This window comes from Sturnus vulgaris, chromosome W (assembly GCF_052056855.1).
Source record: "Sturnus vulgaris isolate bStuVul1 chromosome W, bStuVul1.hap1, whole genome shotgun sequence".
NCBI classification, from domain to species: domain Eukaryota; kingdom Metazoa; phylum Chordata; class Aves; order Passeriformes; family Sturnidae; genus Sturnus; species Sturnus vulgaris.
In genome coordinates this window covers 62,505,119-62,576,593 of record NC_142282.1, presented here as the reverse complement: position 1 = coordinate 62,576,593, position 71,475 = coordinate 62,505,119, and the positions used below count along the sequence as shown (strand labels likewise).

Genomic DNA, 71,475 nt, shown 5'->3' with positions numbered 1-71,475 from the left:
GTTTCAATGTCTTTGCTAAAGTCACCCAGACATTGTGTTTGGATTGTGGACTGATCCAGCTGAAGGCATGCAGCACGGTGAAGAGGATCCAGGCAGCAGTGAGGACAGCATCAACGGAGAAAATTTTCATCTTTGGACAAGGATGGGCCTTCTGATAGGGAATATAAGTAAAGTCAGTTATTTTTATGATGGGGGAGAGAGAGGGTTAGGGTTTTCTCCTTCATCTCCTGTGGCTTTTGGACCCTTATGGAGTCTTTACCCTTTCATCCTGGCTAGCTCAACTGTTAGGGTGAAGACTCCCACATCCGCCACATGAACGTAAATAAAAGATAACAAAAGAGGCTCTTTCCACCTGGGGAGGTTGCAGGGGTTTATTTCTTGTGGTTCCCCAGGAGCGTAAAAAGGGAAAAGGAGAAAGAGAGGGCAAAAGAGGGAGGGAAAGAGGGCAAGAGGGAGAGAAAGAGAGCGAGGTCAGGGGGCACAGGTCTTTTCTATGGTCTGAAAGGGGGGCGGGAAGAAATTGGATCTCGGCCAGCTAGGTATGACCAGGAGGGGAGAGTGACCAGACCACAGGACATTGCAGGGGTCACGGAATCTACCACTTCCAATACATCTAGTGAGTTACAACATCTCCCTGTTTTTTGTTTAACAAAGTTGAAAGAAGGATATTAGGTTCATCTGGATTCAAATTATGATTTTGCCCACCATCCTGTGAGTCCCCAGCATTTGAACATTTCATTGAACCAATCTTCAGATTCTTGCTTCATTTGTCCGATCAAGTTGTTCACGTTTCGGAGGGTAGCATGGATGTTAGGAGATCTCGAGGTTAGGTTCATGCAGCAAAGTCCTTCAAACTCCTGGCACTCAGGTCCATGCAGCAGTAGAAGAAAATCTACAGCAGCACGATTTTGGAGTGTCTATGCCAGGGTCACCCAGATGTTCTGACGTGGCTGAGGGACAATCCATGCAGCTGCTAAACTGTTCAGTCTTAACAAGAAAACAACTTGGATGGGATACATCACAGGACCTAGAGAAGGGGGGCTTTTCTCTAAAAGGAAAGACAAACATTATAAAACCTGTTAAAAGTCTCTATCTGCCGGAATGTCATCCTCTATGAGGATTTCGTTTCTTTTTTCTGGCGGCATCTTCTTTTCGAAGCCACAGCCACCTGCTCCTTGATCCCCTCAGTTGGAGCAGGATGTTTGGGGACATACGGTTTCACCCACTTTTGGGGAATCCACCGAGGGCCTGAGGGAGTGGATACGCACGCATAGCCACGTCCCCAGGTAACGAGCTCATAGGGACCTTTGATTTCCCAGGTTTCTGGGTCCCTAATCAAAACTGGAGGATGTTGGGATAAACTGAGCTGTTTCCCACTGTTAAAGTGACATACCACAGGTGGACTCATGTTCTCAAATGCACAATTCAGGAAATTGATAGTAAACATGGCTTTGCAGAGCTTCTGCTGTGGAGACATCCACACTGTTGAACTGCTCTGTTTAGCCAAGACCTTCTTGAGCGTCTGATTGACTCGCTCTACTACACCTTGGCCTGTGGGGGAGTGGGAGGTGCCAGTTTTATGTTCCACTCCCCACTGCTGGACGAATTCTAGGAACTCCTTGGACTTATACGCTGTGCCCTTATCAGTTTTGATTTCCTTAGGGACCCCCAACACTGAAAAGGCTTGCACTAGGTGTTGTTTGGCGTGCATTGCCCTTTCTCCCGCATGGGCAGAGGCATAGACTGCACCTGAATATGTGTCAATGCTTACATGAACATATCTGAGGCAACCAAAACTAGGAATGTGTGTGATGTCTGTCTGCCATACCTCACAACTGCCAAGACCTCGGGGGTTAACCCCCATGCCCATTGATGGCATGGTCTGGAGCTGGCAGTTGGGACAGGTGGCCACAATGTCTCAAGCCTGACTCCGTGTTAGCTGGAACTGACTCATCAGACCTGGTGTATTCTGATGATACTGCTGGTGGCTCAGCTTTGCCTGCTGGAAGATGTCAGGGAGGCGTGCTTGTTCTGCTGGGGTTGCAAGGGAGTCTGCCTGATGGTTCCCTTCATCATTTTCGCCTGGCTAATCTGTATGTGACCTCACATGCATCACATAGAACGGATGTTCTCTATGAGAAATCAAATAAATTAATTTGGAAAGCAACCTGAAAAGCTGCTCATTCTTGATGTCTCTGAGCACTGCCTGCTCTGCCCTGGACACTACCCCCGCTACATAGGCTGAGTCTGTCACCAAGTTGATTGGCTCTGAGAACTTCTCAAAGGCTCTCACGGCTGCTGCCAGTTCAGCTACTTGGGGTGATCCCTCCACAAACTCAACATCAGCTTCCCAATGCTGAGTCTGAGGATCTCTCCAAGTCATCACCGACTTGTGGGAGACCCCGGATGCATCCATGAACCCTGTGAGAGCTTTGAGTGGTCTCCGACTCCTCTTCTCATGAGGAATGAGGTGGAATTCCTCATTAAACAGCTTGTGACACGGGGCATGGATTGATATTTGTCCTCTATAGCTGTGCAGGGAAAATTGGAGACTGGCATTGCTCTGGAGCAAATGCTCAAACATCTCTTTAGTCAATCTCTCAGGAGAGTTCCTCCCCTCCTCAGACAGTTTAACTGGAAGGTGAATACATGTGAAGTCACAAACAGCTAGTTCATACAGTCTGATCCTTGCTTTCCGAATCAGCTGAGCTATTAACTCGTGTGGCTTAGTGATAGTTTTGGATCTTTGGTGGGAGAGGAAGACCCACTCTATGATTAAGAGTGACTCTCTCTGCTCCTTGATCCATTGGAATATCAACCTGTGTAAGTGTAGCAGTTTTCCTAGGACAATGAATTTGAAGGGCAGCTCGGACTGGTAACAGTGAGCTTGCCTCTCTCCTAAAGTCTTCTGTACTTTTTCGATTGCAGTCTTTGCCTCTGGGGTCAATTCCCTGGGAGAAAGCAGCTCTCTCTCCCCTTTCAATAAATTGAAGAGAGGTTCTAGGTCCTCATTAGTGAGGCCTAGCCAGGGCCTGACCCAATTCAAAGACCCACACAGGGAATGGAGATCTGCTAAGGTTTTTGGATTACAATTAATTTCCAATTTCTGCGGAACAATGGTCCGTGCAGTAATTTCCAAGCCCAGGTACTTCCAAGGTGGCATCCTTTGGACTTTGTCCTCCTGCAATTCAAATCCAGCAGAGGTAAAAACTTTAACCACTAGGTCAAGTGTGTCTTGGAGTAGAGAGTTATCGGGTGCAGGCACTAGCACATCATCCATGTAATGAAGGATGATGGCCTCCCCTCTCTGGGCACGTACCTGGGACAGCAATGAGGCCACATGCCACTGGCAGATGGAGGGACTACATTTCATGCCTTGCGGCAGAACTTTCCAGTGGTAGCGCTTCATTGGGGCTTCTCAATTGATGGTAGGAACCGAGAAGGCAAACTGTGGGGCATCCCCTGGGTGTAGGGGAATGTGGAAGAAACAGTCCTTGGTGTCAAGAACAGCCAATTGCCAATCTCTGGGAAGCATCGTTGGAGAAGGCATCCCAGGTTGGAGAGTCCCCATATCCTCAATTACTTTGTTTATTTCCCGGAGTTCATGGAGCAGCCTCCACTTGTCCTTCCCCTTCTTTATTACAAAGACAGGAAAATTCCACGGATTTGTGGTCCCTTCTATGTGGCCTTTAGCCAATTGTTCCTCCACAAGCTCTTCAAGTGCCTTGAGCTTCTCCTTACTCATCGGCCACTGTGCTACCCACTTTGGGATATAATCTCGCCATTTCAATTTTTGGGTAGGGCGCTCTACAGTGGCCACCTCTAAAAATCCTGAGAAGTCTTAGGAATAATCAATTTCACCCCCCACTGGGACATGGTGTCTCTCCCCTATAGAGGGCATTTATAGTCTGTAACAAATGGACGGATGCTAGCCAATTTTCCATCCGGCCCTTCAATTTGCATGATGCTTTTTGATATTTTTGCCAACTTTACCCCTCCTACACCTTGGATTTTGCCAGCCGCAGCCGTAGCTCCAATGTGAAAGCTACATCCTCTCGGGTATGATAGTCACATAGGCACCTGTGTCCAGTACCCCTTCCACATGGAGGTGGTCTGATCCACGGGTTAGGTTGCATGCCAAAGAAGGCTTTTCTTCACCCACCACTTCTGCCCTGTAGACTTCAGGTGATTTTCCATCTACTGGGACCTCCGCTGGAACGGGAATGACCTGGGCGAGGATTTGTCCCTTGACCAGGTAATATGGTGGTAGAAGACAGCGTGCCAGAAGAATGAGGCCGGTTATGCTTCCCTTGATGGTCATGGGAGCTACCTCAATCTCTAGGGGTGTGTGTGCTGTATCTCTGACAACAAAGTCCTCACTGTCCAGTTTCATGTGCTTTAACATCACTTCCTGTGTGCTGTTATGTAGGTCCACTATAATGACTGTCTAATCAGCTGACCTGAAATTAAAACCTTTTGTAGTCATGAGCCTAAAACGGCCTAGTGGCAGCCAAACCTTGTTAATTGAACATTTGACATTTTGATTGTCCTGCATTTCCATACCCTCTATCCCATCCTCCCCCTTTTTGTTTATTAACAAAACAACTTTTGCGAGTGTGGAGCCTGCAGTATTTATAGCCCAGCGCACGATTGTGTTAATGCCGAGTACGCGCTGTAGATCTAGTTTTTTTGTTTGTTGGTCTTCTTCTGTTTCTGGTTGTGTGGACAGTCTCTGGCGAAGTGTCCTGGCTTCTTGCACTGGAAGCAGATGATCTGCTGCAGCTGCTCTGGTGACATTGGTTGCTTCCTTGCTCCTGGTGTCACAGCTGCCATGGCCTTTGGGTGTGCCAGTCTAGGATTTCTCTCATGTGCACTGAGCAGTTCTGCTTTCCTGGCGCAGGCTTCTATCATCTGTGCTAAGCTAGGTGCTGGCTCGAGGGGAAGACTAAGGATAACCCTGTGTCAGGTTTCATTAGCATTCCTCTGAGCCATCTCCTTAATCAATTTGGCTTGTACCACCGGATCAGACACCTGTCTTTCCACTTGCACACAAAGATGATCTACAAACTCTAAGAAATTCTCAGAAGCAAACTGTTTAATGTTAAACTAACTACCTTTGGCATCCATTGTTGGTAATTGATTAAAAGCCTTTTCTGCAACATTGCATGTTTTATCAGGGATAGACTTGGATAGTGTTCTGGTTTGTTTTTCGGGGCAATGCCAATCCTTTTCCCCACATAGGTGTTCATATGTGATTTCATTATCATCAGCATCTTTCTCATCATCAGAGCTTTGTAAAAGCACTTTCAAAGATCTTTTCCACAGGCTTTCCCATAGATCATATTCTGAGGGAGTTAACAGTCATCAGAAAAGATCCTTGATATACGGAACTAGTTCATTAGAGCTAAATGTGGCTCTCATCATTCCTTTAAAGATTTCACTATGTGATAGGTTGACTTGGGAAGAAGAAACTCAGAGAGACGTTCTCTCTAAGGGAATTTCCTCTGTGGGGGTTGGGACACCTGCAACAGCCAATTAGAGAAAGTTAGCTTGCTCTGTGAACACACATTTTGAAAGAGGTAATCCAGAACTGAGTCTCTTTGTCTTTCCGGCGCCTGAGTAGGTAACATCAACCCTAGCTTCCCCCTCCCATGTGGGGGGGGGGGGGGGCTAGGGAGGCCGCTTGGGCCCCGTTTGCAAAGGAGGGGACCTGATGGCTGGGGGGATAAAAAGTTCTGTGATAAGACCTTCACAGCTTCCTCCTCCACGGGCCTGCTGCTCTGGCGTGGGGGGGGGGCAGCTCCTGCTGCTGTCAGATGGGCCGGGCCTGCCCGGGTGGCCATGAGCACTGTGGGGCTGCAGCTAAGCCCCAGAAAGGCTGATTGACATCTCAGCCGCCCCCCCAGCACGGCCTGAGCCTGGCCCAACTTTTGTAGTTGTGTTAAACTTTAACTCTTTAGTGCTCAGATAAGATTTGCAAAGCCTCCAGACTTTCCTTTGAATATGAAAGGGAATATGAAGATTTCTGAAGTCAGTGACGTAAGAGCTAAGTTTTTTAGATGGAAGGAGAATAAGAAGATGCTGAAATGGCTGAAAATCTTTTTGTAAAATTGTAGGTATGAACTGATGTGCTGAATATTCCTATAAACCATGGAAAAAGACATGGGGGGATGGAAATGTTCCTTTAATAGATGATTTGACCAAAGAGCACCTGTGTTGAGAATTTCAGCCCTGAGAAAAGAAGGGGATTTCAGTTTTCTGAAGATGAAGCCTGAACAGAGAGAAAGGAGACAGAGAGAACCTTTGCTGTAGAACATTTCGTTCTTAAAAGTAATACCCCATGAGACAGACATGGCCCACATCTACAGCTTTGAGACGGTTGTGGAGTTGGGAGATAAAACCAAAAGAGGACTGTCTTCTTCTTTCTTGTGGAAAAATCCCTACAACTTTCAACAAAAGGAAGCTTCTCTCTCCAGAAGTGAACTGAAAAAGACTAAATTAGGGACTGACCAAAGTATTTGTTATATATTTGTTTTGTTGTTATGAAAGTTGGGAGAGGGAAGGAAGGAGTGATCTGAAAAAAAATTTTATTCTGAATTTTTCTTCCTTTCTCTTTGTTTGTGTAGTTAATAAATTTTCTTTTATACTCTCTCAAGTTTTAGGCCTGCCTTGCTCGTTTGCTCCTGGTTCTGTCTCACAAGAGAAAAAATAAGTTTATTTAAATTGGCAACTCAAAACGAAGACATTAATTTGGTGCATTGGCCAGGAAATTGAAATTAAACCAAGACACACTACCTCTGCCAAATTCTCTCTGTACTTTACAAATTTCCTTTTTATCTTGATAGGACAAAGGCTGCTAACTTCTCTTGCCATTTCTCATACCGAGATAAACCATGGGAGCAGCTGATGGTAAATGTTCTTCTCCCAGGTTTTGACTTCCAGGGCTGGGCAACCCCCTCCCCCCCACCGGGCCCGGGAGGCTGCCCACCCTCCCCCACCACGGGGACCCCATCTGTCCCGCAGGGGCTGTGAGCTGATCCCTCCCCACCCCCATCCCTACAGGCACTGAACCCAGCAGGGGCTCCACTGCCCCCCCCCCACTCCCGCAGTAGCTTGGAGGGCAGGCATGTGAAACCGGAGCAGGGGAGGGGTAGCTGTGGGAACCAGGGTTGCAACACGTGTGGGCAGAGTTGCAGGGTGATGTCATGCAGGGCACGCTCTTGGAGGGGGGAGGGGGCAAGGCAGCCGAGGGCAGGAGTGGGTTATGGGAGGGGAAAGGGTTAGGGGCAGGGACCAGAGGGTAAAGGTGGATGTGGGATGACAGAGGAAACATGTGGCTGCCAGCATATGGGACCCCCACCACTAGCTCTACAGTGCCCTGGGGACAGACCGCATGGCCAGTGCCATCTTGGATCTTGCCCCCAGGCCCTTCAGGCTTAACCACGTGGCCGTTGCCCTGAAGGGAAGGGAGGTCACTCCTATAGCTTTCTGAACACTGCTCTGAAGGAAAAACATTTGGGAGGGAAGGGTACAAGGAAGAATGGCTGACAATTTTTGAAAAATCATCAGAACCGGGATACTGGGGAGGACTCAGGGGTCTAGAGCAGCTACGGCTGTGCTGGGTGCTGTGACAATTGATAAAAGATTCGTGTTAATCACAAAAGCATTGGGGTTTGCATAAACCAGAATACTAAGCTCTGAAGTGAAGCATGGACACTAGATAAAGGAAATTATATGATTAAATAATTCTGTTTAAAATCACCTTGTTATGTTATATTATGTTGTATTATGTTACATTACATTATGTTATATTATGTTATGTTTTTCAAATAAGTTGTATCAGCTACCAGCTTGCGAAATCGAACTTCCCAAAAAGCCCTTCCTGCCTTTGTCTGATCAATGCTGCCTATCTCAAGGACCAGACTTCCAGAACTTCTCTGGTGGTTATCTACAAGGACCAGATGGCTATCTGTGACTGATTATCACCCAAAGGCTTTGTGAATTTGTATAAGGATGTTTATTCGACCACCACTGCTTACCTAGCAAAATTATGACAGCAAAAAAAACCCCAAAAATTATTGATTACAATGAGAAACCACTGTATAAGAAGGGACTGCAAACCAAGGTTCGGTGGAGCGTGGAGTGGGCGGTGACCCCTCGCGTTCCCCAGCGCGCTGCTTGCTCTTTCTATATCAAATAAAGCAATCCAAAATTTTACTGAATATCGAGACTTTTGTCTCTTATTTATAACAGTGCCCTGCGGTTCCCGGGGAGACCCATGGGTCCCCTCCATTTCCAGGTTATAGGGTTCTGGAGAAAGGGAAGGTGAATCTGAGCTGTTTTGCTGTTGCTTCCTGTTGTTTTCTGTCTGAATTAAAAGTTTCTGAATTTGTAAGAATATCGGGAGGAATAGAGAGCCTGTTTCCTCTCCATTTTCCACTTTTAAAGTTAATAAATCCCCTATTTCATCCCAAAATTAAATCGAATTTATATCTTGCAATTCAAGGTCCAATTTTTCCACAGACAGCCAGCTTGCAAAATCTGCTAATCTTTTCTTAGAGATTAAAACATCTCCTGAACTTAATATTTCCCTAAGCTGGGAACTTAAACTCTTTTGTAGGGTAGATTGTTGTGAGCCCATGATTTTTAATAACAATCTGCCACTATATCTACCCCAGTACATTTAAAACACAGAAAAAAGAGCCAGTTGTTAAAATATGCCGCGTACAGCATGGTTTTCAGGCTCTGCCAGCTGCGGATCCAATGTTAATTCTGATGCTCTTGTCGGCAAGACCCACGCAGTGCTGGAGCCGCTTTTGGGGCCGATTCCGCCGAGCGAAGTCGCAAAAAGCCACAAAAGCCTCAAAAACCCCCTGCCACCGCTTTGAAACCGATCAAAGCAGGCACCTGCAGCGCCGCACCGTGTCTGAGGTGGCTGCATCCAGCCCCCCCCCCAGCCTGAGCGCTGCGCCCTGCACGCGCCGTGCCTGCACGTGCCACCCACACCTCCATGCTGCCGCCGCCTCTCACAATCGGCACCACGTTGGCTAAATGCCACCAGCGAGACCCCCTGCGGAGCTCAGGGGAACCCACCCCACCTCGAAAGGAGGCTTACACTCACCCTTTTTCTTGCAGGCATAGGCTTCTGTGTAACTGTAGTGGGTCTCCGTCCAGAACCGACCTGCCTGGGCTACTGAGACGCTCCCGATTCGTCCTTCAAGTCTCCCAACTGCGCAAAACGCAGCTCAAAGAAATTTAAGGAAGTTGATCAGCTCAAAGGCTTATTGAATCCTGAAAATGGGAGTCACAGCCAGTCGTGGGGTTCTCTAAATCTGTAGAGACCCATCCACGTGAGCGCCAACTGTTGCTTGTCCCACTGAGACTTCACCCTTGTTCCCGACTAGCTCAGATGTTAGGATGAAGCCTCAGGGATCCGCCACATGAAGGTGAATAAAAGATAACAAGAGGCTTTTTCTCCCCCTGGGGAGAATCTGAGGTTTATTTCTTGTGGTCCTCCAGGAGCGAAAAGAGGGCGAGGTCAGGGGACATATGTCTTTTCTAGGGTCTGTAAGGGGGCGGGAAGAAATTGGATCTCAGCCAACTAAGCATGGCCAGAGGGGAGAGGGACCAGGCCACAGGAGATTGCAGGGGTCACGGAATCTACCATTTTCAATACATCTAGGGAGTTACAACACTCAGGGAAAGGGGAGGGGAAGAACAGACCCTCAACCGATGGGACACCGCTGACGGGGAGGGGAGAAAGGAAGGACTCTACCATGCCACAACTTGGTAGGCGAGAACGGGATACACCCTTCAGTGTAAATATAAAATAATTTCTTACTGCAATACAACACTCTTTTAATGGTAGTTGGATAAACAGTAGTGTTAGGAATCTTGACTAGTGTTCTAAAACAGCAAGGATAAAATTTATTAAGATATCACAATTTGTGCTTTTGATGTCCCATACCAAATAGCCAATTCACCAAAAAAACTTGGTAATACTTTTTGGATCCTTTGTTATAGTCTTATTCAGTATAAACTTAATGTTTCCATTTGGTTTTTTAGACTCTAAGTGCCTTTGTCTGAAGATCTGTTGTTGTGCTGATCTTCCAGTATCAGTGCCTGTGTTGGTCCTTTCTAAAAATATCATGGTTCTCTTGCTTGGGGATGACAGCTGTATCTGAGGGAAGGAGGAAAAAAAATTCTTGCTGTAGTCTGTTTGCATTTAATTTGTTATTAATTTAGCACCACTGGTATAGGTTCACCTGTAAACATATATGCTTTTCTATTTCTATACCGTTGCTGAGCATGATTAATCAGTAAAAGTGAACTTGGTTCCTGTTAGAAAGAAAAGCCATTTTTCTGTAACTAGAACTTTAGTTATTTAAACTAGTCTTACACAATTGGATTATTTAGAAAATTTCTCTGGAATTTCTTTTGAAGTTAATTTAGAGGAGAGTCTTGTATGACTTTAGTAGAGTAATTTATACCACATTAAATAAAAAATTCATTTTAAAACTTCTCTAATGACAGTGGATGTGAAAAATAAGATTTGCGATTTGGAATTTAAAAAAAAAAATTAATAAGAGATAAAACAAGGACAAAAATAAAAAAATTAACCAGCACTGGCGTGCCTTTGGTGTTTGGCCAAAAAGCATAAAGTCAGAAAGTGTGATCTTTATACTGTTACATTACTGAGGTACATACATATTCATATGCTTCATACATTATACAGACATTCTTGTGAGCTTTTGATGTTTCAGGAACTCTTTTATTTGTTTTCTTTACACTCTAACTTATTTGCATGACATCTTGTAAATCAAATTGATACGTTTTATTTCTTCTCGTGTCTCTATCCTGTTGTTCCACATTCTCTGACAAGGAGTTAACAAATTCTTCTCCGATTCTTTTCCTGTGCTCTGTTTTTTGTCACTGTTATCTCTTGGAGAGGTCAGTCAGCAGATGTGGGAATCAACATAATTGTTTCCCACCATTCTCTTAGCATTTTAACATTTTGTGTTTTGCTAAGGCCTACGATATAATACATTCATCACACCACTATTTCTATAAACTATATGGTACATACTTAAACTAATAGATTATGTTATACTAATGAGCAGCTAAAAAGAGTTATACATTGTACTATATCCGAATATTTATGGTCAATATCATAATACAAAAGCTAATACATAAATGCAAAATCCAATATTGTAGGTTTTAACAGTGGATTTTGTGCATCTTACCTTATAGTTTAACTCTGGTATCAGAAGTACCTGAAAACTTGTATGAGCTCACTACATAAGAAAGAACCAACAAGTTAGTTAAGTAGTGCAGTTTAATGCTTATGAATCTGCTATACTTCCTTTTCGAAGTTGGAAAATTTTTCTCTGTTACTGAAAGTCTGCATTAGTGCACTTCAGGTCAGAATAGAACAATATTTATCAGGTTCAGATTACTCAGCTCTTAAAATTTACTCAAATTACAGCAGCTTTCAATTAAAGTGAACTACATCTGTGCTCACTGACTAACAGATTTGCATTCTGTTGTGCAGAGATGTAGAATATCTCTTTATATGAGTCTCCCTGTAAAATGCGTGTGGCTGTAATTGTTTTCACTAGCTGAATATCTAAGTGTGTATATCATACTTAAGATACTTTTTAGTCATTGACAATTTTGCAGTATCTAGCTGGAGAGCATGATTCTATGATACCCTTTTAATTCAGACAGTTTAATCTATTTCTTTCTGTGCTGTTGCTCACCTTCAGGTAATATAGTTTGCATTATCTTGCATTCTCTTACTTAGAGATGTTTTCTCACCTGTGGAGAGAGCATGGGGTAAGAAAAGTACTCCTGGATTTTATCTTAAGGCACTATCTACTCCTGCTCATTTTAGAGCTAGAGAATTTTACTGGATTTTAACAGTATTTCTGGACATGTAAACACCATTTTCCTTAAATCTAGAGCAAATATGGAGCATGTGGTGGTTCTGAGCATCCAGTCTTTTATTAAGGAACTATAATATGGCCTCTAAGATTAACTTTTAGGGACTGATTTGAAAAATCAGCTTATTATAGGAACCTAATGAAATAGTTCCTGCAACAGTTTATATAGAGGGTCATCACGCAGCACTTACAAGATGGCCAGTCACTACTGATGTTCCTCAGGGATCTGTGCTGGGGCCAGTTCTGTTCAATATTTTCATTGACCACATGGATGAGGGTATTGAGTCTTTCATTAGTAAATTTGCTGATGACACTAAGCTGGGAGCATGTGTTGATCTGTTGGAAGGTAGGAGGGTTCTGCAGAAAGACTTGGAATGGTTGGATAGATGGGCAGAATCCAGTAAGATGAAGTTTAATAAGTCCAAGTGCCAAGTCCTGCATTTTGGCCACAATAACCCCCTGTAACTGGGGACAGTGTGGCTGGACAGTACCCAGGCAGAAAGGGACCTGGGGATAGTGGTCGACAGCCGACTGAACATGAGCCAGCAGTGTGCCCTGGTGGCCAAGAAGGCCAAAGGCATCCTGGCCTGTATAAGAAATTTTGTGGTCAGCAGGACCAGGGAGGTGTTGGTGGTTAGGTTTCTTTTCTTTTGTTCCTTCTTACCTATAGAATTTTTCCCATGAGTTGCTGGGAAATGCTGACTGCTGGTACTTATGGGTACTTGAGAAAAGAAAGGGTTGTCTCGGCCCAGGTAAAAGGAGGGCAGGGGTGGGGGCAGCTGCTAGCTTTCTCACTCTGTGGCTTCAGAGGAGGACGCTCAGAGCTGCTGTTGCTTGGGGAAAGGAATTCACCATAACCCAGTCTGGAGGTTCTTCTTCCTCTTATTCTTGTTTTTCTTGTTCTTCTTGTTCTTGTTCTTGTTCTTGTTCTTCTTCTTCTTCTTCTTCTTCTTCTTCTTCTTCTTCTTCTGTGGGGTGAGCCTCTGCTCGTGAGAGCAGCCACTGACCTGGCATCTTATTAACACCTACCTCACTAAAAGAGGGACCTATCACCATCTGCTTGGGTGCCCGGGAATCCTGAGCCCACCTCTCCCTGCCCTGCTGGGAGCTGGGTCGCTGCTACCTCACCCCCACCACTTCTTTGGCACTGCTCTGGGTTTCGCTACGCCATAACCCAGCACTGCCCTGCCTTGCTGGGACATCCAGCAGTTCCAACTACTGCCGCAGAGTTTCTGATACATTTCGTCCACCAGCCCGGGATCTTTTGCTCATTCCTGCCATTCCAGCTTAGTGCTCTTCAGAATCCTGCAGGGGCACCAGGATCTGTTGCCACATGGTTTTGTGAAGCAAAACCTCTCCTCCTTCCTTTCCCATCTTGGCTGAGAAGACTATCACAGTGTCCCTGGTTCTGTTTGTTATTAATTCCATAGTGGTTGTTTTGTTTGCCTTGTTATACATACTAGTAAAGAACTGATATTCCTATCCTCATATCTTTGCCTGAGACCCCCTTAATTTTAAAATTCTAATAATTCGGAGGGAGGGGATTTACATTGTCCAATACAAGGCAGGGTCCTGCTTTCCCTAGCAGACACCTGTCTTTCAAACCGAGACAGGGAGGTCATTCTTCCCCTGTACTTGGCACCGGTGAGGCCACACCTTGAGTACTGTGTCCAGTTCTGGGCCCCTCAGTTTAGGAAGGACGTTGAGACACTTGAGTGCTTCCAGAGGGCAACAAGGTTGGTGAGGGGCTTGGAACACAAGCCCTATCAGGAAGGACAGAAGGAGCTGGGGTTGTTTAGCCTGGAGAAACGAAGACTCAGAGGTGACCTTATCACTCTCTACAACTTCTTGAAAGGTGATTGTAGTCAAGTGATGGTCAGTCTCTTTCTTCAGGCAGCAACTGACAGAAGGAGAGGATGCAGCCTTAAGCTGTGCCAAGGGAAATATAGGTTGGATATTAGGAAAACGTTCTTTACAAAAAGAGTCATCAAGTATTGTAATTGTCTGCCTGAGGAGGTGGTGGAGTCCCCATCCCTGGATGTGTTTTAAAAAAGACTGGATATGGCACTTGGTGCCCTGGTTTAGTTGAGGTGTTGGGACATGGGTTGGACTCGATGATCTTGAAGGTCTCTTCCAACCTTGTAATTCTGTGATTCTATGAAAGAGACTCTTATAGGGTACTGTAATCAGGGGTGGCTGCTTTATAAACTTCCACCCCTTATCCCCATATCGTCAGCTTACTACCAAAACTAATATATATTCTAACTCTACACACACACACATTTATAAATAGATATTATATATATATATATACACATATATACAGTATACAGATATATACAGACAATGGCAGTGACATTCAGCAGAGTGATATTTACACATGGTTCTCACCCAACAATCAGATCTCCCTGGGGTACACATCATCTTGTTCCACCTTTCTGCATTATCTGCCATGTGCAACCTGATCCCTGAGCAAAGACAACCCCACGGATGGGTTTGTCTGTACTTGAAACAGAATTGATCCAAATAGTCTTCCCTAACAGACCTCTAACATGAACCACTGGGACCTTGTCTCTGTTTACTATATGCAGGGACTTAGATTGGGCAGGGTCTGCTCAGTTGGTGGAGCCTCGGCCATTAACTAACCTGGTGGCCTTTGCTAGATGCTGCTCCCAATTTTTGAAAGATCCCCACCCAATGCTTTCAAAGTGGTTTTTAACAGCCCATCGTACCTCTCCACTTTGCCTGCAGCTGGTGCATGGTAGGGTACACCCACTCAATGCCATGTTCCCTAGCCCAGGTGTTTATAAGGCTGTTTTTGAAATTAGTCATGTTGTTGGACTCAATCCTCTCAGGGGTACCACACCTCCAAAGGACTTGCTTTTCAAGGCCTAGGATGGTGTTACGGGCAGCAGCATGAGGCAAAGGGTAGGTTTCCAACAATCCAGTGGTAGCTTCTATCATTTAGAGCACATAGCGCTTACCTTGGCATGTCTGGGTCAGTGTAATGTAATCAATCTGCCAGGCCTCTCCATACTTATATTTGGACCACCACCCCCTATACCATAGCAGTTTCACATACTTGGCCTGCTTGATCGCAGCATACATCTCAGTCATGGATAATCTGAGAAACACTGTCCATGGTTAGATCCACCCCTTGGTCTCGTGCCCACTTATAGATGGCATCTCTACCCTGATGACCTGAGGCATCATGAGCCCATCGAGCTAAGAATGACTCTCCCTGGTGTTGCCAATCTAAGTCTATCTTTGACACCTCTATCTTTGCAGCCTGATCTACCTGCGCATTCTTTCTGTGCTCCTCATTAGCCCTACTCTTAGAAACATGAGAATCTACATGATGGACTTCCACAGGTAGCTTCTCTACCTGAGTGGCAATGTCTTTCCACTCATCAGCAGCCCAGATTGGTTTTCTTCTATGCTGCCTGTCACATAGGAGCTAGTCTGAAGCTGCTGCTCCGAACTCAACCAGCCTAGAGGTGGACAGGTCCCTCGGTGAACAATGATAGGATAGATTTGAACACATACAAAGGATCCCAGCCATTCATTGAGCCCTAAATGGAGATGTGTCATTGGTCAGGGGAGTAGGTGGTGTTGAGACCTCAGCCAATCACATGTGTATACCCGGGACTTTTGGATGCCCTATAAAAAGAAATTCTGAACAATAAAAAACGTTGTTTGTTGAGGACCCTAGAGCAGTCTGTGTTCTCTGTCTCCAACCACGACCCGCTAATGTAATAGCTGTCAATTAGCCTTTTTCCACTTTTCCAGCCATCTCCACAGATCATTGGCTACCGTCCATGAATCAGTGTAAAGGTAGAGCTTTGGCCACTTCTCTCTTTCATCAACGTCCAAGGCCAGTTGAACGGCTTTGAGTTCAGCAAGTTGACTTGATCCACCTTCTCCTTCAGTAGCTTCTGTGACATGTCATGTTGGGCTCCATACAGCTGCTTTCCACTTCTGGTTCATCCCCACGATGTGGCAAGAACCATGAGTAAAAAGAGCATAGAGTGTTTCTTCTGCTGGCAGTTGGTTGTATGGTGGAGCTTTGTCAGCATGTGTCACTTGTTCTTGTTTTTCTTTGTCAGCAAGACCAAAGTTTTCACCTTTGGGCCAGTTTGTAATTATTTCCAAGATCCCAAGGCAATTCAGTTTTCCAATATGGGAGTGCCATGTGATGAGAGCAATCCATTTGCTCCATGTGGCATTGGTGGCATGGTGGGTAGAGGGAATCTTGGCTTTGAACATCCACTCCAGCACTGGTAGTCAGAATGCCAGGAGGAGTTGTGCTTCAGTGTCGATTATCTCTGAGGTGTCTTGGACTCCTTCATAGGCTGCCAAGATTTCCTTCTCTCATGCCTTGTAACTGGCTTCGACCGCTCTATAACTTCGGCTCCAGAATCCCAGTGATTGATCTTGAGTCTCACCAGGCACCTTCTGCAAAAGGCTCCAAGACAGACCAAGGCTTCTAGGTGCAGAGTAGAGTACGTTCTTCACTTCTGGTCCTGTCCTGACTGGGCCAAGGGCTACTGCATGAGCGATCTCCTCCTTGATCTGGGCAAAGGCTTGTTGCTGTTCAGGGCCCCAGTGGAAATTATTCTTCTTGCGGGTGACCACATAGAGCTCACAATCTGACTGTACACAGGAATGTGCATTCTCCAAAAGCCTATGGCACCTAGGAAAGCCTGTATTTCCTTCTTGTTGGTGGGTGGACACATTGCTGTGATCTTATTGATGAGCTCAGTAGTAATCTGCCACTTCACTCCCAGGAACTGTATCTCTCAAGCAAGTCCCTTGACTTTGCTCTTTTTGATGGCGAAACCAGCTTTCAGGAGAACCTGGGTGATTTTCTCTCCTTTCTCAAAAACTTCTGCTGCTGTATTCCCCCATACAATGATGTTGTCAATGTACTGCACGTGTTCTGGAGCCTCATCCTTTTCTAGTGCAGCCTGGATCAGTCCATGGCAAATGGTAGGACTGTGCTTCCACCCCTGGGGCAGTCGGTTCCAGGTGTACTGCACATCCCTCCAGGTGAAGGCAAACTGAGGCCTGCATTCTGCTGCCAGAGGAATGAAGAAAAACGTATTGGCACTGTCAATAGCAGCGTACCACTTGACTGCCTTGGACTCCAGCTCGTACTGGAGTTCCAGCATGTCCAGCACAGCAGCGCTCAATGGTGGAGTCACTTCATTCAAGGCACGATAGTCCACAGTCAATCTCCATTCTCCTTCAGATTTACCCACAGGCCAGATGGGGCTGTTGAAGGGTGAGTGGGTTTTGCTGACCACCCCTTGGCTCTCCAGCTCACGGATCATCTTGTGGATGGGAATCACAGTATCTTGAGTTGTCTGGTACTGCTGGTGGTGCACTGTCGTGGTGGCAATTGGTACTTGTTGTTCTTCCCCCCACAGAAAGCCTTCTGCACTTGGATTCTCTGATAGTCTAGGCAAGGTGTTCAGTTGCTTAACACCTTCTGTCTCCACAGCAGATATCCCAAATTCCCACCTGAGTCCCCTTGGGTCTTTGAAATATCCTCTTTGGAGGAAATCTATGCCCAAAATGCACGGGGCCTCTGGGCCAGTCACAATGGAATGTTTCTTCCACTCCTTTCCAGTTAGGCTCACCTCAGCTTCCACCAAAGTCAAATCCTGTGATCCCCCTGTCACGCCAGCAATAGAAACAGATTCTGCCCCCACGTCTTGATGGGATTAGTGTGCACTGCTCACCAGTGTTGACCAAAGCCTCATATTTTTGTGGTTCTGATGTACCAGGCCAACGAATCCACACAGTCCAAAAGACACAATATTCTCTGGCCTCTACCTGGCTAGAGGCAGAGCCCCTCTAGTCCTGGTTATCCTGGTTTTCCTTCCTTCCTTCCTTCCTTCCTTCCTTCCTTCCTTCCTTCCTTCCTTCCTTCCTTCCTTCCTTCCCTGGGCATATATTTTAGAGGTTCCTTCAAGGGGATTGGACGTGTCATCTTCTCTTCCATCATACCTGGCAGTTTGACTATGGGAAACTGGAGCTGCTTCCTTTCTGGTGGAACTTGCTCTCTGAGTCTTACCCTCCTTCAATTCATGCACTTGTGCTGCCAGAGCAGCGGTGGGTTTTCCATCCCACTTTCTCATGTTTTCCCTACAATCACACAGGAAAAACCATAGCTCGGCTCGTGGGGTGTACTCTCCCTATCTGGGGATATCTGCATCTGGTAACAGAACCTCTGGTCTGTACTGACGAGATCTGGAAAAGGTTCTCATCAATCTTCTTCTCGAGTTTCTGGTGATTCTCCTCCATCCTATCTTCCATTTTCTTCAGACGTATTTCCATAGCTGCAATTCTTGCATGTGTTGGGCCATGCATAGCATCTGCATATGCTCACAGCTTCCTCACCATAGCAAGCACAGTCTCATCCCCTTCATTCTGCTTCATCATTGCTAAAGCAGAAGTGTATTCTTGTGTCTCAAGTCGTACGAGTTTTAGTCTCATCACTGGGGTACTTCTTACCAAGTCTGGACTTCTAATTGTTGGGTCATCTGAGAAAATAATCTCTACCACTGCCAGTTCTCTCAGGCGTTGAATCCATTGTTCTGTGGTCTTCCACTGGGTTTGCTGCATATAGAGATCATCTGCACACAGATATCTTTGCCCCACACTTCTCAAGACCCATATCCAGAGACTGAGAGGTTCAGACCACCTTACCATCCCTTGGTCGATAGCTGGATCATGTGATAGGGATCCCAAATGCTTGCTTTAGTATCGTCCAGAATTGTAGCCTCACCTGCAGCATCCCAAAGACAGGCTAACCAACTTAATATAGATTCATCAGACCATCAAGCGTAATCCTTTCTTAGGCCACGAAGGTCCTTCATGGACAGGGATTCCATAATGATTTCTGGTTATGAGTCCTCTGCTGGCTTTGAGGGTCCTCCCTCTGCATCATCATCATCCACCAGGCGATTGGATTTGGTTTTATGTTTTCTTCTCTGGATAGGAGTAACTGCCATTGGCTTAGGCTGGCTGTCTGGTTTAGCTGCAGCCTGACTGGGGTGTCTGCTGATTTATCTTCCCACCCCTATGCCTTTATCTGCTGCCCTACAGTATCTATCAGTGTGCGGTAAGCATATGCCAAGGCCCAGCATATTGCAATGATCTTTTTCTCCTTAGAGTTGTCATTGCACTTCTCTTTCAGATATTTCCCCACCTCATCTGGGTTCTGAATTTGTTCAGGGGGGAAGTTCCAAGCTATCGGGTCAGAGAATTCCTTCAGGGTTTGGCCCATCTTCTCCCATTCCCCACATCACTCAGGATTTTCCACACCTGGGGCAGGTGTCTCATCAGCCCCTCTGGACATCTCAGCCCTGGTTCTATGCAAGCTGCAGACCATATAGAGGAAGTCTACCAGATAAAACACCAGGAAGGTGGTCTCTTTAACATCCGGGGGAAACTGAACATTCTCAAAAGGTGACATACCAGATTTAAAGGGGAAGGAGATGAAAGGCTGGGAAACCTCATCCCCTGCTTCTCCTCTAAAAAACTGTGTGTAATTACTAATAAACCCCCAAAACAGGCTACTGAGACTAGAAGGGAGACTAGAACGGAGAAACAATAGTCCATACGCATTTCTAACAACTCCCAGTACCTTTGTTAATCTACTATAAATCATTATCCCCAAGAACATCCAAATAGCAAGCCTGATTCATGCCCCTGCTCTGTAAAATTATGTGCCAGGGACAAAATTGATGCTATCTGTGGATAGGCAAACAGGCCTAGGGACCAGAAAGACATTAGTACCTCAAACAGGCCTAGAGACCAGAGAGACATTATTACATCAAACCACATGATGTCTACTGACTGCTTTACCCCAATACCAAGTGATTAAAACCAAAATGTAATTAGTACAGTTTTTTTCACTTTCCCAGCCAATGCATCAAATTTATTTGTCTTGATTTGAGACAAATTGGGAGGAAACATCCCGGAATGAAAGTGTCCTCTAATAGAAGGCAGGTTTCAGCAACCCCTCCCCCATCCACGTTTGAAAAATAATCTCTGGAGGAAAGTGAAAAAAAACCCCTGTTTATTTAACAAGCAGGATGCAAGCAGTCAAAAAGGGGAAAAAAGGAATTAATAATGTTAGAGAATAAACCTTCTCGTTGTAAAGGAAAACTGGTAGATTCAGAGTCCTTTCTGTAGGTGTGGCTCTGGTCTCTCCAAAGCTTGGGTGTGGCTTCCCGGGGCCCTTCGGGCCGCGGCATGGGACTCTCGGCAACATTTTTCTGGACCATAGCAAAGTTGAACAGTTCCAGGAGAAGAAGTATCCATAGTCCCAGGAAAAACTTCTTGCCTCAGTTAACAAAAAAAAACTAGCTAAAAAAGCAAAGAAAAAATATCTCTGTCTCTCTGGAGAAAAGAGCCGAGAGAACTGGGAGCTGGGAAAAAAAATGAGTGAGTTATCTGTGTTTTGAACACAGCCACCACCGAAAGAATTCCACCTCCTCCCCCCTTGCCTCCCCCCCCCCCCCCTTCGAGCTTAAAGCTACAGGACCCATGTCTGGGGGCACAAAGCAGATGGTAGGAGAATACAGTATACAGTCACCCCAGGACACGTGCAAAGGACTGAACAGAGATTCTCACACTAAAAGTATAAGTACTGTCTTAACTCTGCAATAAACAGATTCATTTTTCTCTCAGCTTGAGAGTATCACATTCATACGCCAACACTTTACCTCTAGCTTTTTCAGAGAGTATTGTGTATTTAGAAGTAAGAATTGTTCATTTTTTTGTATTACTACATAGGGACTTGCAAGTGAAAGATTATATTGTTTTGCATATGAGTCCCATGCAACAGAGTTGTTTGTTAATGTAAAGTTGTTCTTTTTTATTTTAATTTTAAATGCCTGTTGTGCGACCTATTTGGTTTTGCTCATTGTCGAGTACCCAAAGCATGTAACTGTGGTTTCTTCAGATACGTTGACTAATTTTAGGCAAGCATTTCCAAAACATTCAGAAATATTGCACTGGCTTCTGGTAATATTATAAAGGATACTTATTTTATTAAAGTTTTCAATACAAATAGTTGAGTGTTCTGAGTACTTCGGTCCATAAGAGGATGTAGTAGTGCTACCAGGATTTCATATATATCTGGGTCATCACCACATCACCATGGAATTGGGCATGATATACCCTAATAAGGTGATTATGTTCCAGGCTACCCCTCTAGCCGGGTTGGTTAATATTTTTGGTGGCCTGGAATACTCCAAGAATGAAATTCGATTCTCAAAAGCAGATTCTATATAAGACTTGTTTCATGTACTAAGTGTACAACTAGTATAATTTATTATTCTAGTTGCACAAAAGTTGACTGTTGGAAACAATAGTTGTTGGGTTGGATTATTGACAGGTTCAATTACTATATCTCTATATGATGATAGTCCATTCACCCAAATTATGCATTGCAGAAGAAGGGCACTGTCTTGCACTAGGTTATAGTCTCTTATTTTAATTTGCATAGCACAAAGATTCTCATAGGAATTACATGAAAGTGAATTCACACACTTAGAAAGGTCATAGAAGTGCATGGTCACTGTAGTAATTTCATTTACAAGAGGTTTATGAGTTTCAAATTTACAAGCCATAGACATCTTACTTTCAGGTGAGGCAAGAAAGGCGGGCATGGATTCAGGTTTTCCCCACTCTTCAACCACTTGATTGTTAGTTTTAAAAATTATGTAAAGTGTTTTTACTTTTTTAGTCCCTTTTACCCCATTACATCCTGAGTATGCTTGAGTGTTCCATCTGCCAGGATTTTGCAGGCCAAGGAGATCTTGATGGTAGTGACAGTCATCTACTGTGGCTTGGATTTCAATTAGAAGTATCTGGAAGACTATGATAATGTGAAATGCATCTTGGTTTCTCCTGTTCTTTCTGAGGTCCATTTTTGGACTCCACTTGTCTTTTGTGGAAGCCTTTTAATTCTGGAATAATGTATCCAAGAGGTTAACCCTTTAAGCTTAACAGATGTATAAGTGGTTAAAAGTACCAAATAGGGTCCTTTCCATTTTGTTATAAGGGGGTTTCCTTAAACTGATTTTATGTACACCTGGTCCTCAGGTTTGATATTGTGGAGAGGAGTACCTAATTTTCTTGCTTGCATGCTCAAAATGTGTTGATTTATTTTCTGCAGCTGTTGTGTTAGCTGGACAACATAGTCCTGGAGATACTCCTCCCCAAGTTGTACCATATCTTCCCCTTGATGGTTGTGCTTATATGGTCTCCCATACAATATTTCAAAGGGACTCAGTTTTTCTTTTGTCCTTGGTTTTACTCAAATCCACAGTAAAGCCAAATGTAGGGCCTGGGCCCAAGGTACATTGGCCTCTCATCCAATTTTGACTATTTGTTGTTTTCTTAGATTAATCTTTTCTACCTGGCCACTGGCCTGGGGCCGATATGGCTTGTGTAAGTGCCAGTTGATTTGGAGAGTATTGCAGAACTGTTGTACAATTTTTGCTATAAAATGTGGCTCTTGATTGGAAGAGATGTCTAAAGGCACTCCAAACCAAGATATTATGTTGTTTAATAAAACTTTGACAACTTCTTTGTCTTTATTTGTTCGAGTTGGGAATGCCTCAGGCACGGCTGAGAAGGTATCAGTTAATATTAAAAGGTATTTATGCTCTCCTTTGTTGGAAGTTCAGAAAAGTCAATTTGCCAGTGTCATCCAGGATATTGTCCCTTGCCTACTGTGCTAAGTTCAACTCTATTCTTAGTTTGTGGATTGGTTCTAAGACATATCTCACACCCTTGGGTTACTTGCTTTACAGTAAGTACAGGTTACATTCCACTACTATCCTTATCAAATAATTATGTAAGGTATCTCCTCCCCAGTGTACATTATTATATTAATCTTTAACTAATTTTCATAATGCTCTTTTAGGCATGATTATTTATCTCTGAGGAGATACATAAATATTACTTTTTAGTTTTGCTTGCAAATCCTTTGCTAATTCTTGTTACGATGGGGTCAATGGTTGGAGACAGAGATGACATGAATTTACTGAGCATCCTCAACAAACAGCACTCAGTTTATTATGGCTGCCCTTTTTTATAGAGGGTTTGAATTTCCCGGGTTTAGACAGCTGATTGTTTGGGATCTCGGACGACCCAGCTTTCTGACCACTGAGAAGTCTGCAGCTTAGGATGGAATGTGATTGGGTGAAGTCCCTGTTTGGGTTTGAATATATCCTATCATTGTTCACACAGGGACCTGTTTATCTAACCAGGTTAGCCGAACTGGGTTTCTTAATTATGGATGAATTATTTGCCTAGTTACAGACTGGCTGTGCTGTTACAAATTCTAGATCTTTCTGAGTATATGATATATTATTGTTATATTGTACTTTACTTTCAGGAATTAATGCCTGAATCTCAGTATTGCTTTGTTCTGTTATTCTTTTTGCAGTCTGGTCAGCCAATCTGTTACCTCTTTCTTGGTCCATTTTTTCTTTCTGATGTCCTTTGTAGTGCCTAATTGCAACCTCCTGAGGTAGTAGTACTGTGTGGATACTGGAGCCTGGGAAAACAGCAGTTTCCCAGGTGCTTGAAAGAAAATAGAAAGAAAAGAATTAATAACAAAAGTTGCACCTGGTGTTGTTGACAGGATGCATGAGTGTGAAACGTGATGTTTTGGTAAAAGCATGTTTGTAAGAGGTGTTGTCTTGGACCAATAAGCTGACCCTATTCTTGGTTCAGTGAAATAGTCCATAAAATGTGTGTACTACAATAAATCGCTCCTGTTGGATCTCAGGAATCTGGAGTTTCTGAGCTTTCTGTGCTTCCAGGCACAGCCCCCCTGGAAAACACTGCTCTGGACCTGAAACCTTGGAGAAGGCTTGTAAATATGAATAATGAGTTAGAAATCACAAATGTGTAGTGGGTTAGATGTGTGTGTTTTCACTGGGTGATGGGTTTTAAATTTGAGGGTTTTATAGTATAGTGGTGGATATGGGACAAGATGGAAAATTTTGGGTGGTGTCTTTTTCTTTATTCATCTTCTTCTTCTGCCATCTTCTTCACAGAACTTAGGTAGTTGTCTTTGGTTGGTCAGTCTAATGCCACTCTAAGGGTCATGGGAATCTATTATTGGGTCAAAAGGATAAATAATATAGGTGTTAAACTTCTATTGGTTTGTTTAGCTTTAAAAGGCCTTGAAGTAGGCTCAGCTGTGGCCATTTTTCCCTACTTCTAGCAAGGAGCTAGAGGTGCTGTCATACTTTCTGTAAATTTTGATAAGATACAATAAATATCCAAGTCCAAACACGAGAATCATCTCAATCGCCTTTCTAATAATCCTGGCTCTGAGGGAAAACAGACGAGACTGATGACAAACTACTAATAAGTGGTGCAAAGCCCAGCATACACCCCCACAGCTCCTTCTACTCTGTCTTGGGGTGACTGTATGATGCCTATATCCCCAAATCGTCTGTTCTGTTGGTGTTGAATATTAAATTCTGCAACTTTAAGACTGGTTCCAGGAGTGATGGGGGGAAAGAAGAAGTGCAGAGTTTGTTATCAGAGACTGCACTGGCTCCCTCGCATTCCTGCACACGGACTGTGTTGTCTGCGGTGGACAGCGAGACAGAGCTCTCCTTTGCTCTTGGTTAGTTTTTCTGGCTAGCTGAGGCAGAGAAGCCCCCTGGATTGTTTTTTTTTTTCCTTTTTTCTTTTCTCCTGGAACTGTTTGAACCTGCTCTGGACTGAAAACCTGGAAGAGCACCAGGAGTTCACACCTGTGGCCCACCGGGCCTGGCCTGGGCCTCAGCATTTCCCAGCACAGGAGGGACTGAGAACAGACTTAGTAAGCCGGGCAACCCAAGGAAAGAACTCTTCTAAATCTGTCATCTCTTCGGAATGGCGAGAGGTTTTGCTGTTTGGTATTGTTCATTTTCGTGCTGGGAGGTGTGTTGCCTGTTGAATAAACAGTTTTTCTTTTTTCCACTTCTCTCCGAGGATTTTTTTTTTCCCAAGCCGACTGGGGGAGGGACTGCTTGGATCTTTTCTTTTTTTCCTAGAGGGACCTCATTCAGAGGTTTCCTCCCAAATTTGCCCTAAATTAGGACATACTTTCTGAGACAAAGCCTCGTTGTTGATTTCTTTGCCGCTCCCTATAGCATACAGCGACAGTACTGCCTCCAGCAGTTTTACAATTTCCTCAGAATGCTTAATCTTCTTTCCTTGAGTTGTCAATAGTTATCTTTCTTTCCAAACTGCTTCATGGGTGCATATTACTCCAAAGGAATACTTGGAATCTGTCCATATATTCGTTCTTTTTCCTCGAGCTAGTCAGGAGGTACGGATTAAAGTGATTATCTCTGCCTTCTGAGCTGATGTCCCTGCTGGTAGTGATGCCAGAATGATGTTTGCTTTTATATTTCCTTCATATATATTGGTAGCTCTGTTGTTGTATAGTTATATAGTTCCTATCTAGCTCCAGTACTTTTCCCTACCTTTTCCCTATCCTGATAGGTAGAAAGACAAAACACATTCCAGAGGCTCCAAACCCCAGGGAGTCCAAAGTACCTATCTTATCTTGGCTGTCTGGGACCCAAACATGAAATACCCTCCCCAGACACATTTTCATAAACAAAGTTTAGTTCCTATCTAAAGGAGGGGGCTACAGAGGTGGAATCAAAAGGAAGGAATTACCTCATCACTTGTGGTCCTAATTGAGGATTCTTGTCAATTTTGCTAATTTGCTAAACCTATAAAACTGTATTCACCCCATGTAGGGATGGGAATTTTTCCATATCTGCCCCTGGAGGCCTCCAATAAAGACCAGCCTTTATATTACCTTCTATACTAATATTGTCTCTAAAGTATGTTGTTTTATTTCTAGGTCTTAAAGGCATCAGTAGAGGTAGGGCTTCTATCACTTTTTGCTCAGTGGCAATTATATATTTTGATTTTCGTTATCTGGCTTATACAAAACTGTTTCCATTTGTGTACCAAGATTCTGCTCCTGGAATTGGGGTTTCTTTAAGATCTAGGCGGCTGGAATAAGTGGATTCAATGGTTCCAATACAGTCATGTTGCAAAGGTTTGTTGTCTGTCTGACGAGTACCCAGAAATGCTGCCGTATTAACTAGAGAAGAGGTTAGTATTGCACTATCATCTTGTTCCACTGAAATTGTCTGATATTTAAGGAATCTGGAGGGTGAGAGCCAATGCCCATCCTTTTGCTCAAGAACTGCTACCCCTGAATGTGAGACAGTTATTTGTTGACCTAGAGTGAATTTTCAGGCTTCTTGGACATTTGAAGCAACAGTTCACAGACAGCCGGGCCATCCCCTATTTACTTCATCCAGTTGTTTTGAAAAATGTTCTCTCTTGTACAGGCTAATTGTTTGAACCAGTACTTCTAATGCCATCCCTTGCCTTTCATAAGAGAAAAGCTGGAACAGTTCTGAGACATTTGGCAAGCTCAGATCAGCTGCTCTTTTCAATTTTTCCTTTAGCTTTCGAAAGGCTTTCTTACCTTCGGATGTCCAGTCCAAATCTCTGGGATTATCTTTTAACAGTTGGTACAGCGGCTAAACCAGCAGTCCATAGTTAACAATCCAGAGTCTACACCATCCAGTCATTCTTAGAAAGGTTCTCAATTCTTTGACATTAGTCGGGAGTGGGGGTGTATGGCCTCTTTGCATTCCTGTTTTAGTTGTGGCTACCCATGGGATATTCCATATTCTAGGCAAGTGATTTTTTGTTTAATTATTTGAGCTTTATTTCTGGATACCTTGTATCCACTGAGTTCTAGGTAATTTAATAGGCTTACTGTTCATTCCAAATAGTTGTTGGGTTTTTTTTTTTGTTTCAGTGGCTATAAGTAGATCATCTACATATTGTAATAAAATTCCATTTGGGGAAGGGCTTACCTAACTTTCAAGGTCTTTAGCCAACTGGTTTCCAAATATGGTTGGACTATTCTTGAATTTTTGTGGTAATACAGTCCATGTAAGTTGAGTTCTCCTTCCACTTTCTGGATTTCCTCATTCAAAGGCAAACAGGCTTTGGCTGCCAGGATCCAAGGGTATACAGAGGAAAGCATCCTTGAGACCTAAAATGGTAAACCATATGTATTCATCTTTTAATTTGGTTAGCAAGGTATATGGATTTGCAGCCACTGCATGGAGATCTTCAGCTATTTTGTTAATAGCCCATAGGTCTTGAATCAGCCTGTAGCTCAAGCCATCAGGCTTTTGTATGGGTAAAATGGGTGTATTGTATCCAGATTCACATTCCACCAACCTAAATTTTAGAAAATTGTTAATTATGGGTTTAACATCTTTTATGTTTTCCACTTTAAGTGGATATTTTTTATTTCTTACCTGTCACATTCCAGGTTTAAGTTTAAATGATTACAAGTTGTGTCGATTTGGCCTTACCAGGGCTTTTATCTACCACACTTTAGGATAAATCTGATTAAGAATTTATTTTGGTATCTCTTCCATTTTGAACAAATCTGTAATGAGAGCTAGACATAGCACATTAATTAATTTTTCATCATTAACTTTCATCTGAACTCTTCCAGGGGTAAACTTAATTTTAGCTTGTAATTTCTACAAAAAAATCCCTTCCTATGAGGGGTTTTGGAGCTGTAGGCATATGTAAGAACTGATGTATGGAGAGGGGAGAGCTTAGACAAGTCCTGCCTTTGCCCAGGTTTCTGGCAGTAGGCAGCAGCTTTTATTGAGGTGATCAGCACCATAAAATCACTCTCGCTTGCAAGTTCTTTAACAATGACCAATCAGGTCTATTCCAACATGAATTATTTATTGAATAGACACAAGGAAAAATGCACATATGACTTTAACAGACTTCTCACTACACAGGATAAACAAAAGAAACACTACTAGTAGGTTCATAAGACAGTGCACGATAAAAAAGGAACCTATATTACATCTAGCAAAGAAATAGATTAGGAGCCAATGTCACCAACGAATGATGGTGATGTGCAAAAGCCTCCTTTCCTCAACTTCTAGAAGAATAACTTGATGTCTCAGCTTGAGGAGAACTCCTCATACACTCAGAGTGTGCAAGAGATGTCTGATTTTATGAAACTTATAGTGGTCTTTTTACAGTTTGTAAAAGTGCTGTGTCTGTTAGTCACGAATTTCTGCTTATCCTTTTCCATGCATTCTAGGCAGGATGTTTATTGCTGGCTAAGTATGTTTTTCAGCTGAGATAATTCACCACAAGGCAATCTATTCTGGCCTGACTTAGGCTTGGGGGAAGTAGATAAATGTCTGCTGTGTTAGGAGTGAAAGGTCCTGTCACAGTATTCTTACTGTTTTCCCCAACTTATAAGATAGTGGTTTTGATAATGATACCTTCTGTTGACCTGTGTGGAGGGAGCAGAAAATACTCAAGAAAGTCTCCCTGCATCCTCAGAACAAGCCCCTTGGAAAACCATAACTTAGAGATAAGAAATGGCTTCTGAAATGACGAATAAAAAAGGAATCCAGCTTCCCCCCCTTGGTAGACCCTCTTATCTATCTTCAATATTAGTGGCTCATTCTCTTTTAGCATCCATAGGCCAGCTTTGAATGTAAAATCCCTCAGGGATTGGTTAGAATGTAGAATTTCCTTGGTAATTGGTGCAAACTGTAAAACCCTCAAAAGATATAAAAACCCCTGTAAAACAATAGCCGTTGGTATATGCTAGATAGGATGCCTTCATAGAATAAACTATGGATTTGTGCCTTTCTGCATATCCCAGTCTCTTCACCCTGCTGGTCTGAGAGCTCACCGCGAGCCAAAATTCTATCTAGGCAAGGCTCGGGAACTTGCTCCGTCACTGAGGGCTGCAGAAGCAGCCTCACGGATCCCAAAGGAACCCCAAAAACCCAGCCAGCGAAAAGTGGCACTCGGACGGAGGTGGACTCTGCCCACACTCTGCGAACGGAATCAAAAATTGATTGTATCCGTCTTCGAGTGTCACAAAAAATTCGGCAGCTAAGTCTCTGTTCTAAAAGACTTAACTCCACCGAATTGGCTTCAACAACCCTGAGACACCTTCCCGATCAGGACTGAAGTTGACCAGCACCTGACGAGCAGCTTTAACGACCCGTCAAAGATAAGCTTTGTGAGTATAATCAGCTTTGTGAGTATAATCAGCTTTCCTTCCCCTAGGGTCTTGTTTTGGGTTTGGTTTTTTTTCTTTTGTTTTCTCTTTTTCTGCTCATTCGGCAAGGGGTTGCTATGGGAAATCCTTTTTCTAAAATTATTCTTTCCCATAGCGAAAGAGATCTTCATAATATAATAAAACAAACTTTATCCGCTGACAATTTCTCTTTTTCAAAACGCTCTTGTTCTAAAACTGTCCTAAAAAGATTTATAAAATTGATTTCTCCTCACTTTTCCAACTTTAATAACTAAACTATCCTTTTAGATTCTTTCTGGGACACTGTTGGCACGAAAATTTACGAATGCCAAGGAAATGCTGATTTTTCTGTAACCTCTTTTATTCCTCTTTTTCAACATATCATAAGAGCAAGACGAAAACACCAAAAAAAATACTGTCCCTACCCTCTCCCCACTTTCTTCCCTCCATATCCCCTCCGACAATACCCAAATCCCCTCACACCGCCCCCATCATCCAGAACCCCGTTTCCACTGCCTCAGCCCCTGCGCCCCCTGTTTCACCCCTCTTTCCCTTACAGTGGCGCCCCCAGCCACAACCCACAGTCCGGTCCCCCTTGCTGATCCTATCTCTGCCCCCTCCTCCTCACTCCCTATCCCTAAAAGTCCTGTCTCCATAGAAACCGACATTCCTACCCACACACAAGGTCACACACACGTAGCCACCTCTCCAACTTTTCTCCCTGCTCCGCCCCTAAACCAATACCCTCCTTCCCAAACACCACACCCAATTCCGAACCCCCCCCACCCTCCTCAACCCGCAGACCTCCCCGTTTCCAACCCCATAAGACAGCTGCAACCCAGCACAGGCACCCCCCAGCCCACAAAAACTCACCTCCCCCCAGCTGCCTCCCTGCCCCCCCACAACGCGTCCTCCACAGCTCCCGGGAACCCAGCCACGGACCCTCTGCCCACCCCCCCCCACACACCGGCACCCTCACAAACTACACACTCCTTTGCTTTGTTCACACAAGTGCCCACTCCCCTAACCTTGAAAATCCTCCCCCTCCCCCTTCTGTGCTCTGAAATTGTCCCCCCACACCTGATCTACCCCCTCCCCCCTTCGGTATCCCACCTCCGCACGGGCCCCCTGTGTGGTTACTGCGCTGCAAAGAGAGAGAAAGGACAGCAACACACACGGACCTTTTTTGGGGAAAAAAGGCCAACTTTATTGTACGGACATTCCGTATTTAAAGTGCGTTACGTGCAGCTAGGACAGGACAGTAGTTCATTGGATGATTGGGACAAACATCCCCTGGGACAGCATGTCCGGATGTCCCGTGGGAAAGACACCAGGTGTTAATATTTATTATGAATTGCCTTCTGTTTTTCACCAAGTTATCACTCTGGGAGACTGCCTCCCTCAACTGAAGCTGTAGTCAGCTTGTCAGCCTGGGAATGGACCTGAGAGTCAGGAGAAATCCAGGCCTGAAAGGAATTGCCAAGCTGCAATTTCCTAGCTCTCTAAATGTGTGTGTCCACAGGTCCCCCTTTTAGTTTAAAAGAAAAAGGAGATGAGAAGTGTTTGTAATCTCTTTGCAGGGCCCTTTGCAAAGGAGAACAAACGCAACTCAAAGGACCTGAAAAACATTCCCAGGAGGAATCTTTGAACCTGGTGTTTTTCCTTACAGAATCCTATCCAAAGACAAAAAGGAAAAAACCCTATTAACATTAGTTCTAGACAGTTCTAAACATATTTAATAGTATTCCAATCGGCTTCAAAAAACAGTTCTACTACGAATAGATAGGTGTTCATCCTCTGCTTGTAGAGGGGCCATCAGTCTGGTGGTCGGCCTGCTGGTCAGCATTTGAAGGCTGTGCATTGGCCACATTCTGTCTCGGATGTCACAGGTCAGCGCAGACACATCTCGCAGGCAGCCAGCGTACCCTGGTATCTGTTGAGATGCAACCATACCCACGACCCCAAACAATAAGATCATGCGGGCCCTCCCACCTATTCGTGGTCAGGTCCCGTATAAAGACCTTTGCTCGAGGTATTCGTATCTCATCCGAGGCCTGTAATGATTCACAATAACAGGATTATCGGAATCTTTTGGCACAGTAAGATGATTGATGGTGTATAAAGCTTTTTCTAATCGGCTGTGTGGTGTTTCCCCAGCCATTCCCCTTTTCTGTTTATCTAAAACACGTTTTAAGGTGCCATGAGCGCGTTCGACAATGGCTTGGCCTGTTGGAGAATGTGGAGTGCCAAAATTATGCGAGACTCCCCACATTTGCAAAAACTGCCTCGCCTTTTGGGAGACGTAAGCAGAGCCATTGCCAGTTTTCACTGCAGAAGGTATGCCCAAGATTGCAAAAGCCATTCTCCAATGGGTAATCACATCTCGACCCTTTTCCCCAGTATGAGCAGATGCCCAAATGGCTGAAGAAAAGGTGTCAATAGAGACATGCACATACTTCAACCTGCCAAATTCAGCAATGTGAGTGACGTCTGTCTGCCAAAGCTGCAGGGCTTTAAGACCCCTGGGGTTTACCCCCGATGGTAAAGGAGCAGCCAGGCCATGACAGTCATCACAAGAGGGGACAATGTCACAAGCCTCAGTGGCTGTTAGATGAAATTGTTTTTGCAGAGTAGGTACATTCTGATGGAAGAACTCATGCGATGCTCGGGCTTGTGCAATCTTATCAGGCTGAGGTGCCACCCAGGCCGGGTTAGCCAACCTATCAGCCCTGGCATTACCTTCTGTCAGAAACCCTGGCAAGTCCGTGTGGCTCCGTATGTGCAGAACATAATATGGATGAGCTCAGGCTGGGATTGAGCTCCACAAGGTCTTCAAGAGCCGAAACAGGACAGCGTTGTCAACCTCTTTCAGGAGCGAGCAATCCAAATGCTGAGCTATGTCTGCAACATACGCAGAGTCAGTGACCAAATTCAAAGGTACCTGTGAGAACCGTTGGAATGCTATAGTGACAGCCTTCAAATCAATGATTTGAGCAGAACCCGTTTCATGACCTTCCAATGTTTACCAGCCAGACTCATCCTGCCAGGTAACAATGGCCTTCCCTGTTTTGCCTGACCGATCAGTGAAGACGGTAGGACCTTGCACTGACACCCAACTAGACTTGGGTCTTAATGACAGTTTAACTGTCTTTGCCATATGCAGTAGCTTATGGCTGGGGAGATGATAAACAATCTGCCCCTTAAAATTTTGCAGCGCACTTTGCAAGGGGATACTATTAATAAAAGCCCCTTCAAAAAATTCTCGCTCCACAGGGAGCACAAGTGTAGTGGGGTCCGCTGCCATCAATTGCATGCATCGTTGACCGCATTTCAGTATCAGTCAGGCAATTAATTCAAATACTGTATTTACCGTCTTTTTCAGCTGATGCAACAGAAAGACCCATTCCAAAACGTGCAAGGGATCAGGCCAGGTATCATTCCATTGGCCAACGATACCTGTAGGATGCAAATCTGGATTGATGATAAACACAGTGATATCAACAGAGGGGTCTACTCGGCATACTTGAGGGGGTAGACAGAGCATGCTGCACCTGCTTCAGTGCTTGCCGTGCCTCAGGGGTTAACGTTCGAGGTGAATCCAAGCGAGGGTCCCCCTTCAGGATACTGAAGAGCGGGGACAATTGCTCGGTGGTCAGTCCTAAATAAGGACGCAACCAACCAATGACACCCAGCAACTTCTGAGCATCATTTAAAGTCTTTATAGAATCTGTGAATTGCACCTCCTGATGTTGGATCGTTCAATCCAGGATCTTGACCCTTAAATACCTCCAGGGAGGCTGTCGCGGGACCTTTTCTGGAGCCACCTGCAGCCCATAACAGCATAAAGCAGCAAGCAGCTGAGGTTCTATCCTCAGCAACTCATCCTGAGTAGGAGCTGCTACTAGGATGTCGTCCATGTAATGATAGAGATACGCATTAGGGAACTGCTCACGAACTCCAGACAAGGCCTGAGCCACATACCACTGACAAATTGTTGGGCTGTTTCGACAGCCTTGAGGCAAGACCCTCCATTGATATCTCTGTCCAGGCTCTGAATTGTTCACTGATGGTACTGTAAAAGCAAACTTTGGTCTGTAGTCAGGGCACAAGGGGATAGTAAAAAAACAGTCTTTCAAATCAACGACCAGAATGTCCCATCCAGCCGGGAGCATGGTGGGCTATGGCATCCCAGGCTGCAATGCCCCCTTGCTCTCCATGACAGCATTTATCTTTCGGAGATCTTGTAACAATCTCCATTTCCCTGACTTTTTCTGTATCACAAAGACAAGGCTGTTCCAGGGACTGTTAGAAAATTCGAGGTGTCCCTGTTCTAATTGTTCTTGGACTAATTGGTGAAGGGCTAATAATTTTGGTTTTGGCAGGGACCACTGTGCTTGCCAAACCAGGGTATTAGTCAACCACCGGAGAGGCATTGTAGGATAATTCCTGCCCTTCATTTCAGTGGTCCCAATTACAAATTTGACTGAATGCGCAGTCCCCAGGCAGCCAAAACATCCCGTCCCCAGAGCTTGATCGGAGCTGAGGTTATATAGGGTTGGACGGTAGCCGTCTGCCCTTCCAAATTCCTGATCAGCACAGGCCACTGACTTACAAAGGTCTGTGCTGTGCCTCCCACACCTTCAATGGCCTGGCCAAGAGGGGCCATCAGCCATGTGGGAGGCCAGGCAGAATAGGAAATCACAGTGACATCTGCCCCGGTATCGAGCAAACCTCTGAGCTGGATCTGGGGTGGGTTGGCAGCTGGCACCGACAAAGTGCACACCATCTGTGGGCTCTGGTCGGAGATATTCATTGTCCAAAAGACCTGTGGTGTTCCTGTGGAGCCAAAACTGCCATCTTTCTGGTCTCGATGATCAGCCCTGGGAAGATATGAGGGAAAAGGCACAAGTTGGGCGATACGGGTTCCTGCCAGGATAGTGACAGGAGGACATGGAGTAGAAACCATGGCACAGATTTGTCCTGTGAAGTCAGCATCAATGACCCCTGGGTGGATGAAGATTCCCTGGATGGTGGCACTGGATCGACCCACGAGCAGTGCACTGAGCCCATGGCCCAGAGGGCCAAAGGCATCCAACGGGATCTTGTGCACACTGACAGTCTAGGACAACTGTGGCTGCAGTGTGCACATCCACGCCGGCGGAGCCTCTGGTGCGGGCTGCATGCTGACAGAGGAAACCTGTGCCAGTGAGGGGTTCTGGGGTGCCATTTGTGTTGGAGCACCACACCCCTGGGTGCTCATCAGCCGATTTCCCTGGTCTGGCACAGGTTCCTTTGTTCTGCACCGATTGGCATAATGTCCTGGTTTTTTGCATTTAGCACACAGAAAAGTAGGCATGTTAGCCTTCTGTTGCTGTGGCTTCTGCTTATTGTTATTATTATTTTTCCCATGCTTTTTCTGACCACCTCCTGACATGTTTTGATGATGCCACATGGCAGCTGCTAAAGTGGAGATCTCATTGACCTATGGTTCCCACCTTAGCACATGCCTGGATCATCTCAGTCAAAGAAGGGTCCCCTGGCATAGCCTGGATGATTTTTAAACAATCAACATTAGCATTGTCCCTAGCCAGCTGTTTACATAACAACTGTCTTAGGGCATCATCCTCAACCTGCTTCTCCAAGGCAGCTGCAATTTTCTCAACAAATTGTAGGAATGGTTCTCTGCGACCCTGTGTAATTTTCACATATTTTTGTAGTGGGGCAGCAGCTTCCATTGTTTTTAACATGGCTGAAAACCCTACTTTTTGGCACTGTTCTAGAATCAGGGGGTCCCAGGTGGCTTGCATGTCAGGGCTAGCAAATTGATGTCGACCCATCAAAGCATCTGTCCCCACAGCAAGTCTAGGATCTGGCCGGGGTCGCTGCATATTTTCAGCAGCAGCCTTGTCAGCCATCTGTCTCCAGTTGTCCTCAGTTTAAATTGGACAGGCTGGAACAGCACCTGGGCCAGATGCTGGATATCATAGGGTGCTAATAAATCGGTACTCAACACCCTAATAATTTGCATTACTTGTGCAGAACCAAGCCCATGTTTTGCTACCTTGTCCTGTAAATCTTGGACAACAGCCCAAGCTATGGCATCGTGCCTATCTGCCTGCCCTGAGCCAGGCACAGCCTTGAAGACAGAAAAGGCCTGAGGTCCCCCGGCTCCCCCAGGGACCGGGTTGAGCTCAGATGGATCTACCTGAACACCTTTTTCCACCCGGAGAACACCACCCCCTGGCATTTCCAAACGTTCTAGTAAATCGCAGTCTCCCTGTTGCAATGCTTTGACTTTCACTGCCTCCCAGAAGCTGTGATGATTCTTGGGCTGGACTGTGACTGAACACGGGGGCAGGGTCCACAGGCTGCTCCGAGGGGAAGCTGAGGGACCAGCACAGCGTCGACTGTCCGATGTGAGTCCTCGCCTTCAGAGGAGGGTCTGCTGTGCCTCTCGACTCGAGGCGCTGGGCTGGAGTGAGGAAAGCGGTCCCTGTCCCATAGAGAATGGTGCAGCAGACACAGGCACAGATACAGCGGCGCTCTGCACGGTCAGCGGGGGTAAATTTGTTGACGGAAATACACAGAGTTCCGGCAGCAGTCCTGGTGCACCGGGGGGAGAACCCTGTACTTCAGGGTGGGCGGGGTGCATCATCGGGGGCGGCACGTCAGACGTCACAGCCCTGCCCATCGCCGGGGCGGGCTGCTGTGGCTCCACCTCCAGAGGTGGGCCAGGCTGCAGCATCATCGAAGAGGGGGAGGGCAGCACTGCCTCCACCTCTGCGGCCGGCGCCGCCTGCTCCGCCCCCGCGGGGGGGCCCGTAGGCGACAGGGGAGCCGCCTCTGAGCACGCCGGGGGGGGAGGGGGGGCCGCGCCGGGGGGGCTCGCCGCCGCACCACCCACAGGCGCAGGTGCCAGGAAGAAACCATCTCCGGACGCCCCCGGCCCCGCGCCCGCACCACCCTGTGGTATTCCGGGCGCTGCCGCCGCTGCGCCCGCCTGAGTGGCTGTAAATCTTTCCAGTGTTACAGGCACAGTCTGCATAACTCGTTCTGTGATCCGGGCTGTGATCTGGTCCAGTAGATCTGTCGAAATGGTCGACAAACATGCTGGTCCAGCTGGCGAGGGGGCCGTGGGACGGTCAGACAGCCGGCTGAGTGCCGACTGTCCGGACCCCGTGCGTTGCGAAAAGAGGGGGGTTGGGGGCTGTGAGCCAGACGGAACCGAACGATCAGCCCCGCTCCCTCTTTCAGAACCCAATCCCTCTAAAAATGTGGGGGAGGAGTATTTCGGCTGGATATAGTGATTTGGGGAGGGATACACTGGCGGAGCGAAATCTCTTGGGGATGGGTAGTTTGGCAGGGGGACAGGATTTTCGTGGGGAATACCTGCCCGTGGAACATCTAGGCAGGGCACGTGGGGGGGGGGGGGGGGGGGGGGTTTCCATCTCCTGGTCCTCGGACATTCCCCATTTCCCGCGCATCCCCCATCATGACTCGATTAATGAGTCCCCAGGTGGTTAGCAAAGGGGATACTGAAGTATCTGTGGCTAGCAGGGCACCCCATAGACGCTCCCCTAGCTGCCTCCATGATTCTGAGGAAAAGGCTTCTTTGGGATCGTCGGAGAACCCATGTTGTTTTGCCCATGTGTCTTGGTTTGAAAGACAGGTATGGTCTAAGGAAAGGCAAGAGCCCCCTTCCTGAGATGCAGAATGCAACCCCCTCCCTTTTAATTATTTTAGGTCCAAATCAGAGGCCTTCAGGCAGGAGATGTGGGGATAAGGGTAACAGTTCTTTACTGATATCTAACAAGGCAGAAAAACAACAACAGCTATAAAAATTGACAACAGAACAGTATAGCTCAGCTCCAGTCCCTTCTGGCCGCAGGCCGTCTCCCTGCGCTCAGTTACCGGTGCTGTGGGGGCAGGGCAGGTCCCACGCAGTTGAAGAGGGCTGGAGTAATGGCGGTGGAGGCCCAGGGGTGAGTGGGATGGGAAAATGACTCCCCCCTCACGGTGTCGGTCGTGGTGCTCAGCAGGGTGTCCGGAGATAGTAGGGTGAGATGGGAGAGCAGCAGAGCGATGTCCAACGGCAGGGAGCGTGGATCTCAGTGCTGGGATGGCAGGGGGAGATGCCAGACCGGAGCCCCGGGCTGTCCTCCCACTCCACGAGCCAAGCGAGAGAGAGTCCCCCGCTCCAGACCCCCGTCCCACCTTTCCTTTTCCGGTTCCCTCCCCCTCCCACTCCACTTACCCCCCTACGAGAGAACATTATCTATCGTTTTAAGGTGTAGCCACAACTACTTAGCATAACAATGGGAGAAAATTCCACAGAAAGAAAAGGGAAGCATTCAACCCCCAACACCATGCCAGTACTGCGATCAAATCTCTGTCTGGAATCGGGGCTTCCAAATTTTCTAGGACCCCTTTCCAAATGGAAAAGGACAGATTCCTCTTGCTTAGTTAAGCGGTTCCCCATTATCTAACTGCTTTCCCAACTAATTGCTTAGCCGGGGACGGGGAACCAGAGTGTACCTCAGCCGTCTGGATTTCTGTTTCGCCGATGGGTCCGTGCGGTCTCCTCACGGTGCCGCTCCGCCGACTCCTCGGTGCTGGGTGCCGGGCGCTGTGCGCCGCACGGCTCCGCAGCTGTCCGCAGCGCTCCGCAATGCCTTCGCTGTCCCGTGCCTGGCAGCTCAGCTCCGTGGAGCCCCGCACTGCTTTGCGGTTCGTGCCGGGCCGCCCCGATCTGGCCCGCTGCTTCCGATGCTCCTCTCCCGGAGACGGTGGCGATCCCCTGCGGTGGTCCGGTCCAGGCGCGATCTTCGTCAGGTACGATCTCGGTGGAACCTCCAGATGTGGTTACTGCGCTGCAAAGAGAGAGAAAGGACAGCAACACACACGGACCTTTTTTGGGGAAAAAAGGCCAACTTTATTGTACGGACATTCCGTATTTAAAGTGCGTTACGTGCAGCTAGGACAGGACAGTAGTTCATTGGATGATTGGGACAAACATCCCCTGGGACAGCATGTCCGGATGTCCCATGGGAAAGACACCAGGTGTTAATATTTATTATGAATTGCCTTCTGTTTTTCACCAAGTTATCACTCTGGGAGACTGCCTCCCTCAACTGAAGCTGTAGTCAGCTTGTCAGCCTGGGAATGGACCTGAGAGACAGGAGAAATCCAGGCCTGAAAGGAATTGCCAAGCTGCAATTTCCTAGCTCTCTAAATGTGTGTGTCCACACCCCTGCTATCTCCTTCTCCCCAGCACCACCCCTCCCCCCAACAACTGATAACGTAACTAGAGAAACTACCTTTGCTGACAGTTTTCAAACCCCGCCCTTCACACAGTCAGTTTTCCACACCCCAAGATGTCACTGACCCGCCCACCTCTATAGCCCAGCCCCACTCCGCTCACACAGCTCCAAACGCCACTCCCACATCGATTTTCCCCGCCCCTAACCCCATTCCCTTGGCAACCGCCCTTCACCCCTCTCTATCCCATCCCCCATGCCATGCACAGTCTGCCTCCCTTAGCTTTGGTACTCCTCAAGTTACACAAACAAATTTCAACACCTCCCCACATAACCCCGCATTTTCCCACAACGGCTCGTCCCCTAATGATGCCCCAGGATGCTTCCTCCAACCCCCAGCCCCCGGAGTCTCCCCTGTCCCCATTCCTGTCCCCGAAAATGTTTTACCACCTTCCCTTCATGCTTCCTCTGGTCTGCGCCTGGAGCACCTCCTCCTCCTCCTCCTTCTTCACTGACCTTGGTGCGTCCATGTTGTTTCCCTCACATGTTCTCACCTCCTCCTCTTCTCTAGCTGTAATTAAAACTGAGTGTGCCCCACTCCATTTTGATTTTCTTCTTAAATATGTTATCACAGAGGCATTACCATCATGTCTAATTGGCCCAGCCTTGGTCAGCGGCATGTCCATCTTCAGAGCCATCAGGGATTGGCTCTGCTGGACATGGTGGAAGCTTCTAGAAGCTTCTCACAGAAGCCACCTCTGTGGCTCCCCCCTCTGCTGGCTTGGCACTAAAGACAACCCACGGAAGTTATTTTTTTCTGAGAGGAGCAGCTAGAGCTTCCTCTATGTCTGACAAAAAAACAATCAGTGATTGGTTTTGAGAACTGACAAATGGTTAAACCACTGAAAGAGATGGACACGCCTCTGTGAAATTCACATTTTAAAACGAACAAACACCAGGAACCTATCTTTTGTTTCCGGCCTCTCAGAAGGTAACTAGTCCTATTCTCTGTGGGCCAGGCCCCGCACGACCTGCAGACCTAGTGGGGCTGGGCAGAGCCAGACCGGACAGAGCTGGGTGGGCTCTGATGCAGGGCTCGGGAAGCCCACTTGGTCCTATTTTTTGTCAGGGCCCCCTGCGTTTCATAGAAAGGGGGAAGGGAGGCCTGCTCGGCTGCTAAGATCCCAGTCCCCCCTCCAGCATGGGCAGGGTACCCGTGTCTCTGCTGAACATCTAGTCTACATTAAAACCCTGCCCTGCCTGCCCAAGCCAGGGGGTCTGCGGGGTCCCAGGAGTGGCTTCAGGCTGGACCTGCCCGCTGTGGCCCCTGCAGCCCGGGGGAAGACTGAGCAAGGCTTCCCTCTCCCTGGAATGGAATGCAACCAAGCAACACATCAGCGTTTATGGCTGGGCCCTTGCTAAGATCCTAGTCCAGCCCAGTGCAGCTGCCAAAAAGACTCAATATCATAAATAGCTTCTGGTTGCAGCCCGGAAGGGATCACATGAACATCTGCAGACCTCAGGCAAGATATGAACTCTTTCACTGCCCAGAATGAGACTTGCAGACACTTTGTTCTCTCTCCTGAGTGAAAGAAAAGGACCAAGATGAAGATACGCACAGAAACAGCATGAAAACACCGAAGTCAGACAAAAGGAAGAATCAGGTCCTAGATGAGGGAAGGAGGAGAGTTGTGGACTGAAATTTCTCTTTTTTAAGCTGTGGAGAAGATACTCTTGTTTCCCTATGTTGGGGGTTGGATTGCTCCCCTTTTCTTTCTGTGGAATTCCTCCCATTGTTATGCTAAGTAATTGTGGCTACACCTTGAAACGACAGATAATGTTCTCTCGTAGGGGGGTGGGTGGAGGGGGAGGGGAACCGGAAAAGGAAAGGTGGGACGGGGGTCTGGAGCAGGGGACTCTCTCTCGCTTGGCTCGTTGGAGTGGGAAGACAGCCTGGGCTCCGGTCTGGCATCTCCCCCTGCCATCCCAGCACTGAGATCCACGCTCCCTGCCTTTGGACATCGCTCTGCTGCTCTCCCATCTCACCCTACTATCTCCGGACACTCTGCTGAGCACCACGACCGACACCTGGAGGGGGAGTCACTTTCCCATCCGCTCTCACCCCTGGGCCTCCACCGCCATTACTCCAGCCCTCTTCAACTGCGTGGGACCTGCCCTGCCCCCACAGCACCGGTAACTGAGCGCAGGGAGACGGCCTGCGGCCAGAAGGGACTGGAGCGGAGCTAGACTGTTCTGTTCTGTTGCCAATTTTTATACCTGTTGTTGTTTTCTGCCTTGTTAGATACCAGTAAAGAACTGTTATTCTTATCCCCATATCTCCTGCCTGAAGGCGTCTGAATTGGACCTAAAATAATTAAAAGGGAGGGGGGTTGCACTCTGCATCGCAGAAAAGGGGCTCTTGCCTTTCCTTAGACCATACCTGTCTTTCAAACCGAGACACCCTATAACTCATAGAAATGCTTATAGGGTGGATGAAATGTTCTAACTGTAGACATGAGCCAAGGCATTTGTGCTAAAGTGAGCAAATGTTGAAATAGCTGTAATCCCATGAGAAATGTGAATAAAGAGGAGAGATGAAGATCCCTGATGCCCCCCAAGGAAGAGAAGAAGAAAGACCTCTGTTTTCAAAGACGAAGAGAGCTTTTGTTTGAACTGTTATAATCCTTAAAGTGTGCACCATAAATTGACATGGTCCTCGATAACAGTTGTGGGAAGACTGTCCGTCAAGGAAGGGACTTTTACACAGTGATCAGATTTCCATTCTCCTGGGCGGCTGATCACTGTGACATCAAAGCCATGAGACAACTGTCTCTTGTGGATAAAATCTCCATAGATTCAAGAGAAGTCTCCTCTCCCTATGCAAATTGGTGAAAGACTATTTTTAGACATGGTAAACTGACTGATTTGTTTCTGTACATTGTCAGTGTGAAAGAAAAGAAGTTGTGGGGGGAGGAGAAGTGCTCTGAAAGTTTTATTCTGATTCTTATTATTTTTTCTTATAGTTTCTAGTAATAAGGTTTTTCTTTATACCCTTCAAAGTTTGAGCCTGTTTTGCCTTCCTCCTAATCCTATCTCTCAGCAGGAAATGAGTAAATAATCCCTAGTGGGTGCATTGGCATTTGGCCAGCAGTAAACCTACTACATAATTGGTGTGTTGGCCTGGAAATCTCAAATTGGTGAATCAAAACCACTACACCCCACCCAGCCCTCTTCAACTGTGCGGGACCTGCCCTGCCCCCACCACCAGTAACTTAGCACAGAGGGAGAGGGCCTGTGGCCAAAAGGGACTGGAACTGAGCTATACTGTTCTGTTATCATTTTTTATAGCTGTTGTTGTTTCTGCTATTTTGCCTTGTTAGATATCAGTAAACAACTGTTATTCCTATCCCCATATCTCCTGCCTGACAGCCTCTGATTTGAAACTAAAATAATTAAAAGGGAGGGGTTTGCACTCTGCATCTCAGGAAAGGGGTTCTCGCCTTTTCTTAGAAAAATACCTGTCTTTCAAACCAAGACAATACTTAATATATATTTGTAGCTCTGTGGACTACTGATATATAATTATATAGTTCTTATCTAACTCGAGTTTTTTTCCTACCCTGATAGACAGAAAGACAAAACACATTCGAAAGACGCTATCCTAATCTTGCTTTTTCTGGGAACCAAGGATGAGTCATTCTCCCAAGACACTTTCTCATACACAAAACAGAGCTAATAGCAAAAGGGAGGGGCTCCAGAAGAGGGTTGGACCAGAAGGGGGAATTACCTCATTATCTGTGCTTCTAATTGGGGATTCTTGTCAAGTATGCTAATTTGCTAAACTTATAAAACTGTACTGGTCCCATGTCAAGTGGGCATTTTTCCATATTTGCCCCTGGATGCCTCCAATTAAAGACCAGCTTTTGTTACATAGGTTGGGCCGGCAGGGGGGTGCTGGGTCCAAGACAAAGACACCAGTACTCCTCATCCATGTAACAAGACTTAAGCAACTTTATTCCTTATGAGCACCCTTAAATAGGGTGGTTGAGTTTTCCCGGGCACACACAGGTAATTGGTTACAATTTCCATCACTCATTTCCTCAACCAGTGATACACCAGCACTTAGGTTCCAATAGATGAGCTGGGATTTTAACTCAGGTACCTGCCTGCTTAACAAACTGGCTAGGTTTCAAATTACATCTTTTAGAAAAGCTGCAATATACACTGCCACAAGGTTTTATATTACTTCCCATATTAATATTGTCTCAAAAGTGTGTTGTTTTGTTTCTGGATTTTAGTATTAGCATCAATAGTATTCACGGAGCTTTGTCAGAATGCTATCATCATTTAATATAAGTTTGAAAACATTTAAAGCTAAATTGGACAATATTATTCAATAGTCCTACATGTGAAAGGTGTGTGTGTGTCCCAGGTGACCTAGGTACCTCAAAAATGTGTATTATATTGCATATTTTCTCTATGTCATCTGCAATATATTGTACTGTCTCTTTAATACTTGGCAACCCACGAAACAGAACTGGAGTGTATTACCACAGTTCACAGAAGGGAGAGGTCCGAGGTCCCTTTAAAAGACAGGGAACAGACACACAGAGCTCTCTTGTTTCTCTTAGGGCTCTGGAGGAGATTGCTTTGGACAGGTCTCCAATTACCAGCTTGAGAAGCTGCACTTCATAATCCTAAACTGCTGCAGAGCGATTTTCGCAACACTTTTCTGCACCCACCACACCAAGTCGGGACTGACGGGGTTGGAGATGCAGATTTCGGTGCCTGAGGAGTCTGATTTCCGCCTGTGAAAAACGCGCTTCAATGTCCTGGTAAAATTAAAAAGGTTTAATAAAAAGACAATAGGAGACAAACACAAAGCAAAGGGTTAAAACATCCGGGTGCTTGGCATGCCGCCAAGAGCACACGCTGCTTCGGAAACGCCCCTTTAAATACGTTTTACAATACATCAACTTGTTGCATATTCATAGTCCTTCATGCATAGTCAGTCAAACTTTTTCTGGGAACCGTTTAGCAAGGCCACTCTTTGGGTTCACCTTTTTAAAGCATGCATGTTTCTTGGCTTGTGGTTTTAAATTTTTTTTTATCACTTATTAATTTGGGTGGTGGTTCTGGCCTTTTGTAGCTGGTGAATGTTGATAATTGTTGTGTCAGTTGCAGGGTTCCGGTCACATGTTCATGGGCTGTTATCTTAACTAAGGGGGTAGTTTAAGCATATTGTCTCAAAAAAGCTTATGTCTAACTTTTGCTATTAGAAGAGAAAGAAGAAAAGAAAAAAACCTATATTCATACAGAAAAGCTATTTCAACATTATACATATATCACTTATCCCAATATTTGCAAAAAGCCAACAACATGTTATATACTTATAACACGCCCCCCTCCCCAATCATGACACCGACTCAAGATAGAAGCACCAACACTGACTGCAGCAGGTGGCAGGAGAAGGCAGCAAGCGGCAACACTGACAACACATACACACACTGCCCGAAAGGAAATGGGGAAGCTGACACAGTGGGGCCAGAGCTCCCCAGACAACACCAGCACTTCTATGTTAGGAACAAGCTCCTGTTTGTTCTGTTAATGTTCTGTTAACTGTGGAAAACACCCTGTTTTTATGTTAATTGTTGCTGTTGTTCTGTTCTGATTCCCACTCCCTGGAATTGCCTTGCCCCTATGCCCTTTCCCTCCCCTTCGGGTAACACCTTCGCTGCTCCTGAAATGGTGCCTGGCAAATAAGAAAACCGTAAGTGCTTATGGGACACAACTCAGTAATAAAAAAACCCTAAAAACAACGAGCCAATATAACATCAAAAACTAAAAATGGTACTCCCAAGTAAGAAAAACAGTGAAGAAGATGAAATCACCAACCAGGACTCTCTTGCCTTGTCACCATGACCTGAACAGCACCCAATCGACATGACACCCCTAGACTACGAGTCAACCAGCGTCTTCTGAGGGACTCCTGTGAGGACAGAAGGCCCAGCTCTGCTGCACAGCAAAGCTGAATTCCTCCTCCTCTGGATCATCCATCGGGAACAGCAGTGGTGCACGTGACCGGTCAGGCTCCCATCCAGAGCTGATTTCTAAATAAAGGCATTTAAACGGGAGCTGGTCTCCTTGCCCTTATTTATTTCAATTTGGGAGCTCGTCCCGGATTGCTGCACCTGAAGAGGACCAGAGATGGGATGGCCGCCCATCTTCGGACCTCCAGGACAGCCAGTGACTTGGACCAGAAGATCAGCCTGGGATGACAAACCAGAGGAGTGCCGGTGAGTATAGCCGGTGGTGGGAGTAGGAGGCGAGCGAGTGATGTGTGAATGAGATGGGAGATCGTAGCCTGGACCCTCGAAGTGAGTGGGACCCTTCATACCACGGTTCCAGACTCTCGCGAGAGGGCCGGCCGGAAACAGGGGGAGGCGAGAGAGGTCTATCAAGGCCTAGTGAATGCTTGAGGTGTCTCCTAGGGGATAGGGAAAGTTTCCCCCCTCCGGGCGTGCAGAGGAAAACCCATAGTGTGAGTCGCACTCATTTAGGGTAGGCCCCCCCCTTAAGGAGGGTGACCTAGGTGACTCTGGGCACTCGGAAGCCTAGGTGTTGAGTGAGCGATGCACATTTTTACAGGGTACCCCCAGGTACTGCCAGCGCTGAGTGTCCAGGAAGGTCCTGGTCCCCAGGGTCGGACCAGACGTGCTGTAGGTGGTGTGCTGTCGCAGGTCCAGGCAAGAGAGGCTGTAAACCCACTGCCCAGAGCACGGGGGGGAGTCTGGGAATCGGGTGAGGACAGGCGAGGCAGGCATCACACACACACACACACACACACACACACACACACATCCCTTTAGCCGAGGCCTCTCTTCTGGGGAAGGGTGGCCAAGCCGGGCCAGTGGAAGGCAAAGGGGTCGGGCCCTGCTTGGGTGGCCTCCTGGTAACAGAGAGGTTACCCCCAGGTAACCCCTGAGAGTCTTTTTGTTCCTTCCCTACTCTACGAAAAACTCAGGAAGGAGACGGCACTAGATGTAGGACTGCTTTTAGTCCGGGGTGTGGGTATATCCAGCCCGGCGGGAGGCTAGGCAGGGGAGGTCCTCAGGTAGATCTAGTGCTAGGGACCCCGGCAGCGTTGAACAGGAGTGCTCAGAGTCCCATGGGTGCAAGGCGCAGGGGTACGTAGGAGGTTTGGTCACTAGGACAAGCCCCAAGGGCCCAACGGGAAAGTTTGGGCCTTAAGCTTAGAAAGGCTAGTCAAAGTTTGGGTTTAAAGGGATGGGAGGGTGCTGTAGTAAAAGAACAAGCTCCTCCAAGAAAAAGATAAAGAATATTCTACCTAATAGCCCTCTTGCACAACTGCTTGACAAATGGGATACTCTGGAAGTCACAAAAGGCCTAGATAGAATTAAACTAGTTCATTATTGTACAGAGATTTGGCCTAAACTACAACTGCAAGGGGATTGGCCTTGGTACAGGACCCAAGACCAATGGATATGCTCACAACTAAGCCAATACCTGAGAGTTCAAAGTTGTCCCGACCTTGAACAGCTAGCCTATGCCACCTGTTGGCAGGAAATTGCCACAGGCTGTGATAGTGCAAAGATACATAAATTACAAATAAACGAAAAAGATAAGGGGAATGAGGGAGGAAAAGAAACAAGCAAGGGATGGGACCCCCTCGAATATCTACCATCTCTCCCTCCTATCTACCCAGCGGTACCTGAAGTCCCTCTTCTAGCTTGCCCAGTTATGCCCCAAGTTCGTCCCCCAACTTACTCTGCAAAAACTTCAGTCCCCCCTTTGACCTCTCTTGCAAAACCTTTGATTCCCTTCCCCTCAGAACCCATAATCTCCATTCCTCAGCCACCAGTGATTCAGTCATCACCTGCTCTTAGTGTTTCTATCCAAAACCTGACTCCTTTACCTATCCAGTCCACCGCCCTAACACCTTCCCCTAATCCGCCCATGCCTTCATCCCCCTCTGTTGTCCCTTCACCTATTTCCTTAACCCCATCCCCAGTGTCCCCCGTAGTAGATTTAATCTCCTCTCCGTTGCCCAATACCCTTCCTCCTCCTCCTCTAGATTGGGAATTAAACTTGTTATCTTCAAATACCACTACACCCTCCAATATATCCACTTCCCGAGGTGATGACCGGGCAGAAGGACCTTATTGCCACACCAGGTCTAAAACATCAAGGGCAGAAAGACTCTTTCCCCTCAGAGAGGTCCCTATGGGTGCAATGGCTGGAGGAGTCAGATTTGTAAACGCTCCTTTGACAGTCTCTGAGGTTTGGGGATTTAAAAAGGACCTAGGGAATTTAGTAGAAGATCCAGTAGGAATATCAAATCAAGTAGACCAGTTTTTAGGGCCTAATATCTATACTTGGGGAGAGTTAAATTCTATTCTTAATATACTATTCTGTCCAGAAGAGGTCAGGATGATTTAGGCATCCGGTATGAGAATTTGGGAGAGGGAAAATAGATTAGGGCCCCCAGGAGACAACAAAATGCCTCTAGTAGATCCTGGGTGGGACCCAAACCATGAGGAGGGGAGGAGAAATATGAAAGACTATTGATCCCTCATAGTCAGAATAATAAAAGAATCTGTTCCCCGTGGTAGTAATACAAAACTAACTTTACCCCAGGGGTTTACGGAGTCTCCAAACCTTTTCAGGCAACTTTAGAAGGCCTACTAGAACAATTTGCCCCTGGAGAAAATGTACAGGTTTTACAGAACGTAGATGATCTGTTAATATCCGGAGAAGAACAGAGCAAAGTTAAAGTGGCCAGTATCCGGCTTTTAAATTTCTTAGGTGAAAAGGGCTTAAAGGTGTCCCAGGACAAATTACAGTTTGTAGAAACTGAAGTTAAATATCTTGGCCACATTTTCAGAAAAGAATGTAAGAAATTAAGCCCTGAGAGAATTGCAGGCCTTTTATCCATCCTTGCCCCTAAAACTAAAAAGGACATAAGGAAGCTCTTAGGCTTGTTTGGGTATTGTAAATTGTGGTTGGACCAATACACTCAAAGTGTTAAATTTCTCTATGACAAATTAGTCAACCCTGAGCCAGTAAAGTGGACAGCAGAAGATGAAGAACAATTACAAGATTTAAAAAACAAATTATCCTCAGCACCTGTACTAAGTTTGCCTGACCTTAAGAAAGGCTTCAAGCTATTTGTAAACACAGAGAAAGGAATAGCGTATGGGGTGTTGACCCAAGAATGGGGAGGAAGTAAAAAGCCCGTTGCATTTTTATCAAAACTGCTAGACCCAGTAGCTAGAGGTTGGCCAACTTGCCTACAAGCCATTTCTGCTACAGTTCTCCTATTAGAAGAAGCTCAAAAGTTAACCTTGCAGGGAAAAATCAGAATACACACACCACATGACCTTAAAACAGTCTTAAGTCACAGAGCCCAACAGTGGCTAACGGATTCCCGAATATTAAAATATTAAATTATCCTAATGAACAATGACAATTTAGAATTTAATACCTCCAAAAGTCTAAACCCCACACAATTCCTATCTGGGGAACCCCTAACTGATTTGGAACATAATTGTATTGAATTAATAAACCTACAAACTAAAATAAGAGAAGATCTAGAAGATACACCTTTGCCATATGGAAGGATTTTGTTCACTGATGGGTCCTCAAGAGTAATAGAGGGAAAAAGGGTGTCAGGATAAGCAATTATGGAAGGGACAGACATGAAGGTTGCAGAAAGGGGGAAGTTGCCATCAAACTGGTCAGCTCAGTGTTGTGAAATCTATGCACTGAAAAGAGGGTTAGATTTGTTAGAGAAAGATAAAGGAACTATCTACACAGACTCACAATATGCATTTGGGATTGTTCATACATTTGGTAAGATTTGGGAAGAACGGGGATACTTAAATTCAAAAGGAAAGGACTTGGTACATAAGGAGTTGATAAAATTAATACTCAAATCCCTATATAAACTAGCAGAGATAGCAGTAGTGCATGTTAAAGGACATCAGAGGAGAGACACTTTAGAGATAAAAGGGAATCAATTAGCATACCAGATGGCTAAAGAAGTAGCTTTAGACCCGAAAGAGGCAATAAAAATCTTGAGACTAGAGGAAACACCAAGTAAAGGGGAAGAAGAAATGAAACCAACATTTAGTGAGAAGGAGTTAAAGGAAATAAAAGAACTAGGATTACATCAGGGGGAACAAGGGGAATGGTTGACATCTGATGGGCATAAGTTCCTAAACAGGGCTTTAGCCAGAAAAATATTATCAGAAATGCATGAATTAACTCATTGGGGAATCCAAAGGTTATGTGACCACTTCTTAAGAGAGAACATATGTATCAGGGTATATAATCAAGCAAAAGCAGTCACAAAAGGGTGTGTCATCTGCCAAAAAGTAGACCAAAAGGTTATGAGAAAAATAACACCTGGAGGAAGAGAGTTAACTTTAAGACCATTTCAAAATATACAAGTGAACTTGACTGAAATGCCCCCCATACAAGGATATAAACATCTATTAGCAATGGTAGTCCATCTCACCCACTGGGTGGAAGCATTCCCCACCAGGAAGGAAATGGCAGAGGTAGTTGAAAAGATAATTTTAGACGAAATAGTTCCATGATATGGACTAGTAAATAATATTGATTTGAATCGAGGTCCACATTTCATCGCCCAAGCTTTACATGAAGTAATTAAGGCTCTGGGCATGAAATGGAGGTTACATACCCCATGGCATCCCCAGAGTTCAGGAAGAGTAGAGAGAATGAATAAAACTCTCAAAAATTTATTAACAAAATTAATTTCTGAAACACAAATGAATTGGCTTAAGTGCCTACCTCTTGCCCTTTTGCGGATAAGAACCAGACCCCCGTTAGACATAGGGGTTTCCCCGTATGAAATTATGTTAGGACTTCCTTTCCTTATCACTCCTTTCAGTACAGGGAACTACCCGGAAGGGGAAATAGCAACCCAAAAATACCTAGAGGCAATTGGAAGGACACTGGGAAATCTTAGGAAAAAAGGGGTACCTCCCCCAGACTTCTCCCCTTGATGTGGATGTACACCAGATCCGTCCTGGAGATTGGGTGTCACAGTGCAAGCTGGCTTGTACTGGGCAGTTAATCTGACCACTGATAAGAGAAGCGGCCTGGCCTGATAAGACAGGCCCCCAAAGAACAGAGATAGGACAGAATTGGAGACAGACAAGGATTTAATCCAATGAGTTCCAGCCCTGGCTGCAGAGAGCTATTGGTCAGAGAGCCGAGCAGCCTAATCTGTGAACCAATCACAGGCGCTTACCCGGGAACATTGAAAGGGGTATATAAAGTGAGGTCGGAAGTGAATAAATGCTTTTTGTCACGTGGATTACAGAGTGTATGGTCTTCTGTCTCAGACACTGCGCCATCACTCTCAACAATTGGTGAGTCCCAACTTGACCCAACATAGCCATACCGCCGTGAGCGGGGGACACAGGCCATCCTAGAGACGGGGAATTCTGGCCAAGAGCCAGTGCCGTCCGAGAGATGTGAAGATTCCCAAGAGGCGGGAAAGTGCTGGCCAAAAGCCAGGGCCATCCAAGAGACGGGAGCTGCCTGAGAGGCTGGGAAGCACTGTCCAGAATCAGGAAAACATCCCAGAGACGAGAAGACGCCCAAAAAGAGAGGCGGGGAGAACTGACCAGAGCCAGGACCGTCCTAGAGACATAAAAACTTCAGCCGAAAAGCTAAAAGAAAATCATGGGAAGCATCTTTTCTGCAAACACCACCCAGTGATTCAGGTATGGATAGAGTTTTTAGAGGAGTGGGAAATTGAATATGAAAAGGAATTACTCTTTGATTTAATACTATGGACAAAAGAGAAAGGATTGGAACTAAAAATTGAAATTGCACTAGATATAGACTATTGGACTAAAATTGGAGAAGAAATACTAAATGCTGCCTTAAAAAATGATAAAAATGCAATTAAAGCTTTAAAACCTTGGAAAACTATCTTAAACTTGATAAAAGAGATAAAAGCTGATTTATCTAGCGACAGCATGGAAGAAAAAGTACTTACTCCATGCAGAGAGACTTTACTGGCCGGCAATTCCTCAGCTGCCAGCTCAGAGACCTTAAATCCACCCCAAACTGCTGCGGGAGACGTCTGGGAACAATCCCAAAATGGCGGTGACCTTGTGGTCATGGGAAGGAGAAAGGAAACTCAGCCTCCCTCGTGCGACCTACTTCCCCCCCAAGCCCAGCCCTGGGAGGGGGGCGCGCCTTTGCCCCAAGCTCTGCCCTGGTGGGGCGCACCTCCTGCTCCAACCACGCCTTGGTGAGCGGTACCTCCAGCTTCGGCCCCAGCCCAGCCTCCAGAGGGCGTGTCTCTGCCCAGAATCACCATGGAGACCCCCACAGACCCACAAGAAGAGGCACGCAGTGATGACATCACACCAGGAGCGACACAGGACAAACCCGGAAGTGCCTTGGGACCGAGAGATAGCAAACCCCCTAGAACAGCTCCAGCACTAATGCTGCAACCACAGCACCCACAGTTCCTTCACATCAGAAACCAAACATGGAACAGCTCCAAGAAGTCACTATACAGAGGAACAGCCAAGACACCCAGGAATGGAATACAAGCCCTGCAGCTAATAGGCTCCAAACAGCAGCTCCAGACCCACCGATGCTCCAAACAGAAGCCATCCCAATTAAAAACCAGGTAACCTTCTAGTTAGAGGTAAAACAAAAGGCAGTAAGGTGTGGGGATATAGAAACAGCTGCATTGATTTCTGTGCCAAAGTATTCACCAGCACCAGGAAACTGGCAACAAGGAGAGGAAACAGTTGAAGATTTCCCAGTTAGTAATGGGACAACACCTAACCAATATGTACCCTTTAATTGGCAAATCCTTTTAGAGCTACGTGTCTTCGTTTTGATTTGCCAATTTAAATAAACTCATTTTTCTGTTGTGAGACAGAACTAGGAGCAAAAAGCAAGGCAGGTCTTGTTGCATCTCCCTAGATGTATTGGAAATGGTAGATTCCGTGACCCCTGCAATGTCCTGTGGTCTGGTCCCTCTCCCCTCCTGGCCATACCTAGATGGCCGAGATCCAATTTCTTCCCGCCCCCCCCTTTCAGACCCTAGAAAAGACCTATGCCCCCTGACCTTGCCCTTTTTCCCTCTTTCCCTCGCTCTTTTGCCCTCTCTTTCTCTCTTTCCCTCTCTCTTTCCCTTTTTCTCTCCTTTCGCTCCTGGGGAACCACAAGAAATAAACCCCTGCAACCTCCCCAGGGGGAAAGAGCCTCTTTTGTTATCTTTTATTTACGTTCATGTGGCGGATGTGGGAGTCTTCACCCTAACAGCTGAGCTAGTCAGGACGAAAGGGTGAAGACTCAAAGGGTCAAAACCACAGTTGGCGCTCATGTGATTGGTCTCTACAGAGAACCCCACGACCAGCTTTGACTCCCATTTTCAGGATTCAATAAGCCTTTTGAGGTGACCAACTACCTTAAATTTCTTTGAGCTGCATTTTGCGCAGTTCGAAGATTTTAAGGACGAACCGGGAGCCTGTCAGGAGCCCAGGCAGGTCGGTTCTGGACGGAGACCCACTACAGTTACACAGAAGTCTATTCCTGCAAGATAAAGGGTGAGTCGAAGCCCCCTTTTGCGGCCTGGTGGGTTCCCTGAGCTCCGCGGGGGGTCTCATTGGTGGCATTTGGCCAGCACGGCTCTGGTCTCCGGAGAGGCAGCGGTGCATGCGTGTGCACGGTGCGCGCAGCTTAGCAACCCGGCGGGCACGCGATTCATGCATTGTGCCGGGTGCGGCACACAGGCTGGGAAGGCTGGACTCGGCCACCTCAGGAGTGGCGAGGCAGGCAGGCAGCTTTGATTGGTTTCAAAGGGGCGGCACGTGGTTTTTTGCGGCTTTTTACGGTTTTTGCGGTTTTAGCGGCTTTTTGCTGCTCGGCTCGGCTGGATCGGTCCCAAAAGGGGCGCCTGCACAACGTGGGTTTTTCCAACAAAAATGGCGAAATTAACATCAGCTCCGCAGCCAGTAAAGCCTGAAAACCATGCTGTACCTGGCACATTTTAACAACTAACTCTCTTCCTGTGTTTTAACCGTAGTGGGGTAGATATAGTGGCAGATTGTTACTAAACATCATGGGCTTACAGCAATCTGCCCTACAAAAGAGTATAAGATCCCAACTCAGGGAAATATTAAGTTCAGGAAATGTTTTAATATCTAAGAAAAGACTAGCCCGTTTTGCAAGCTGGCTGTCTGTTGAAAAATTGGACCTTGAATTGCAAGATATAAATTCGATTTCATTTTGAGCTGAAATAGGGGATTTATTTCTTTAAAAGTGGAACATGGAGATGAAACAGCCTCTGTATTCCTCCCGATATTCTTACAAATTTGGAAACTTTTAATTCAGACAGAAAACAACAGGCAGCAGCGGCAGCAAAACAGCTCAGATTCACCATCCCTTTCCCCAAAACCCTATAACCTGGAACTGGAGGGGACCCACGGGTCTCCCTGGGAACCGCAGGGCACCCATCAGAGCTGTAGCTGCTCTGGGCCCGAGTCCTCCCCAGTATCCCGGTTCTGATGATTTTTTGAAAATTGTCAGCCATTCTTCCTTGTACCCTTCCCACTCAAATATTTTTCCTTCTGAGCACTGTTCAGAAAACTATACAAGTGACTTCCCTTCCCTTCTGGGCAACAGCCACGTGGCTAAGCCTGAAGGGGTCGGGGTCAAGGTCCAAGATAGCTCTGGCCATGCGGTAGACCGAGTGGTGGGGGTCCCATATGGTAGCAGCCACGTGTTTCCTCCTTCATCCCACAACCCCCTTTACCCTCTGCTCCCTGCCCCTAAGCCTGTCCCCTCCCATAACCCATCCCTGCCCTCTGCTGCCTTTCCGCCTCCCCCCTCCAAGACGCTGCCCTGCATGACAGCAAACTGCAACCCCGCCCACACGTTGCAATGCTGGATCCCACCACCACACCCCTGCTCCGGTTTCACATGCCTGCCCTCCAAGCTACTGCAGGAGGGGGGGGGCAGTGGAGCCCCTCCTGGGTTCAGTGCCGGTGGGGATGGGGGTGGGATCAGTTCATAGCCCCTGCGGGACAGATGGGGTCCCTGGGGGGGGGGGGGGGGTGGGGGGGGTGGGAGTTCATAGCCCCTGCGGGACAGATGGGGTCCCTGGGGGGGGGTGGGGGGGGTGGGGGTGGCCAGCTCTGGAAGTCAAGACCTGGGAGAAGAGTATGTATCATCAGTTGCTCCTGTAGTTTATCACGGTAGGAGAAGTTATCAACGTTTGTCCTATCAAGATAAAAAGGAAATTTGCAAAGTACAGAGAGAATTTGGCAGAAATAGTGAAATCTTTAAAGGCATGATGAGAGCCACCTTTAGCTCAAACGAACTAGTTCCAAATGATATCAAGGAGCTTTTCCGATGACTGTTAACTCCTTCAGAATATGATCTATGGGAAAGCCTGTGGAAAAGATCTTTGAAAGTGCGTTTACAAGAGCTTTTACAAAGCTCAGATGATGCAAAAGATGTTGATGATAATGACGTAACATATGAACACCTATGTGGGGAAAAGGATTGGCATTGCCCTGAAAAACAAACCAGAATACTATCCAAGTCTATCCCTGATAAAACATGCAATGTTGCAGAAAAGGCTTTTAATCAATTACCAACAGTAGATGCCAAAGGTAGTTATGTTAACATTAAACAGTTTACTTCTGAGAATTTCTTACAGTTTGTAGATTGCCTTCATGTGCAAGTGGAAAGACAGGTGTCTGATCCGGTGGTACAAGCCGAATTGATTAAAGAGATGGCTCAGATGAATGCTAATGAAACCTGCCACAGGGTTATTCTTAGTCTTCCCCTGGAGCCAGCACCTAGCTTAGCACATATGATAGAAGCCTGTGCCAGGAAAGCAGAACTGCTCAGTGGACACGAGAGAAATCCAGGACTGGCACACCCAGAGGCCACGGAAGCTGTAACACCAGACGCCAAGAAGCAACCAATGTCACCAGGGCAGCTGCAGCAGATCATCTGCTTCCAGTACAAGCAGCCAGGACACTTTGCCAGGGACTGTCCACACAACCAGAAACAGAAGACCAACAAACAAAAAAACTAGATCTACAGCGCGTACTTGCCATTAACACAATCGCACGCTGGGCTATAAATATTGCGGGCTCCACACTAACAAACGACTCTCTCTTAAAAAAAAGGGGGAGGATGGAATAGAGGGTGTGGGGATGCATGGCAATGAAAATATTAAATGATCAATTAACAAGGTTTGGAAGCCACTAGGCCGTTTTAGGCTCGTGACTACCAAAGGTTTTCATTTCAGGTAAGCTGATTGGACAGTCATAACACTGGACCTACCTAACAGCACACAGGATGTGACGATAAACCACATGAAACTGGACAGTGAGTACTTTGTTGTTGGGCACACAGCACACACACCCCTAGAGATTGAGGTAGCTCCCATGACTATCAAGGGAAGAATAACGGGCCTCATTCTCCTGGCATGATGTCCTCTACCACCATATTACCTGGTTGAGGGACAAATCCTTGCCCAGGCCATTCCTGTTCCAGCGGAGGTCCCAGTAGATGGAAAATCACCTGAAGTCTACTGGGCAGAAGTGGTGGGTGAAGAAAAACCTTCTCTGGCATGCAACCTAACCCGTGGATCAGACCACCTCCATGTGGAAGGAGTACCGGATACAGGTGCTGATGTGACTATCATATCCGAGAGGATGTGGCCGTCACATTGGGAATCACAACCTGTGGCGGGCAAAATCCAAGGTGTAAGAGGGGTAAAATTGGCAAAAATATCAAAAAGCTTCGTACAAATCGAAGAGCAGGATGGAAAATTGGCTAGTGTCCATCTATTTGTTACAGACAATAAATGCCCTCTATGGGGGAGAGACACCATGTCCCAGTGGGGAGTGAAATTGATTATTCCTAAGACTTCTCAGGATTTTTAGAGGTGGCCACTGTAGAGCGCCCTACCCAAAAATTGAAATGGCTAGAAGATACTCCAAAGCGGGTAGCACAGTGGACGATGAGTAAGGAGAAGCTCAAGGCGCTTGAAGAGCTTGTGGAGGAGCAATTGGCTAAAGGCCACATAGAAGAGACCACAAGTCTGTGGAATTTTCCGGTCTTTCTAATAAAGAAGCCGGGAAAGGACAAGTGGAGGCTGCTCCACAACCTCCGGGGAATAAACAAAGTAATTGAGGACATGGGGTCTCTCCAACCTGGGATGCCTTCTCCAACAATGCTTCCCAGAGATTGGCAATTGGCTGTTCTAGACATCAAGGACTGTTTCTTCCACATTCCCCTGCACCCAGAGGATGCCCCACGGTTCGCCTTCTCGGTTCCTACCATCAATCGAGAAGCCCCAATGAAGCGCTACCACTGGAAAGTTCTGCCGCAAGGCATGAAATGTAGTCCGTCCACCTGCCAGTGGCATGTGGCCTCATTGCTGTCCCCGGTGCATGCTCAGAGAAGGGAAGCCATCATCTTACACTTCATAGATGAAGTGCTTGTGTGTGCCCCCGATAACTCTCTACTCCAAGACACACTTGACCTAGTGGTTAAATTTTTAACCTCTGCTGGATTTGAATTGCAGGAGGACAAAGTCCAAAGGATGCCACCTTGGAAGTACCTGGGCTTGGAAATTACTGCACGGACCATTGTTCTGCAGAAATTGGAAATTAATTGTAATCCAAAAACCTTAGCAGATCTCCATTCCCTGTGTGGGTCATTGAATTGGGTTAGGCCCTGGCTAGGCCTCACTAATGAGGACCTAGAACCTCTCTTCAATTTATTTAAGGGGGAGAGAGAGCTGCTTTCTCCCAGGGAATTGACCCCAGAGGCAAAGACAGCAATCGAAAAGGTACAGAAGGCTTTAGGAGACAGGCAAGCTCATCGTTACCAGACCGAGCTGCCCTTCAAATTCATTGTCCTAGGAAAACTGCCACACTGACACGGGTTGATATTCCAATGGATCAAGGGGCAGAGAGAGTCACTCTTAATCATAGAGTGGGTCTGCCTCTCGCATCAAAGATCCAAAACCATCACTAAGCCACAAGAGCTGATAGCTCAGCTGATTCGGAAAGCAAGGATGAGACTGTATGAACTGGCTGGTTGTGACTTCACATGTATTCACCTCCCAGTCAAACTTTCTAAGGAGGGAAGGAACTCTCCTGAGAGATTGACTAAAGAGATGTTTGAGCATTTGCTCCAGAGCAATGCCAGTCTCCAATTATCCCAGGACAGCTATAGAGGACAAATATCAATCCATGCCCCATGTCACAAGCTGTTTAATGAGGAATTCCACCTCATTCCTCGTGAGGAGTCGGAGACCACTCAAAGCTCTCACAGTGTTCATGGTTGCATCCAGGACTTTCTCAAGTCAGTGATGACTTGGAGAAATCCCCAGACTCAGCATTGGGAAGCTGATGCTGAGTTTGTGGAGGGATCACACCCGTTAGCTGAACTGGCAGCAGTGATAAGAGCCTTTGAGAAGTTCTCAGAGCTAATCAACTTGGTAACAGACTCAGCCTATGTAGTGGGAGTAGTGTCCAGGGAGGAGCAGGCAGTACTCAGAAACATCAAGAATGAGCAGCTTTTCAGGTTGCTTTCTAAACTAATTTATTTGATTTCTCATAGAGAACACCCGTTCTATGTGATGCATGTGAGGTCACACACAGATTTGCCAGGTGAAATTGCAGAAGGGAACCGTCAGGCAGACTCCCTTGCAACCTCAGCAGAACAAGCAACCCCAGCAGAACAAGCATGCCTTCCTGACATCTTCCAGCAGGCAAAGCTGAGCCACCAGCAGTATCATCAGAATGCGCCAGGTCTGATGAGTCAGTTCCAGCTAACACAGAGCCAGGCTCGAGCCTTTTTGGCCACCTGTCCCAACTGTCAGCTCCAGACCATGCCATCAATGGGCATGGGGGTTAACCCCCGAGGTCTTGGCAGTTGTGAGGTATGGCAGACATCCCACACATTCCTAGTTTTGGTCGCCTCAAATATGTTCATGTAAGCATTGACACATATTCAGGCGCTGTCTATGCCTCTGCTCATGTGGGAGAAAGGGCAATGCACGCAAAACCACACCTAGTGCAAGCCTTTTCAGTGTTGGGGATCCCTAGGGAAATCAAAATTGATCAGGGCCCAGCGTATGAGTCCGAGGAGTTCCCAGAATTCGTCCAGCAGTGGGGAGTGGAATGTAAAACTGGCACCTCCCACTCCCCCACAGGCCAAGGTTTAGTAGTGCGAGCCAATCAGACGGTCAAGCAGGTCTTGGCTAAACAGAGCAGTTCAACAGCGTGGATGTCTCCACAGCAGAAGCTCTGCAAAGCCATGTTTACTATCAATTTCCTGAATTGTTCATTTGAGAACATGAGTCCACCTGTGGTATGTCACTTTAACAGTGGGAAACAGCTCAATTTATCCCAACATCCTCCAGTCTTGATTAGGGACCCAGAAACCTGGGAAACCAAGGGTCCCTATGAGCTCGTTACCTGGGGGCGTGGCTATGCGTGTGTATCCACTCCCTCAGGCCCTCGGTGGATTCCCCAAAAGTGGGTGAAACCGTATGTCCCCAAACATCCTGCTCCAGCTGAGGGGAACAAGGTGTAAGTGGCTGTGGCTTCAAAAAGAAGACGCCGCCAGAAAAAAGGCAAGGAAATCCTCATAGAGGATGACATTCCGTCAGACAGAGACCTTTAACAGGTTTTATAATGTTTGTCTTTCCTTTTAGAGAAAACCTTCCCTCCACTTCATCCCATGATGAGTCCCATCCAAGTTGTCTTCTTGTTAACACTGAACAGTTTAGCAGCTGCATGAATTGTCCCTCAGCCATGTCAGAACATCTGGGTGACCCTGGCATAGACACTCCAAAATCGTGCTGCTATAGATTTTCTTCTACTGCTGCATGGACATGAGTGCCAGGAGTTTGAAGGACTTTGCTGCATGAACCTAACCTCGAGAACTCCTAACATCCATGCTACCCTCCGAAACGTGAACAACTTGATCGGACAAGTGAAGCAAGAATCTGAAGATTGGTTCAATGAACTGTTCAAAGGCTGGGGACTCACAGGGTGGTGGGTAAAATCATAATTTGAATCCAGATGAACCTAATATCCTTCTTTCAACTTTGTTAAACAAAAAACAGGGAGATGTTGTAACTCACTAGATGTATTGGAAGTGGTAGATTCCGTGACCCCTGCAATGTCCTGTGGTCTGGTCCCTCTCCGCTCCTGGCCATACCTAGCTGGCCGAGATCCAATTTCTTCCCGCCCCCCTTTCAGACCCTAGAAAAGACCTGTGCTCCCTGACCTTGCTCTCTTTCTCTCCCCCTTGCCCTCTTTCCCTTCCTCTTTCGCCTTGTCTTTCTCCTTTTCCCTTTTTACGCTCCTGGGGAACCACAAGAAATAAACCCCTGCAACCTCCCCAGGGAGAAAGAGCCTCTTTTGTTATCTTTTATTTACGTTCATGTGGCGGATGTCGGAGTCTTCACCCTAACAGCTGAGCTAGTCCGGAGGAAAAGGTCAAAACTCAAAGGGTCAAAGCCACAGGGTCTAAAACTTAAGAGAGTATGAAAAACAAATTTATTAACTACACAAACAAAGAGAAGGGAAAAAAAAACAAATTTAGAATAAGATTTCTTTCAGACCACTCCTTTTTTCCCTCTCTCAACCTTCATAACAACAACAAAACAAACATAGAACAAATACTTCGGTCAGTTCCTAATTTAGTCGTTTTTTGTTCACTTCTGGAGAGAGAAGCCTCTTCTTGTTAAAGCTGTAGGGATTTTTTCACAAGAAGGAAGAAAGCAGTCTTCTCGTGGTTTTATTTTTCACAATTTGCATCCACCCAGGAACCTGCAATTGTGACACTCCTCCCAACTCTACAGCCTTCCCAAAGCTGTAGATGTGGGCCATGTCTGTCTCATGGGGTATTACTTTTAAGAATGAAATGTTCTACAGCAAAGGTTTTCTTTATTTTTTTTTTCTGTGTTTATGCTTCATCTTCAGAAAACTGAGATCTTCTTTCTTCGGGGCCAAAGATTTTCAATACAGGTGCTTTTTGGTCAAATTATACATCAAATGGAACATCTCCATCCTCCCATGTCTTTTTCCATGGTTTATAGGAATATTCACTATATTAGTTCATGCCTACAATCTTACAAAAGGATTTTCAGCCATCTTAATAGCATTTCCTCATTCTCTTTCCATTTAAAAAAACTTAGCTCTTGCGTCACTGACTTCAGTAATCTTTTTATTCTCTTTTATATTTAAAGGACGGCCGGAGGTTTTGCAAATCTTATCTGAGTACTAAAGAGTTAAAGTTTAACACAACTGCAAAAGTTGGGCTAGGCTCAGGCTGCACTTGGGGGGGGCGGCTGAGGTGTTAATCAGCCTTTCTGGGGCTGGGCTGCAGCCCCAGACTGTTCATGGCCACCCCTGCTTCCCAGACAGGGCCCGGCTGCCTCCCCCAGGCAGCGTGGGGGCTGGGCAGGCCTGGCCTTTCCTACAGCAGCAGGAACCAGGCCCCTCACCCCAGAGCCGCAGGACCATGGAGGAGGAAGCCGTGAAGGTCTTATCAACGAGCTTCTCCTCCTCCCGGCCATCGGGTCCCCTAGTTGCAAATGGGGCCCAAGCGGCCTCCCGAGCCTCCCCCCCCGCATGGGGGGGGCGGGGGGGGGGAAGTTCGGGTTGATGTTACCTGCTCAGCTGCCAGAAAGACAAAGAGGCTCAGATCTGGATTACCTCCTTCAAAATGTGTGTTCACGGAGAGAACTAACTTTCTCCCATTGGCTGTTGAAGGTGTCCCAACCCCCACAGAAGAAACTCCCTTAGAGAGAACTTCCCTCTGAGTTTCTTCTTCCCAAGTCAGCCCATCACACTATGCCAAATGGCTACTAAACACGGGTTTGGACCCCTGGCTGTTGCAAAATTGCTTCAATTTATAACTTCTAGTGAACCAACCCCTTATGATATAAAGCAAATTGCGAAATTACTCTGTACTCCACTACAATACATGATATTTGAATCAACCTGGAGAATATATGCAGAGGAGCAAGAGTTACAAAACTCGAGATTATCACAGCAAGATCCATGCTTTGGGGTGGGGGTCCCCCAACTAATGGGGGTACATCCCATGGAAGATCCTCAAACCCAAGCACGCTTAAATTCTGTAATATTAAACCAAGCAAAAGAATTGGGGATGAGAGCCCTAAATAAGGTTACAAACATGTCTGTGCCAGCCCAAGGATATAGAAACATAAAGCCCAAATGAACTATATATACAGTTCATAGAACGATTGCAAGATACCATAGAAAAACAAGTAGGTAATAATGATGCAAAAAATCAAGTATTGTTATAATTAGCATGAGATAATGCAAATGAGGAGTGTAGAAAACTCATAAATGCATTGCCCAAAGAAAATCCATCCTTAGAAGAAATGATTAATGCATGTGCTAAGGTTGGAACTGCATCACATAACATGGATATGCTAGCTAATTCTATTGCAGCTGCAGTAAAGCTGAGAGCACATTGCCTCAATCGGAGACAGCAAAGCCACATGAAAGCAAACTGTCCCAAAAAACCTGCCTTACAGAAGAAGGCTCGAGGACAAGGTAACGTCAATTCACCCTGTAATCCAGGTGGAAAAACCAGAACAGTAAAAATGAAGATTAGAAAACTTAACCACACCAACCGAGGCAATGCAAACAGCAATGTTCACCTTCAGCAGAGCTCAACAGCTGCTTCATCCACCTCCAACTTGACTTTGACAAAGCCTGCATATCTTGCAAGTTTTACTAAGTTAATATTTGCCTTGTTAACCTGTTTTCTTGCAGTTACTAAAGGAGTATTTTGTCAGAGTTGCAAATATAGTCTACAAATTTTTAAGTGGGTATTGAAGTTCACAGCAGAATGTTTGCTGACTTTATTCATATACATTGCAATAGCACCATACTCAATCAGCTACCCTGAGAATTTTAAAAATCTTGCTTACTCTTAAGTTCAAAAATACAAATCTCTATGGATTAGTTTAGTAAAAGATATTTCATTCGCAAATCACAGTTGCAAAGATTTCTAAAGTACCTACATCTTGTCACTTCAGTTTACAATGTTTAAAATTTATTAAAGGTTTGTTTTAAAATATCATAGAAAATTTTGCCTAGTCTAAAGTTTCAACTCCGGCCATACTGTGATTTTAACTAAGCAAAAGGAAATGTTTATCATCAAAGCCTACCCAGTCTATTTCAACTGTGGCCAAATTGGAATTTGACTGACAGGGATAGAAAATTATAAAATCCAGATATTTCTGAGTTTAAAATAAAATTATTTTGACTATCTAATTTAGCTTTGCAAAAGCTAAAATCTTTTACTTTGAGATAAACATGAAGAATTTTATCCGGAGAAGATTCGCCTAAGTTATCGTTTAAAGGAAAACTCAACAGTATTAAACACTAAAATTGGATTATAACATGTCAGTAATTATAGTTCTCACCACATAAAAGTAATTTAAAGGTTTATGTTTTGTTTCTTGTTCTAAATTCTAAAAAAAAAAACAAAAAAAAAAGGGGGGGGAGAAAGGATAGACAGAAACACGTGTTCTTAATTAGAACAGTTTTAGGTTAAATAGTGTATTGTTTTTTAAATAAAACAAAGAAAGGGGAGTAAATAATAAAGGAAATATGTATGTTCTTATTTAAAATGGTTTTAAGTTAAATGGTTTCTTGTTTTTTAAAAATGTTAATAATTTGGAACTAAGTGGTTCTTGTTTAATGTTGAATTGTAACATTGTAGTTATTAAGCATTGAGCCTGTAAGATGTGAAGCTAAAAATTATCTTAACATTTTTCTAAATAAAAACAGTACAACTCCAATGATGCATCAAGCACATCAATAATTTGGAATACTAAGCTTATAAAATTCAGTAACAAAAATTTAAATTTTAAGGAATTGTGGCAGTAAATATTGCAACTTTTCTAAAAGATGTAATTTGAAACCCAGCCAGCCTGTTAAGCAAGAAAGGTATCTGGCTGAAAATCCCAGTTCATCTATTAGACCTTAAAAGCTCATGTATCATTGGTTGAGAAGGTAAATGACAGAAATTGCACCTACCTCACAAAGTTATAAAAGATTGAAATAACAGAGTTGTTAGTTTACAAAATATTTTACTGTTTACAAATTGTTTTGTTATGTTGGAATTTTGCACATTTCTAAAACTGAATGTTATATTAAGTTATAATTTCAAAAGAAAAGTTTAACGATTTATGGTTATAGAGTTAAGTTATATTTCTATGTTAAGCAGTTAAATTGTTATATGTGAAACCAAAAAGTGCTAAATTCACCTGACTGCTCCTGAACAAAAGCACTGCAGCTTCTGGTATGTGGAACTCATCACTATCCAAAAAAGCCAAATTTATTAAGCTAGGTAAAACCCCATTCCAATTGAATTTATGCCATCAATGTCATCTTGCATGCAAAAGGGCCCTTGCAAGCAAGATTACAGAGAACAAGGTACACATTTGTGTTTCAAAATTTTTCTTCAAATTAATAAAAAAGAAACGGGGAATTGTCACAGTGCAAGCTGGCTTGTAGTAGGCAGTTAATCTGACCACTGATAAGAGAAGCGGCCTGGCCTGATAAGACAGGCCCCCAAAGAACAGAGATAGGACAGAATTGGAGACAGACAAGGATTTAATCCAATGAGTTCCAGCCCTGGCTGCAGAGAGCTATTGGTCAGAGAGCCGAGCAGCCTAATCTGTGAACCAATCACAGGCGCTTACCCGGGAATATTGAAAGGGGTATATAAAGTGAGGTCGGAAGTGAATAAATGCTTTTTGTCACATGGATTACAGAGTGTAGGGTCTTCTGTCTCAGACACTGCGCTGTCGCACTCAACAATTGGGTACTAATAAAATCCTGGAATAACATACCATTAACCCCTAGGTTTGAAGGCCCATTCCAAGTGTTACTCACTACACATACCGCAGTGCGAACCCAGGAACTTGGCTGGACACACATCTCTCGAGTTAAAGGACCAGTACCACCCCCTGGTAGTGAACCAGATCCAGTCACCCCATCGACAAATGCCCCTGAGTGGACTGCTATCCGAGACACAAAAAACCTCAAATTCACATTAAAAAGAAAACCTAAAATTCAGTTGAAGAACTCCTGCAAAAGATTAACTAGATAATTTTTTTTGTGTGTGTACAAGTTAGTATTATGTTCCAATAAGGGTTCTGTAACAAGACAAAGGGTAACATTTTTCAGAAGTTACCTGAAGTCCCATTTGTACTCATGTTCTACGTGTTCTGATACTGTTGCTGTTGCTTGGATAGTTGGAAGGCCAAAGTAGTAAGAGTGGGCAAAGTTAAAACTTATTGTTTATATGCTTCCCCTGATAATTGACTAGACTGTTGGAGGATTCATATACTCTTCTGAGCTTTTAAGGTATAGCTTACATACTACACATGGTTCTTCATTAACTTCAGCTTTCAAATAAGCACTTCCTGCAAACGGCAATTCCACCCCCAAGAAGGTTCCAACACTAACACAATAAATCTCCTACAGAGCACTCTCCAAGGGTGACTAAATTAGTAGGGAAGTGGGAGTAGAAGGAGCCGACTGCTAAGAAAGACTCTAATACACATCCAGGAAGTCTCCCTGTTCCCCAAGAGGCAAGACCAGGTGAGGTCAAGAGAGAAATGGCTCATACTGGACTCTTGGGAAGAATAGTGTTAATCCTATTCATAGGTAACACCAGAGGGAGTGAAGAGGATGCTTGTACCAAATGCTACCACCCTCTCTATGATGGAGAAAACCTGAAGTCTCTCTTGAGGGTTCATACCAACCTAAATAGCAAATGTTTCAATAACTCCCAATTAAACACCTGTCAAGAAGACAGGAAAGTCTATTGGCTTGTAAAAAATACTGCTTCTTATAAGCAACGCCTGCTTGGGGAATGCCCCGTAGCAGATAGCTGTCTTTGCTTCAAGTATGAAGCAAACCAAGACAGGTTGGTAGACCTAGTAAAAGAAAAACAACTAACAACACAAGAAAAAGATGATTTAGATATTCCTGTGGGGAAAAAATATTTATAGATCTAGTGGAAAGAATCAGCAAAGAATTAAACTTGACAGACTGCTGGATTTGTGGAAGTACCCAAATGACTGAAATCTGGCCATGGGAAGGAATAAGTTTAAGCCCATTAGAAATACTGAGATGGACCCACATTACACAAGAACCACAAGTTGTAGGAGCAAGGGGACGAGAACAATGGGATTTAAAGTCCAGGGTAATTGGAGAGGAATGCATCATGAGAACAGGGAAGAGATATAATACTCCCATAGGGAAAATGGCATGTAAAAGATACCTAGTAATAAAAGATCTAGTCACAAAGTGGATCCCCAGAGAGCCAAATAGATACTGGTCTGTTGAAAGAAAGGAGAAAGGGTGTATTTACCATGAAAAATATGAATTACACGAATGTACAGAGAAAGGAGTTAACCCATTTTGGGGCATAAGGGAATTGTCAAAGTTTTGGGAATCCCCAGCCGAAATAGGCGATTCATTTTGGGAAGCTCCACAACCTTTATTTTGGAACTGTGGTAATACAGCATACACCAAACTTCCCGGAGATTGGGCAGGGAGTTGCACTATAGGGATTATTAAACCAGCCTTCTTCCTATTGCCAATAGAGTCAGGAGCACACTTAGGAGTCCTAGTGTATGACCATTTAAAGAAAACAAGCAGAAAAAAGAGGAATATAATCGAGATGGGGGGTAACCAAAAGTGGAATGGAAAAGTATGGACCCCAGAAGAAATTATTAAAACTTACGGGCCAGCTACTTGGGCTCAAGATGGATCATGGGGATACCGTACCCCAATTTATATGCTGAACGAAATTATCAGGCTCCAAGCAGTACTCGAGGTATTCTCCAACCGGACAGCCCTTGCACTTGACCATATCAGTGACCAATTAACTCAAACAAGAGCAGTGATATACCAAATTAGATTAGCTGTATTAGCAGATGAAGAAAGGATATATGGGAAATTTAATTCCTCTGAGTGCTGCCTGGAAATTGATGATAAGAGTTCAGTAATTAAAAACATCTCCAAAGAAATTCGAAAATTAGCATATGTGGGTGCCCAAGAGTGGACTCCTCTAATGGATACTAGCTGGTAGAACAACCTTTGGTCCTTCAAAGGAACATGGTGGAAGAAGGCTGAGTTTATAATAATATGCGCAACCACTGGACTATTATTTTTGCCATGCCTACTTCCCTGTCTAATCAGGGTAGTAACCTCCACTATCCAAGCCAGTATACAACTCCCAGAACTGACTAACCAAAAACAAACCAAAATTATGTTAATAGAGAGCGAAGAACAAGGAAGTCAAAAACAAAAGCAAAAAGGTGCCAAAGAAATATATGAGCAATATCAAAAACTAAAGAAATTATCTGTCCAAGAAACTAAAATCATAGGTTGATGCAGGCTAAGGCCTGATCAAAGAAATAAAGGGGGGAATTGTTACGAACAAGCTCCTGTTTGTTCTGTTAATGTTCTGTTAACTGTGGAAAACACCCTGTTTTTATGTTAATTGTTGCTGTTGTTCTGTTCTGATTCCCACTCCCTGGAATTGCCTTGCCCCTATGCCCTTTCCCTCCCCTTCGGGTAACACCTTCGCTGCTCCTGAAATGGTGCCTGGCAAATAAGAAAACCGTAAGTGCTTATGGGACACAACTCAGTAATAAAAAAACCCTAAAAACAACGAGCCAATATAACATCAAAAACTAAAAATGGTACTCCCAAGTAAGAAAAACAGTGAAGAAGATGAAATCACCAACCAGGACTCTCTTGCCTTGTCACCATGACCTGAACAGCACCCAATCGACATGACACCCCTAGACTACGAGCCAACCAGCGTCTTCTGAGGGACTCCTGTGAGGACAGAAGGCCCAGCTCTGCTGCACAGCAAAGCTGAATTCCTCCTCCTCTGGATCATCCATCGGGAACAGCAGCTCCCACCCAGAGCTGATTTGTCAATAAAGGCGTTAAAACAAGAGCTGGTCTCCTTGCCCTTATTTATTTCATTCCCTTCTGCCACCAGAACTGCTTAGTAAGCTCCTACCTTCCTTGAGGTTTTTTGTTCCAAGGGGACGGTTGAGTCGAGTGGGGGTCTGTTACAGTTGTTACAGTAGTTTCTATTGTTTTATCCGGGGGGGGTGCCGGGTCCGAGATAAAGACACAAGACTTGTAGTTCACTGTAACAAGACTTAAGCTCTTTATTCTTTTGTCCAGCATTCTTAAATAGGGTGCTTGATCTTTCCTGGGCTCACATAGGTGGTTGGTTACAATTTCTGTCATTCAGTTTCTCGACCAATGATACATTAACTCTTAAGGTCCAATAGATAAGCTGGGATTTTTCACCCAGGTACCTGCCTGCTTAACAGGCTGGCTAGGTTTCGAATTGCATCTTTTAGAAAAGCTGCAATATTCACTACCACAGGGCTCCTCCACCATATTGTCTTTGTCTTCTGGTCCATGCAGTCTTCTATGGCGGCTACGATCTTGGGAGGACGGACTTCTCCACCATCATTTTTTCTTTGTTCCTGGGGAGTCCATGGGATTCAGCACCTTTGCATCAAGTGCTTGTTGCTGTTTTGTTTTTTAATAAACTAATTTTTTCACTTATGTATTCTCACATTTATCTCTCCTTATTGGTGAAAGGGGAGTGTTTAAACCTAAAGGGGAGGTAGCTCATTTTGGAGTCTCTGCCCTGTATAATTGTCTTAAATTAAGACAGTGTGTCCCTCTGAATCCTTTGCAAAAGGTTCTGTTCAAGATAAGCAATACTAAAGGACCAAGAGTAATTCTTTTCCATTTACTTGTTATCCAAGTTATTGAAGGAAAAAGACAAGAGATGATTAAGGGGGGGTTAATTAACCCATAATTTTCTTAATTCATCTGTAAATACCACCTGGCACTAGATAATTTATTGCAGATCATCACCCATGGCAGTGAAACAGCAACACGGGCTATCTCTGAGTGCTGTGAAAACTCCTTAGAGAATGGGTTGAAAAAGTGCATGCGAAGGACAGTGCAATTTCTGCCCTGCCCAGGGACTGGATGGAGCCAAAAGGCTCTCCAGCACTTCTCTGTATGGATCTGATGATTTGGGAAGGATACTCTCAGCCATCCCTCCTTAAGTGACACTGACCTATGGCTGCTATTGTCCCTGGATTGGTAATGAGGCAATGAGGTAGCTGTTCATGTGTGGGTTTGAATGCTACCAATGGAAGGATATATCCCACCTCCTGTCTCAGATGGGAAGCGCCTCCAACCCTTTTTGCCATTTCTTGAGTGTGCTTGTTTTAACAACCAACAGAGAACAAAACTCCAAATAAGCCACTCCCTTTCTCCCACCCCTTCTGATACTGGGTGCAGTTGCTTGAGCTGCTGACTCCAACTCTCCACTGCCGTTTGTGTGTATGTGTGTGAAAAAACCTCTGGGGGAATGATGACCCCACAGTGCCCAGCCCCAATGGCTTAGTTGTACCTTGGAGCTGTCTGTTTCAGCACCGCACCTCCGTAGTAGTGCTCTGGAGGAAAAACTGGAGGGGGGATGATGCTGAATTGATTTTTGCCTTTTTTGCTTTTATATATTTTCTATATACTTTACACATATATTTGTAGCCTATCATAGTATTCTTAGCTAGGATTTTACCTACTCTATTAGACAGAAAGACAAAATAAAAATTCCCCAATGGCTCCAAGCTGGGATTCCAAGGTTAGATTCTCTGGGAAGCCAAGGTTGAAACTAGCTCTCCATGACACATTTTCATAAACAAAGTTTAGTTCCTCTCTAAAGGGGGGGAATTCAAAGAGGGTTGAACTGGTGGGAAATTACTTCACCACTTATGTCTCTAATTGCGGATTTTTGTCAGATATGCTAATTTGCTAAACATATAAAATTGTATACGTCCTATACTATGTGTGAGTCTTTGGCGTTGTCTTGGTTTGAAAGACAGGTGTGTCAGAGACTGAAATAGTTCATGCCTCAAACATTGATATAAAAGAGTTTTGCCCATTCTAACAAAAACTATATAAAGAAGCTACAACCAGAGAAGATGCCTGACTGGTACTTTGGACTGCAAGTTAAGCCACCTAGATAACGCTATTGTTCAATCATCCCAGCCTAGGGAAAACCAAACAAGGCTGAGGGAGAGGAATGCATCCACGAGAAAGCCAAACACAACAGAGAATCTTCCCTGTCTGAATTTGGGGTGGGGGAGACCACAGCCCACAGAAGCCAGGTTTACATAGACTCCCTCCTGAAATGACGTGGGTGGGAGGAGTTTTTGGGTGTAACCTCTGCTCAGAGACACTGAACACCCATCCTCCCCTACACAAATTGACCTAGCTGTGGCACCTCCAACCCCACAGGCCACATCCATAGGACATTCACTTGAGAGGCAGCTGAGGGGGTGTCATAATCCATCAAAGACCCTCTATTGCTATTGTAAAAGGAAAGGGATTGCAAGAAGGAAGGAAGCTACCATCCACATGGTCAGCACAGACTGCAGAATTGTATGCCTTAATAAGAGCCTGTGAATTGTGTTGAGGAAAGGTGGTAAATATATTTACAGACTCAAAGTATGCATATGTAGTGGTACATGCATTTGGAAAACTGTGGGAGGAAAGAGGTTTGTTAACCTGCAGAGGAAAAACATTGGCTTATGAAAACTTAAATACTTGCCTATTGGAGGTGGTGAATTTAGCAAAATAAGTGGCAATAATACACGTTGGGGGACACCAGGCAGGGTACCCAGAGGAGACAATAGGTAATCGACTGGCAGATGAAGAGACTCAGAAAGCAGCACTTTTGCCAGAAGTCTCTAAGATCTGCCCTTTGCTCCCAGTGGCTCAATGGTTGCCAGAGAAACTGTCTTTTCCACCAGAGGACTTGGAGATCATTAAAAATAGTGGGGCAGAGGAAAGAGGAGATAACTGGTTTACAAAGGATGGGAAATGGTGGATACCAAAAGCTTTGGCCCTACAAATATTGAAACAACTCCGTGAAGGGAGTCATTGGGGCTCTTGAGGATTGGCAGAAGCCTTCCTCAAGAGGCATGCTGCTTTGGGCCTTTTTGTTTTAGCAAAACAAACTGTTGAGGGGTGCCTGGTTTGTGCTAAAGTTAATAGCTGGACTACAAAGGACATTACAAGGTGGGGGAGGGGGGGCAACCTTAGGCTGTGCGTCCTTTCCAACAATGCTAGGTGGATTTTACTGAAGTGCCCTGAGCAGGAAGGCTTAAATATCTTCTGGTAATAGTATGTCAGCTAACAGGGTGACCAGAAGCATTCCTGATCACTTCAGAAACTACAGGCTCAGTTATTAAGGTATTTCTAGAACAAATAATTCCAAGATCTAGGATTGTGGAAGCAATAGACTCATATAGGGGAACTCATTTTACAGGAAAGATCCTTCGAGGGGTTATAGCTGCTTTAGGAATACAATGGAACCTCCATACCCTCTGGCACCCCCAGAGCTCAGGCCGAGTAGAAAGAATGAATGGAGAAATAAAGAAACACCTTTTGAAGCTAGTGATAGAAACAAAGATGCCATAGATATGGCTTTTGCCATTAGCTTTGGCAAGAATAAGTCAGACCCAGAGGAGATATTCAAGTATCTCCCTTTGAATTGATGTTCGGGATACTCACACAATTAATTCTCAACCTAGTGGGGAGTGGAGATAAGTGATGTGTATTTAAACCAGTATGTGGCCAGAATACTGTCTCTTGCGAAGTCTCTTTGACAGGAAGCTCAGTGGCACAGACCCTGCCTTTGGACTTTGCTGTTCATAACATTCAGCCAGGAGATTGGGTGCTAGTTAAGGAGTGGAAAGAATCACCACTGGTGGCAAAGTGGCATGGACCATATCAAGTGTTACTGATCACAGAAACAGCCATCAAAACAGCTGAATACAGGTGGACCCATCATACACAGGTCAAGGTTTCTAAAGCCCCAGAGATTTGGACTTCTCAGCTGGAAGAAGGGAAATCTCGGCTAACTCTCTGCAGAGGTGGACCAGATCAGTAGCCCCAGATATTAGTGGGCTAGTACGAACTGTCATTATCTATTTTATGCTGTTTTTCTGTATTTACTTAACACACCTGTTGCGGGGACCAGACATGGAAAAGTTGGGGAGGGGAGCTCAAATGTTAATTTTTATACCATTCTAGGTGCTTAAGAAAATTTAATTATTACTATGGTTTGTAAAGGCAAATTGAGAAATAAGAAGAGGAGGGGTTGATAGGAAAGATGTGTGCTAGTGTCTTTACAAGCAATTTGATAGGTGAGGGTATGGGTGTTAACATCTTTGAAATGGGTCTTAATGTTTCTACCAAATTCAAGCCTCAGGTTTGTTACAGAACCCAGGCAGTTTGAGTCCTGAAATAGACAAATGGGTCCATACAAGCCTGAGTTTCTGAACTTTGGAGGAAAATGACAGGTTCAAGGGGGAGGGGGGGAATATGCGGTAAGCGGTTCAGAAAGGCTGCACCTTCCTAGTACATCAGCCAATGGGGAAAGGAAGAGGGCAACATGCAGCCGGGAGTTTAGGATAAAATGAGGCTGTGTCCTCTGAGACCTTGAGAAAGATCCCAGGCGGTATGCTTTAGTGAACACTCTCCCTTTATTCGAATAAAGGTGTAGGACTTCTCTGTCTCCTTTGTGGACACTGGCTTTTCACAGCGTGGATTTTCTGCACACAAGCAATTCTGCACACAAGCAGTCACTACAGAAAATTAAACAATCAAACAGTAGTTACAAATGTGATGCTCCTCAAAGTGACTAGGAAACTGTACAGGAAATGCAATTCTAAACCTGTTAGGGCTTCATTATGTTAGGAACAGCCCTCAGAAGAGAAGCCCAAAGGACAGTGTTTAACAAAATGGCTTGCCTAAGGTACAGTAATCATTATGGGAAAGAAGGAAGATGAAATGGGTTTTGTTAAAGTTGTATAAAGGCAATCATGAGATGAAGATGGATGGATGCTGTTGACAGTATGGAC

The 71,475-nt window shown here is 45.4% G+C and overlaps 2 protein-coding genes, 1 long non-coding RNA gene and 1 pseudogene across 9 annotated transcripts; all 4 read right to left on the bottom strand.

Moving 5' to 3' along the window:
• LOC148220261 (uncharacterized) overlaps positions 1–179 on the bottom strand; it is a 5,792-nt pseudogene extending 5,613 nt beyond the window's left edge.
• Positions 180–9,964: 9,785 nt separating this feature from the next.
• LOC148220260 (uncharacterized) lies at positions 9,965–16,334 on the bottom strand. The gene is made up of 3 exons (XR_015799064.1): positions 11,760–16,334; positions 11,244–11,294; positions 9,965–10,180 (listed from the first exon to the last, which is right to left on the bottom strand). It is a non-coding gene; the product is annotated as an uncharacterized LOC148220260 (long non-coding RNA).
• Positions 16,335–34,231: 17,897 nt separating this feature from the next.
• Positions 34,232–35,140, bottom strand: LOC148220259 (endogenous retrovirus group K member 8 Gag polyprotein-like). The gene is given in 3 exon segments (XM_088155804.1): positions 34,232–34,594; positions 34,596–35,047; positions 35,050–35,140. Coding segments are annotated over 3 exon segments (906 nt in total).
• Positions 35,141–36,892: 1,752 nt separating this feature from the next.
• LOC148220258 (uncharacterized) lies at positions 36,893–50,564 on the bottom strand. 7 transcript variants are annotated; one of them, XM_088155490.1, is made up of 6 exons: positions 50,425–50,557; positions 44,265–44,479; positions 43,112–43,177; positions 38,820–38,940; positions 37,648–37,982; positions 36,893–37,226 (listed from the first exon to the last, which is right to left on the bottom strand). In XM_088155490.1, the coding sequence occupies exons 2-5, from the start codon at positions 44,287–44,289 to the stop codon at positions 37,649–37,651; spliced, it is 546 nt and encodes a 181-aa protein (XP_088011616.1). In that variant the 5' UTR covers positions 44,290–44,479; positions 50,425–50,557; the 3' UTR covers positions 36,893–37,226; position 37,648. The 7 variants fall into 7 exon arrangements, 6 of the variants coding, with proteins under 6 accessions (XP_088011616.1, XP_088011620.1, XP_088011619.1 ...); XM_088155494.1 differs by lacking the exon at positions 44,265–44,479 and having other exon boundaries at positions 43,040–43,201; positions 50,425–50,551; XM_088155493.1 differs by lacking the exons at positions 43,112–43,177; positions 44,265–44,479 and having other exon boundaries at positions 50,425–50,564.
• Between the last annotated feature and the right edge of the window lie 20,911 nt (positions 50,565–71,475).

Excerpts from the sequence above, each read along its gene's own strand:
- LOC148220258 (XM_088155489.1), bottom strand. The coding sequence starts at position 39,067 with ATGGCTCTGAAGATGGACATGCCGCTGACCAAGGCTGGGCCAATTAGA. Across the intron at positions 37,983-38,819 it reads AGAGGAAGCATGAAGGGAAG|CGCAGTAACCACATCTGGAG; the intron begins GTGGTAAAACAT and ends CTCTCTTTGCAG.